This window comes from Diceros bicornis, chromosome 8, assembly GCF_020826845.1.
Source record: "Diceros bicornis minor isolate mBicDic1 chromosome 8, mDicBic1.mat.cur, whole genome shotgun sequence".
Taxonomy (NCBI): domain Eukaryota; kingdom Metazoa; phylum Chordata; class Mammalia; order Perissodactyla; family Rhinocerotidae; genus Diceros; species Diceros bicornis.
The window spans coordinates 72,440,191-72,512,279 of record NC_080747.1 but is presented as its reverse complement, the minus strand read 5'-3'; the positions used below and the strand labels follow the sequence as shown (position 1 = coordinate 72,512,279).

The 72,089-nt window shown below is 40.2% G+C and overlaps 3 protein-coding genes across 3 annotated transcripts; 2 read left to right on the top strand and 1 right to left on the bottom strand.

Moving 5' to 3' along the window:
* Window positions 1-21,974: 21,974 nt before the first annotated feature.
* PYURF (PIGY upstream open reading frame) lies at window positions 21,975-24,060 on the top strand. The gene is made up of 2 exons (XM_058547488.1): window positions 21,975-22,225; window positions 23,908-24,060. The coding sequence occupies exons 1-2, from the start codon at window positions 22,014-22,016 to the stop codon at window positions 24,047-24,049; spliced, it is 354 nt and encodes a 117-aa protein (XP_058403471.1). The 5' UTR covers window positions 21,975-22,013; the 3' UTR covers window positions 24,050-24,060.
* Window positions 24,061-24,132: 72 nt separating this feature from the next.
* PIGY (phosphatidylinositol glycan anchor biosynthesis class Y) lies at window positions 24,133-24,870 on the top strand. The gene has a single exon (XM_058547489.1). The coding sequence runs from the start codon at window positions 24,148-24,150 to the stop codon at window positions 24,361-24,363; it is 216 nt and encodes a 71-aa protein (XP_058403472.1). The 5' UTR covers window positions 24,133-24,147; the 3' UTR covers window positions 24,364-24,870.
* Window positions 24,871-32,299: 7,429 nt separating this feature from the next.
* HERC5 (HECT and RLD domain containing E3 ubiquitin protein ligase 5) lies at window positions 32,300-71,859 on the bottom strand. Its single transcript, XM_058547487.1, has 23 exons — window positions 71,236-71,859; window positions 68,825-68,945; window positions 68,081-68,157; window positions 65,569-65,790; window positions 64,264-64,355; window positions 63,869-63,999; window positions 61,718-61,863; window positions 60,281-60,357; window positions 59,561-59,664; window positions 58,158-58,217; window positions 56,745-56,838; window positions 53,712-53,901; window positions 52,306-52,463; window positions 46,462-46,575; window positions 45,426-45,530; window positions 43,711-43,884; window positions 41,140-41,283; window positions 40,059-40,225; window positions 36,660-36,726; window positions 35,479-35,549; window positions 33,818-34,001; window positions 33,633-33,735; window positions 32,300-32,567 (listed from the first exon to the last, which is right to left on the bottom strand). The coding sequence occupies exons 1-23, from the start codon at window positions 71,588-71,590 to the stop codon at window positions 32,362-32,364; spliced, it is 3,162 nt and encodes a 1,053-aa protein (XP_058403470.1). The 5' UTR covers window positions 71,591-71,859; the 3' UTR covers window positions 32,300-32,361.
* Window positions 71,860-72,089: the final 230 nt, after the last annotated feature.

Below are 72,089 nucleotides of genomic sequence, written 5' to 3'. Positions count from 1 at the left end.
CCCTCTCAGCACCATGACAATAATGATCGAAGCAAAAAGTTTGTTTGTGATATTGAAAGAAAAGGCTGGATTCAACTATGATGTTGAATTTACTGCTAACTCTGGGTGATTTAAAATATTCAAGAATTGTTATTTATTATATAATGTGAAAGTGAATAGTGAGTCTGCAAATGCTGATATGAAGGCAGCTGAAGAATCTTTGGAAACTCTAGATAAGCTGATTGTGGAGGAAAATTACTTGCCAGAACAAATATCCAATATGGACGAAACTTCCCTATTCTAGAAACAGATGCCTGAAAGGATTTTCATCCAAAAGGAGGCCAATTCAATGCCAGGTTTCAACGCTTTTAAGAATAGGCTAACAGTCTTGCTTGGGGGCAACGTTACAGGCTACAAATTGAAACCCTTTGTGATCTAGCACAGTGAGAACTCAAGGGCCTTCAAACATATCAATAAGCACACACTGCCAGTATACTACAGGAACAATAAGAAGTCATGGGTGACTCAGCTCCTTTACCAAATTACACTCCTGAATTGCTATGCCAGAGAAATGGAGAAGTACTGTTTGGAGAATAACATACCTTTCAAGATATTACCTGCTGTTGATAATGCTCCTGGACATCCTCCTTTTATGGTGATCTTCATCCCAGTATCAGAGTGGTGTTTCTCCCTCCAAATGCCATCTCTTTGATTCAACCACTGGATCAAGGAGTTATACAGCTTTTAATTCCTCCTACCTGAGGGAGGACCTTTACCCAGGCTATTGCTGCAGCTGAGGAAGATACTGAGAAGACACTGATGCAGTTCTGGAAGGATTACAACATCTGTGATCGCATTAAGAACCTTGCTCGGTCTTGCAGTGATGTCACCAAGGAGTGTATGAATGGCATCTGGAAGAAGACACTCAGGAGGGTCGTTCACGACTTCAAAGGATTTGCCAAGGATGAGGAGGCTGCAAAAATCAACAAGGCTGTGGCCGAGATGCAAACAACTTTAACCTGGATGTGGATGAGGATGACATTGAGGAGCTCCTGGAGGTGGTTCCTGAGGAATTGACTACAGAGGAGTTGTTGGAACCGGAACAGGAAGGCATAGCTGAAGAAGAGACAAGAGAAAAGGAAACTGCAGGCGAAGAAAATAACCCCCAAGATAATTCACAGTGAAGGGTTTAGCAGAAGCTTGTGCAGACTTCAGCAAGATCCTTAAAAAGTTTGAAAGCAGGGACCCCAACGCTGAAACATTTTCATTAATAGAGAGGAATGTTCATGTGCATTATCTGCTTACAAGCAAACCTATGGTGAAGAAAGGAAACAAACCAAGCAAACCACCATGGACATGTTTCTGGAGAGTGACACCTCCTCAGCAAGAGCCTCCGGCAGGCCCTTCGGGAGGCATTCCAGAAGAAGGCCTTGTTGTCATAGGAGACGACAGCTCCACGCGAGTTACTGTCCTGGAGGACCTTCCCGTGGGACAAGATGTGGAGGTGGAGACAGTGATGTCGATGATCCTGGTGATGTCTAGGCCTAGGCTAATGTGTGTGTGTGTCTTAGTTTTTAACAAAAACAGTTTAAAAAGTGAAAAAAAAATTTTTAACAGAAAAAAGCTTAGAGAATAAAGATATAAAGAAAACATATTTTTGCACAGCTGTGCAATGTGTTTGTGTTTTAAGCTAAGTGTTATTACAAAAGAGTCAAAAAGTTTAAAAAAATTAAAAAGTTTATAAAGTAAAAAAGTTACAGTAAAGGCCAGCCCTGGTGGCCTAGTGGTTAAGTTTGGCATGCTCCACTTCAGCGGCCTGGCGCACTGGTTCAGCGTCCAGGCATGGACCTACACCATTCATCTGTCAGTGGCCATGCTGTCATGGCAGCTCACATACAAAAAGAGGAAGATTGGCAACAGATGTTAGCTCAGGGTGAATCTTTCTCAGCAAAAAAGAAAAAAAGTTACAGTAAGCTAAGGTGAATTTATTATTGAAGGAAGAATAATTTTTTAAATAAATCTAGTGTAGCCTAAGTATACAGTGTTTATAAAGTTTACAGTAGTGTACAGTAATGTCCTAGGCCTTCTCATTCACTCATCACTCACTCACTGACTCACCCAGAGCAACCTCCAGTCCTGCAAGCTCCATTCACGCTAAGTACTCTATAGAGGTGTGCCATTTATTATCTTTTATACCATATTTTTACTGTACCTTTTCTATGTTTAGATACACAACTACTTATTATTGTGTTACAATTGCCTACAGTATTCAGTACAATAACATGTTGTATAGGTTTGTAGCCTAGGAGCAATAGGCTATACCATATAGCTTAGGTGTGTCATAGGCTATACCATCTAGGTTTGTGTAAGTCACTCTATGATGTTTGCACAATGACGAAATTGCATAACAATGCATTTCTCAGAACATATCCCCATCATTAAGTGACACATGACTGTATATATTGGGAGACAGGGCCCTCAAAGAGGTAATTAAAGTAAAATGAGGTCATATGGGTGGGCCCTAATTCAATATGACTGATGTTCTTATAAAAAGAGGAGATTAGGACATAGACACACAAACAGGGAAAACCATATAAAGACACTGGAGGAAGATGGCCATCTAAATGCCAAAGAGAGGGCCCTCAGAAAATACCAACCCTGCTGACACCTTGATCTCAGACTTCTAACCTCCAGACCTGTGAGAAAATAAATTTCTATTTTTTTAAGCCACCCAGTCTGTGGTACTTTGTTATGGCAGCCCTAGTAAACTAATATAGGCAGCCATCTCCATGTTGTACAGTGCCATCCTAGAGGGCATCTCAATGTAAAAGAGGCTTTCAGTAGCTGGAATCTAGTGAGGAAAATAAGTGTTGCTCTCAGAACTGCATGATTCCCAAAGCATACCACTATAAAAAAATCCTTAAATCACAAAGGAAGACATGAAGAAAGAAAAAAAGGAACAAAGGAACTACAAAACAGTCAGAAAACAATTAACAAAATGGCAATAGTAAGTCTTTACCTACCAATAATTACTTTAAATATAAATGGATTAAATTCTCTAATCAAAAGACATAGAGTAGCTGAATGGATTAAAAAAAAAAAAAAAACAAGACTCAACTATATGCTGCCTACAAGAGATGCACTTTAGCTTTAAAGACACACATAGACTGAGTGTAAAACAATGGGAAAAGATAGTCCACGCAAATGGTAGACAAAAAACAGCAAGAGTGACTCTACTCATATCAGACAAAATAGACTTAAAGTCAAAAACTGTCAAAAGAGACAAAGAAGGTCATTATGTATTAATAAAGAGGTCAATTCATTAAGAGGATGCACCCAACACTGGAGCATCTAAATATATAAAGCAAATATTAACAGAACTGAAAAGAGAAACAGACAGCAATACAATAATAGTAGGGGATATAAATACCTCACTTTCATCAATGGATAGCTCATCCAGACAGAAAATTAATAAGGAAACAGTGGACTTCAATAACACTATAGACCAAATGGACCTAATAGACATATGCAGAACATTTTATCCAACTGCAACAGAATACACATTCTTTTCAAACACACATGGAACATTCTCCAGGATAGATCATATGTTAGGCCACAATACAAGTCTTAACAAATATAAGAAGATTAAAATCATATCATGTATCTTTTCTGACCACAATGGTATGAAACTAGAAATCAATAACAGAAGGAACATTAGAAATTCAAAAATATGTGGAAATTAAACAACACACTCCTGTAAAACCAATGAGTCAAAAGAAGAAGCAAAAAGGAAATAAAAAAGCATCTTGAGACAAACTAAAATGGAAACACAACATAGTAAAACTTATAGGAAACAGCAAAAGCAAATCTAAGAGGGAAGTTTATAGTGATAAATGCCTAAATTAAGAAAAAAGAAACTCTCAAATAAATAACTTAACATTATACTTCATGGAACTAGCAAAAGAAGAACACATTAAGCCCAAACTTAGCAGAAGGAAGGAAATAATAAAGATCAGAGCAGAAATAAATGAAAGAGAGATTAGAAAAACAGTGGAAGGGCCATCCCTGTGGCTTAGCAGTTAGGTGCGTGTGCTCCGCTGCTGGCGGCTGGGGTTCGGATCCTGGGCGCGCACCGATGCACCGCTTGTCCGGCCATGCTGAGGCCACATCCCATATACAGCAACTAGAAGGATGTGCAGCTGTGACATACAACTATCTACTGGGGCTTTGGGGGGAAAATAAATAAATAAATAAAATCTTTAAAAAAAAAAGAAAAACAATGGAAAAGATCAATGAAACTAGGAGTCGGTTTTTTGAAAAGATAAACAAAATTGGCAAACCTTTAGCTAGACTAAGAAAAAAAGAGAGAAGACTCAAGCAAACAAAATTATAAAAGAGGAGACATTGTCCCTGATACAACAGAAATACAAAGGATCATAAGAGACTATTATGAACAATTATATGCCAACAAATTGGATAACCTAGACGAAATCCATAAATTCCTAGAAACCTACAACCTACCAAGACTGGATGGTGAAGAAATTGAAAATCTAAACAGACCAATAATGAGTAAGGAGATTGAATCAGTAATTAAAAAAACCCAACAAAGAAAAGCCCAGGACCTAATGGCTTCACTGATGAATTCTACCAAATACTTAAAGAAAAATTAAGGCCAATCCTTCTCAAACTCTGCAAAAACTGAGGAGGAGGGAACATTTCCAAGCTCATTTTCGGAGGCCAGTGTTACCTTGATACCAAGGCCAGACAAGGACACTACAAGAAAAGAAAATAACAGGCCAATAACCCTGATGAACATACATGTAAAAATCTTCAACAAAATACTATCAAACTGAATTCAAGAGCATATTAAAAGGATCATAGACCTTGGTGAGACTTATCCTTGGATACAAGGATAATTCAACATATGCAGGTCAATAAATATGATACACCATATTAATGGAATGAAGGATAAAAATCATATGATCATCTCAATAGAAGCAGAAAATCATTTTATCAAAATTCAACATCTTTTCATGACAAAAACTCTCAACAAATTTGGTATAGAAGGAGTGTACTTCAACATAAACAAACCATATATGACAAGTCCACAACTAACATCATGCTCAATGGTGAAAAACTGAAAGCTTTTCTCTAAAATCAGGAACAAGACAAGGATGTCCACTCTCTCCACTTCTATTCAACATAGGACTGGAATTCCTGGCCAGGGCAATTCGGCAAGAAAAAGAAATAAAAGGCATCCAAATAGGAAAGGAAAAAGTAAAATCATCTCTGTTTGCAGATGACATGATCTTATACATAGAAAACCCTAAAGATTCCACCAAAAAACTGTTAGAACTAACAAATGAATTGAGTAAAGTTGCAGAATACAAAATCAATATACAAAAATTAGTTGCATTTCTATACACTAACAACAAACTACCCAAAAAAGAAATTAAGAATACAATAGCATTTACAATAGCTTCAAAAAAAATAAAATGTTTAGGAATAAATTTAGTCAAGGAGGTGAAAGATCTGTACACTGAAAACTATAAGACATTGATGAAAGAAATTGAAGAAGACACAAATAAGTGGAAAGATATCCCATGTTCATGGCTTGGAAGAATTAATATTGTTAAAAATGTCCATACTACCCAAAGAAATCTACAGATTCAATATAATCCCTGTCAAAATTCTAATGGCATTTTTCACAGAAATAGAAAAAATAATCTTAAAATTCATATGTAACCACAAAAGACCCCAAATAGCCAAAGCAATCTTGAGCAACAAGAACAAAGCAAGGCATTGAAGACATCACACATTCTGATTTCAAACTATATTACAAAGCTATAGTAATCAAAACAGTATGGTACTGGCATAAAAATAGACATAGGCCAACGGAATAGAATAGAGAGTTGAGAAATAAATCCACACATTTATGGTCAATTATCTTCAACAAAGGTGCCAAGAAAACACAATGGAGAAAGGATAGTCTCTTCAATAAATGGTGTTGGAAAAATTGGACATTCACGTGAAGAATGAAATTGGACTCTATCTCACACCGTATACAAAAATTCACTCAAAATGGATTAAAGACTTAAATGTAAAATCTGAAACTCTGAAACCAATAGAAGAAAACGTGGAGGAAAAAATGTCTTGACATTAGTCTAGGCAAAGATTTTTTGGATATGACCCCAAAAGCACAGACAACAAAAACAAAAATACACAAAGGGGTTGCATTTAACTAAAATGCTTTTGCATAGCAAAGGAAACGATCAACAAAGCGAAGAGGTAACCTACAGAAGGAGATAAAATATTTGCAAACTATACATCTGATAAAGGGTTAATATCCAAAATACATAAGGAACTCAAACAACTCAATAGCAAGTAAACAAATAACCCAATTTAAAAATGGGCAAAGGATCTGAATAGACAATACGCAAAAGACATACGAATGGCCAATAGCTATATGAAAAAATGCTCAACATCACTAATCATCAGAAAAATGGAAATCAAAACCACAATGAGATAACTTCACAAGTGTTAGAATGGCTATTATCAAAAAGACAAAAGATAAGTGTTGGTGAAGATATGCAGAAAAGGGAACCCCTGTACAACTTTGGTGGGAATGTAAATTGGTGCAGCCACTATGGAAAACAGTGTGGAGGTTCCTCAAAAAATTTAAAATAGAACTATCATATGATCTGACTTCTTGGTATATATCCAAAGTAAATGAAATCAGTATCTCAAAGAGATATCTGTACTCCGTGTCCATTGCAGCATTATTCACAATAGCCAAGATATAGAGTTAACCTAAGTGTCTATTGACAAGTGAACGGATAAAGAAAATGTGATGTGAGTATATATATTTATATCTATATATATATATATACACACATACATACATAGCTGAATTATGGAATACTTACTATGAAATATTATTCAGCCTTAAGAAATAAGGAAATCCTGTCATTTGCAACAACAAGGATGAACTTAGAGGACATTATGTGAAGTGAAATAAGCTTGGCACAGAAAAAAAAATGCTACATGATCTCACTTATACGTGGAATCTAAAAAGTTGAACTCAGAATCAGAGAGTAGAATGGTGGTTGCTAGGGGATGGGGGATGGGGGGAATGGGGAGATTTTGGTCAAAGGGTACAAAGTTTCAGATGTGTAAGATGAATAAGTTCTAGAGAGCTAACATATAGTATGGTGACTACAGTTAATAATACTGTATTATATACTTGAAATTTGCTAACAGCATAGATCTTAAATGTTCTTCTACACACAGGGACAAAATGGTAATTATGTGAGGTGATGAACATGTTAATTAGCTTTATTGTGGTAATCATTTCACGATATATATGTATATCAAAACATCATGTTGTATGCCTTAAATATATGCAATTTTTTGTCAACTCTACCCACATAAAGCAAAAAAAAAAATTAGTGGGGGCCGGCCCGGTGACGTGGTGGTTAAGTTCACATGTTCTGTTTCGGAGGCCTGAGGTTCACCAGTTGGGATCCTGGGCGCGGACATACTCTCCGCTCATCAAGCCATGGTGAGGCGGCATCCCACATAGAAGAGCTACAACTCTACAACTATGATACACAACTATGTACTGAGGCTTTGGGGAGAAAAAAGAAAAAAAAAAAGAGGAAGATTGGCAACAGATGTTAGCACAGGGCCAATCTCCCTCAAAAAAAAAAAGCTTTAAAAAAAAAAAAAGAAACAGCCTCAGCCGAGCGTGCAGAGCATGTGGGTCCTATACTCTCAGTTTGAAAAAAAAATTAGCAATTAAGCATTAAAATAAGAACTGCGTGATTTCTTTACTATGACATAGAACCATTTGAAAGAATAGTTTAAAAACATCCTATTTATTGTGCTAGATTTATACCTCAAGAAAACAAGTAAACATGTATCAAATCACCTGTACAATTTCAGCATAGTTCTCTCTCAGAGAATATGCAGGTTGAACAAAGAGACTGGAAGTCAAGACTCATTGCTTTAACACCAACATAAACCTGTTCTTTTGATTGTAAAGTATGACTAATAGCATGGGACATTATCTTCTTGTCAGACAGTTTTTGAAGAGGGATCCAACAGTGAGCCAAATGCATAGAGTCTCATAGAAACAACAGTGCTGCTGCTGTTCAAGCCTCATCCCCCTGAGGAGCTGCTGAATGCAGAACTCCCATTCACTGACGGCTTTAATATTCAGTGCTACGGAATTCAGAGCTACATCTTGTTTTCACAAATAATTTTGCAGCTAAAGCACTAAAAATGTCAGAAGATTGCCAATAGTCCTCAAAATTTTTAAATTTAATTTAATTTAATTAATTAATTTATTTTTCCCTCCCCAAAGCCCCAGTACATAGCTGCATATTCTAGTTGTAGGTCCTTCTAGTTCTTCTCTGTGAGCTGCCGCCACAGCATGGCAACTGACAGACAAGGGGTGTGGTTCCATGCCTGGTACCCAGACCCAGGCTGCCGAAGTGGAGCGTGCCAAACTTTAACCTCTAGGCCTAGTTAAAGTTGGGGCTGGTTCTAATTTTATTTTTTATAGAGAGACAATTGATATATCACGTTATATTAGCTTTATATGGATTTTTATCTGTAATCTCTAGGAAGGTCAAATAACAGAGCTAAACAATTTCCCATTAGGTCACTTAGGAAAACTGGTTCTCTCTCTTTTGTTTAGCCTTAAACGTAACTGCATCCTCATATAATACTTATTAATTAAATACATAAAAACAGTAACTTACAGTGGAGACAACTTGGCAACACCACCTTAATAAAATGTTTAGAGTTAACATCCTCAGTGATGCTTGCTGGTGTGATGCACTGAGAAGGACATGGCACCACTCTGTGGATATTTCTGGCAAAGATGCATAACCTGAATCTAATCATCGGGAAATATCAGACAAGTCAAATCAAGGAATGGACTTGCTGCGAAGTAACTGCCTCGTATGCTTCAAAATATCAAGATGGTGAAAGACAGAAAAAAAGATCAAGGAGACTGTTTTCTATTAAAAAAGACAAATGAGACATGACAACTAAGTGCAATGTTTGATTCTGGATGTTTTTTTCTTTTGCTTTATAAGTACATCGATGGGACAACTGGTAACATTTATAACTGTAGATTATATAATAACATTGTATTAATATTAGTTTCCTGATTTTGATAGTTGTACAGTGGTGATATAGGAGAATGTCTTTTGTTTTATTTTTTTTTAAGTGTTTAAGCCTTGTGTCTGTAAGTTATTCCCCACCAGTTTTTTAAAATCTAGCTATAGAGAGCTGTTAACTTAGGGAATCTAGATGAGAGTATATAAGAATTCTTTGTTCTATTTTTGTAACTTCTTATGTAAGTTTAAAAAATATATAACCTCAGGGGCCAGCCCGGTGGTGTAGTGGTTAAGTTCGAGTGCTCTGCTTCAACGGCCCAGGGTTCCTGGGTTCAGATTCCAAGCGCAGACCTACACATCGCTCATCAAGCCATGCTGTGGAGGCATCCCACATACGAAAAATAGAGGAAGACTGGCACAGATGTTAGCTCAGGGACAATCTTCCTCACACATACACGCAAAAATATTTATATATAACCTCAAACAAAAAAGAATTTAATTTTATTTATTTATTTATTTTTTCCCCCAAAGCCCCAGTAGATAGTTGTATGTCATAGTTGCACATCCTTCTAGTTGCTGTATGTGGTATGCGGCCTCAGCATGGCTGGAGAAGTGGTGTGTCTGTGCGCGCCTGGGATCCAAACCCGGACCACCAGCAGCGGAGCACCTGCACTTAACCGCTAAGCCATGGGGCCGGCCCTCAAACAAAAAAGAATTTAGAATACACATCTAATACAGTACTTCTTCTAGTACCTCAACCCTAACTTATGTTGCTCAAAATTATAACCAGACTGACTGGAAAAAAGTTTATGTGTTTATAATTTCTTAAAATTGAAAAAGAAAAGTTCGTTGTGCTGTTCTTTTCACTGGTAGCTATATTCCTGTCATGTTCTGTGACTGTGTAGTAATTTTTTCTTTTGGCAAGTTAAGAGGAACAGCTAAACACTTGGTACTGAACATATTGCATTCATTTTACAAGCATTTATTAAAAACCTACTATGTGCTGGTCACTGTGCTAGATGCAGGGATAAAGAAATAAAACATACATGGTATGTGACCTAAAGGATCTTACAGATTAGCAGGGGAGACAGACATGTAAATGAATAATTGCAGTGAAGTAGTATAGGTGTTATAATGTGTGTGTGTGTGTGCGTATGTGTGTGTGTGTAGTCTACCATTGTACACAAAGGATCGATTGGCCAATTCCCAGGGAGCAAGGAAAAGGAGGGAGTTAGAAAAATCTTCATAATAGAGGTTGTGTTAAAACAAGGTCTCAAAAGATGAATAGTAGTTTAGATGAACAAATGGAGGGAAGGGTGTTTGGGGCAGGTGGAATGGCATGATAAAAGGACATGGAGCTATAAAACAGCCTAGAGTATTAGTGAGACAACAAATGATTCAAAATGGCTAAATCCAAGACAGGAAGCGGCCACAGGGAGACAAGATGCTGGAGAGAGGCAGAGGCTGGTTCCCTGAGTGCCTCATTAAGCTATTGTGCCAGGAACCTTTGCACAATCCCATGGAAATGGGGTTGGGAGTTCTTGGCCACTTGTCTGCATCTGTGAATATCTAACTTGTTAAACTATCACATACAAAGCAAGGTACATCGAAGTAGCTCATTCTATTCCTGTGAGATGATTTCTGTTAATTACAACGATGGAATGGAACAGAGAACGTGATGTTCTGCCATCTTTATATCTTACATTATGACATGAGAAATATTTGCATTCTTTCTACTTTGTAATACACTGTAAGAGATTGGAGGGGACTCGACTCTCATTGTGCCAAACGAGCAAGTTCAGGTTGTAATTGAATGTTATCATTGTCAATTATCTTGCAGTCACTCCAGGGAGAGAAATAGTAGTTCAGTCAAGAGCACCGTGCTTGACCTTGGCTGCACCTCTTTTTTGTTTGGCTCTCGTAAATCAGGTGACAAGGGGGTGAAAACCTCTGCTCACATCTTTGAATGAGTTCAGCAGCGAAGGAGAGAAATCCTGAATCAGAAAGTTGATGAATGAGTGCAAGAAATAAATGTTGGTTACTTAAGATTATTTCGAGTAAAAACAAAAGGACTATAATGAAAAAATATTTCTAATTTATGTCTGTCTCAGCTTTGTGAACCTTAATTTACTCCCACATAGAAAACACGTATAAAGAGAAGGAGAAGACAAGACACATTCTGGGAGGAAATATTTGCAAAAGACATATCTGATAAAGAACTGTTATCCACAATGTTCAGAGAACACTCAAAGCTCAACAATAAGAAAATGAACAAACCAATTTAAAAAATGGCAAAAGATCTGAATAGACACCTCACCAAATATGATATACAGATGGCAAATAAGCATATGAAAAGATGCTCAATTTCATACATCATTAGGGAATTGCATATTAAAATAATGAGATACCACTACATACCTACTAGAATGGCGAAAATCCAAAACCCCAACAACACTAAATGCTGGCAAGGATGTGGAACAACAAGAACTCTCGTTCATTGCTGGTGGGAATGCAAAACAGCACAGCCTGTTTAGAAAGACAGTTTGGCAGTGTCTCACAAAACTAAACATACTCTTACCATATATTCCAGCAATCTCATTCCTTGGTGTATACCTAAATGAGTCAAATACTTATGTGCACACAATCTGCACATGAGTGTTTATAGCAGTCTTATTCATAATTGCCAAAACTTGGAAGCAATCAAGATGTCATTCAGTAGGTAAAAGTGTAAATAAACTGTGGTATATCTAGACAATGAAATATTATTCAGTACTAAAAGAAATGAGTTATCAAGCCATGAAAAGACATGAAGGAAACTTAAATGTATATTACTAAGTGAAAGAAGCAAATCTGAAAAGACTGAATACTGTATACTTCCAACTATATGACATTCAGGAAAAGACAAAACTATGGAGACACCAAAAAAATCAGCGGTTGTCAGGGGTTTGCGGGGAGGAGTTTGGGAGTAAGTGGAGCACAGTGGATTTTTAGGGCAATAAAACTATTCTGCATGATACTGTAATGGTGTATACATGTCATTATACATTTCTCAAAATCCATAGAATGTACAACACCAAGATTGAACCCTAATGTAACTTATGGACTTTCACGATAATGATGTGTCAATGTAGGTTCATTGATTCTAACAAATGTACCACTCTGGTGAGGGATGTTGATAGCTGGGGAGGATGTTTGGGTTGTTGGGGAGGGAGTATATAGGAACTCTCTGTACTTATCACTCAATTTTGCTATGAACCTAAAACTACTCTAAAAAAATAAATCTATTAATTAAGAAAAAAAATATATATAAATTTGGAGACCACCAAGAGGATTAATGCCAAAAATTCTTCTAAAGCAGCTGCATTCAGGAGTTTGGAAATTATATTTTAAGCAAAAGCTTTTAGTTGGTAAGTTTTGTGATTGATTTTCACATTCAAAGAATATTTCGGCAACAGTGTGAAAGATGAATTAGAAAAGGACAAGACTGGAGGCAGGACCTGTTAGAAGACCAGTGTGGACGAGAGGACAGAGCAGGGCGTGAAGATCTAGACTAAGTCAGAGGCCGTGGGGATGCGTATGGCAGGACTCGGTGACTGGACGTGGGAGGTGAGAGGACGGGAGAAGTCTAGGATGACTTCAGTCCCAGGGCCCAGGTGACTCAGCGGATGGTGGTATCATTTACTAAGTTTAGTAAAGAGGAGGGTGAGCTGGAGGTAATAAGTTTAAGAAGATTCTTCTGTCTGATTTAATCACCTTATATAACATTTTTCAATTTATAAATTCTGTAAGTTGGTGAATAAGGTACAGTTCAATGAGATCATTACATGAAAAGAAAACATCTTCAGTGACTAGACCAAACACTACTTAAAAATTTGGTATTATTTTGCATTGCAAGGAAATCAAGAAGAAGCCAGGACGGAGCGAGCCGCAGGGCTGCGCTCCAGGTCCCGGCGCGCCGGGGAGAGAGCGCCCGGCAGGAAGTCAGTGTTGGGAGACGAGTCAGCCAAAGACGCCCGCCAGGCCTGGAAAATCAGGAAAAGCAGACTTTCACAAATACGGAATGTGACTATAGTTGAAACAAAAATACTCAGGACTCAGTTTCCTTTTGTTTCCTTTAATCATGATTCTGGCAAAATCATCACATTTTTCACGTGCAATAATTCTTTCGTGCAAGCTCCACCACTGAAGGGTCAAATCAAGTTCCAGCTGTCAAATTCCCGAATCTCTTCAACCGTGGAAAACACAGCTTCCTGCGATCAGAGTGAAGAACTCTCGAGATAGTCCCCGTCTTCCTCATCTAAATACAGGGAAAGGCTCCTTCTGAGGTGCCTTTCCTTTCACACCATGGACTATTTGATTGATGCAATCAGAAGGTTCATTGGAAACATACACAGAGTAAAACACCTGTTGATTATCCCTTTGAGAATCGCCTCAGCTGTTTTCTAAGACAACATAGTGTGTTAGCCTAAATACAGACAATGCAAAAGTCTATAACATCACGTATTTCAAGGCTATAAACTTGTTGCCTTAATTTTTGTCCTTTTCCAGGATTATGGGGCCTTTAAAATCATGTTAATGCCATGAAAAATTCCATTCATAATTTTCATTTAATAAATTGGAGACGATATGACCTGAGGGCCGGTAGACTTTTGAAAGGAAAAAGTTCTTCCTGGGATGATATAAGAAACCCTTTCAGTCACAGAAACTGGCTCAGAAGAGGGAAGACGACTGGGAGCAACACGGAAAGCTTTTTCCCAGGAAAAAATAAAGCCTGTTAGATTTATAGAAGACACTCGCTGGGTACTTACAATGTTCAAGATCATTCTAGAGCGGGGTTCTCAGCTTGGCACTATTGACATTTGGGGCTAGATAATTTTTTGTTGTGTGTGGCTGTCATGTGTTTAGCAGCATTCCTGGCTTCTGCTCAGTGGCACCACCCCACTCGTAACAATCAAGAGTGTCTCCACATGTTGCCAAATGTTTCCTGGAGGCCAAGAGGATCCCAGTTGGAGAACCACTGTTCCGGAGTCTTGCTGCTGAAAGCGTAGCCTGGCTAGGCAGCATCACCGGGAAGCTTTTACGAAGTGAGGATTTCAAACTGCCTGTTCAGTATGATCTCAGTCAGACTGAATCAGAATTTGCATTTTAACAGGATTCCCAGGTGACTCATGCCATTCAAGTTTGAAAAGCACTGTCAGATTATATGGATAATATTTACCCACCAGCAGGAAGGAAGTGGGGAAGAAAAAAGTTTCGGGGCTGAAAAGAGAGACAAAGGGAGTTAAAAAACAAAAAAAAGATAAACTTGGTTAAAATTGAAAACACATGGAACTTTAAAATCAAATATAAAAATAGGTGGAGTATAGAGGATTTTTAGGACAGCGAAAACACTCTGTAGGATATTATGATGGTGGATACATGTCATTATACATTTGTTCAACCCCATAGAATGTACAACATCAAGAATGAACCCTAAGGGGCTGGCCCGGTGGCGAAAGTGGTTAAGTGCCTGGGGTTCGCCGGTTCGGATCCTGGGCGCGCACCAACGCACCCCTTGGCAAGCCATGCTGTGGCGGCGTCCCATATAAAGTGGAGGAAGATGGGCACGGATGTTAGCCCAGGGCCAGTCTTCCTCAGCAAAAAAAAAAAAAGAAGAAGAAGAAGAAGAAAAAGAGGAGTATTGGCAGAAGTTAGCACAGGGCTGATCTTTCTCACAAAAAAAAGAATGAACCCTAAGGTAAACTATGGGCTTTGGGTGATAATGTTGTGTCAATGTAGGTTCATCAGTTGTAACAAATGTACCACTCTGATGGGGGATGTTGATAATGTGGGAGAATATGCATGTATGGGGACAGGGGGTATTTGGGAAATTTCTGTACCTTCTCTCAATTTTGTTGTGAATCTAAAACTGCTCTAAAAAAATTAAATCTTTAAAAATAATAAAAAATAGGGGGCCGGCCCAGTGACATAGTGGTTAAGTTCACACGCAGGTTTGAATCCCAGGCGCAGACTTACGCATCGCTCATCAAGCCATGCTGAGGCAGTGTCCCACAGACAAAATAGAGGAAGATGGGCACAGATGTTAGCTCAGGGCTAATCTTGCTCAGCAAAAAAAAGAGGAAGATTGGTAACGGATGTTAGCTCAGGGCCAATCTTCCTCACGAAAAAAAAAAGAAGAAGAAAAGAAAAAACACTAAAAATAATAATAAAAAATAAATCAAGCAAAAATAATTTTTCTTCCTGTGAAATTTTTGACAAAGTTGCCAGTGAGAAAGATAAAGAAATTTTTATTATTGGGATTTTAAAGGAGGAAACAATTAAAGACAAGGAAGTTAGGACTATATGAAGTTAGCCACAGTTTTAAATTACTGAGGCTTAGATTAGAACAGTGACTATTAAGATTAAAGGGGGTGAACGCCAGAGGACTTATGAGGAAACAAATTGTAAGAACTGGTGACCAGCAGGATGTGACAGTGCCATCACAGACTTGCTGCTTCTCACTTGGTACTGAGGGATCACCCTTTCCCAGCCAGGCTGCAGGATCTGGAAGAAAACCTTGGGAAATGCAGGGGTACCATCAAAGTACTTGCTGGGGGCTCAGGTGACATCAGTTTTGCCTCCTTTTATCCCGTCAATTTTACTTATAAAATCAGAATTTTGCATGGTAGTGTTATCTTCCCCCCTTCTCAATGTTCTACTTTGAACCCTTGCAGAAAGAAAATTTCCCGATCTATTTTTCCTAAATATGACAACTGTGTGTCAAGAGGATGACTGTTTTCATGAGTACTTCCCAGTACTCGTACTCCTCATTCTTTTCGATAGTTCAGATCAGCGGTTGGCAAATTTTTTCTGTAAAGGGTCAGAGAGTAACTATTTCAGGCTTTGTGATCTATTCTGTCTCTGCTGCAACTGTGACTTCATAGAGTGAAAGCAGCCACAGACAACAAGTAAACAAATGATTGTGGCTGTGTTCCCATAAGACTTTATTTACAAAAACAGGCAGTGGGCTGCATTTGGTCTGCAAGCCATAGTTTTTGACCACTGGTCTAGAATGTTCTTTTCAGCTTGAACTCATCTCCCTAATAAAAATTTAAATAACTAACACATATTGAGTACAAAGTATCAAGCACTATTCTAAGTGATTTATATATATTATTATATTTAATTCTCACATCAAAACTCTGGGGTAGTTTATCACTCAGGGTTCAGCATAGGAAAAATAAATTATTCTAGGTATTTCCAGTATAAAGGAATTTAATAAAGAGAAGTACGTGCCTATAAATTCACTGGAAAAGCTGAAAGAGCAGAAATAGGGGGCTTGCTCTGGACTTTTGGCATTAAGGCCATGCCTCATAGCTGTGATCCCAAAGGCAGAAAGCTGCTGCCGCCCTGGCAGCCACCGCTGCCTCACACTCAAGATGTGTCTTGACGGCAACACCGATCCAACCCATTCAAACCTGGTGTCGGTCAGCCAGCTCGTCAGCTCCCCCTGCTGCAGGAGGCTTGCCTCTGTCTCCCTTTCAAATCTCAGAGCTCATCGCACATCCACAACCGGAGCCGCAAGAGGGTCTGGAAAATGTACTTGTTAGTTTTCCAACTTCTCCAAAGAGGAGGGTGGGATGGAGGTTGAGAGAGCCAAAGTGGCTGGCACAGGTGGGTCCTAACACTATCCCCATTTAAAGCTGAGTTGGAAAGAACTTCCTGCCATTTTTTTTCGATTTCCTTTATTTTAAATAGATGAATTAATGTCATGGGGAGTTGATTATCTGGACATTTCCTCTCTGATATATTTATAGTTTTAGTGACCTCTTTTCTTAGTTTTGAAGTATTTCAAAATACATATGAATAGAATATTTTAAAGAACAAAATAGTGGTTATAAGTCTCTTTAAGAAATACTATTCCTTTATTCATATGTTCATATCCTAATTATGTTGAACTTTTAAGCTGAAGATCATACTCGGCCACTTTTGTAATCAGTTTTGAAATCTGACAGTCATATACAGAAGCCCTTTAAAATGTATATTAACATGCAGCCCTTCAATATTCACTCAACTCCATATTAATCATTCTTCTCTGAGCTGCTATATAGTATTGATGGTTCATCATACACATCTCTGCCAGCAAGCTTCTATATCCTATTTGCAAAATTAAAATTTCATTTTCATGGATTAAAAAAGATTATAAAAGGGGATAAAATGGGTGTCTCCTGAGACCTAAGTAATTTGATGGTGCCACATGACCCATATTTTACTGATACCCCCAAGCCTTCCATCAGCGCAGGTCTCACTCCCTCCTTTGTGCACCCAATGTACAGTATAAATTCGACAAATGTTGAATGAATACACAAAAGAACGCATCATATATAAACCAGGGTTTTTAGTTAACTTTATCCCATGTTGTTTACTCCATTTAAGATTATAAACTTCTTGAAAATCAGGATCATATCTTTTATGCCTTTATATCCCTCCTTTTTACCTCCTAATACAATACTGAGAATATAGGAAGTGCTCAATAAATACTAATTGAATTGAATCAATAGTTTTGAAATAACATACACCTTTATCAATTATTAACCTTAAATATTAACTGGTAATATTTCTATTTTAAAACTACTTCATTAAAGAAAAAATTTAAGGAAAGAAACAGTTAAAGAACAATTTAGCAATATTTCAACCACCCAACAACAACCAACATTTTGGTTTTTATTCATTTTTTTCTATTCCTAGGTTCTTGGTTTAAAAAATAATTGTACTCGTGCATAAAACTTTGTCCTGCTGTTTTTCACTATTATATTTAATAATCATTTTCTGTGTTCTTGTGATGAGTTTTGATTTTTAACACTGTCTAACGGTGCATCCAAAGGATAGCTCCAGCCTCTAAGACAGTGTGATGGTTAATTTTTTGTGTCAACTTGACTGGGATAAAGGGTGCCCAGGTTACACATTATTTCTGGGTGAGAGTGATTCTGGATGAGATTAGCACTTGAATCAGTGGATTTAGTAAAGCAGATTGCTCTCCCCAGTGCAGGTGGGCATCATCCAATCTGTTGAGGGCCTGGATAGAACAAAAAGGATGAGGGAGGAGGAATTCACCCCTTTGCTTTCCACCTGGCTGCTTGAGCTCAGACGTCTGTCTTCTCCTGCCCTGGACTGGGATTTACCCCATCCACTCAGCGGGTCCTCAGGCCTTCGGACTCAGATTGGATTTATACCACACTGGCTTCCCTGGGTCTCCAGCTTTCAGACGGTAGATCGTGGAACTTCTTAGTCTCCATAATCATGTGAGCCAATTCTTCATATTAAACCCCTTCCTATATATACATCTGATTAATTCTGTTTCTCTGGAGAACCCTGACTAATCCAGACAGTGCCTGCCACATACTGGGCATTCAATAAATTAATAAATGAATGACCAATATTAAGAATTATGTTTTAAAAATATTTACTATTTTTATAGGTGAGAAATGGAAACTTATTTGATGTTTGAAACTTGCATTACTTTACTATTGAGGATGAATTTTTTTATGTGTTTATTGATCAACTGCATTTTCTCTTTTGTGAATTTTTTTCACACTTTTTGTCCATTTGTCTATTGGACCCTTGATTTTAAAGAACTCATTACAATTGCAACTTATTAATAAAATTTTGTGATTTTTGTTCCTAAAATAGATGTCATCAAATTAAGGAAAAAACTGGCAAAATAAAAGCAAATCTTTGTAATCACAGAAAGAAAAGTACAAGCAGGAATAAATGTTAGTTCAAATATTGGATGATGCCATCTAGTGGAAAATTGATTTTGACTTCTCTCTCTGGATCAAAGATTCCCAAATTTCAATGTCCCCAAATTTGGTATTTATGGGACTTTATTAAAATATATATTCTAGCCTTTTCTTTGCCTGGAGATTTCTACCTCAATGTTTAGGATAGCCCAAGAGTTGTGTTTCAATATTATCCACATTGAAAACTATAAAAATTCTACGTCAGTTAAAATTAAGGTGCCCAGTGGTATATTACACTTTCCTTTTTCATCGGCATTTTCACCACAATAAGTAATTTTGCTGCGAACATTCTTTAAATGTGAGGTCTATGCCAGCCCCTATGCTAACTGCTTTACTTATATAATTTTATTTAATCCTTTCAACAACTCTAATAAGGTAGGTACTATTATTATACTATTTTACAGATGAGAAGATAGAGGCAGAGAGTTTAAGTAACTTCCCCAAAGTCACACAACTATTCAGTACCTGAGCCCAGAGCCCAGCATGTTATTACATGTGTGCACAGGGCACTGTGATGGGAAAGATCACAGTCATGCCAGTAGTAAGAAAGGACTAATGATTTCACAATTCTATACTATCACCTACATTCAGCTTAGTATACTACATGCAGAAACGAGTTATATTCCTGAATTACTGAGGGTTGTTTAGAGATATTTTGCTTTGACATTTTGCAACTTAATATTTACATGGTTTGGACTAATACAGCACACACTCAGACGTTCCTTAAATATTGGTTGCTGATTTTTGGTGTTATAAATTTGAAGATGTTTTCAATACTTTGCTGTTACTCTCCATTTCCCCCTAATACTAATATAAATTAAAGTAAACTGATCTGCTTCAAACCTTCCATGTAGAGGCAAACTGAAACTAATGAATTTATAACTGGTTAGAAAACCCAGTTGAGAGCGATCTGTCAGCCAGGTGAGGTGAGCAGAGGCTAATGAAGCTGTGCTTAAGCATGAGTGCCTGTGCCTATCCCACAGGGGCCAAGGCCTTAGGCCTGCCCAGCCTGGCCTGGGCCCACTCAGTGCTGGCAGAAGTCAAGCTCTGCCTCCCCACACCTCACTGAAGCATACCTTTCCTGTAGATCACTCCCTCCCTACGGCCCAAAGTATCAACTAACTACAACTGAAAAATTAATTCCTTCACTGCTCTGGTAGGAAATAAGTGAAGGTAACATAGGAACTTTACAATAGTCCGTCTTGAGGCTATATCTCTGACACAGCCCTATGCTGAAATCTTTCGGGCATTAGTGAAGAAAGAGCAGCAAATAATGTAGTGGATTTTTTTTTCTTTTTTTTTTGCTGAGGAAGATTCACCTTGAGCTAACATCTGTTGCCAATCTTCCTCTATTTTGTATGTGAGCCACTGTCACAACATGGCCACTGGTGGAGAAGTAGTGTAAGTCTGTGCCCAGAAATGAACCTGGGCCTCCCAAGCAGAGCACATGGAACTCAACCACTAGCCCACCAGGGGTGGCCCTGGATTCTTTTTTAATAAAGTGAACAAACAATACAAAAATTTCTCAATTTATTTTCACATTGCTGAGTGGAAGAGAAATTTGAAAATATAATCCTATATTTGTATCTGTATATCCCTCACTTCCATCCCTACCTCCCAGGAGCTCAAAGTGTGAAATGATAAAACCCAATGACGCAAAAAAGTTTCAAGTCAATATTCAGTGAAACAAAGGGGAAAAAAATGATGACTAACAAAGAACCTTCTAGTACATTGAACTGGGAAGAATAGAGGAAATAAAAAAAACAGTAGATAATATTAATTGAACATTAATTTGTCCCAGGCACTTTTCTAAAAGCTCTTTGCATATGCATTATCACATTTTGATCCCCACAATGGGCTTTCACGAGGTAGGTACAATTATTAATCTTATTATACAGATAAGGAAACTGGGTAGTTAAGTCATTTGCTGGACTTCTACAGCTAGTAAACTATGGACCTGGAACCCAGCGGTCAGGCAGGCCCTACAGCCCAAGCCCTTATCTACTACATGATAAGAGATCAAACCGGAATCACTTGCTTGGAGAGTCAGAGGCAAACAAGGGGCGAAAAATCCAGTGAATGGATCACCTATTAAACTAACAGACATCTGCCTGATTACACAGTTATTTAGACTCCTTGCTATCTCCAAGCTCATTTATAGAAGTAAATTAGTTGTGCTTTTTTTATGCAACTGAACTCACAATAAGTCCCACAGGGTAAGAATCTGGACATCTTGGAGGTTAAGAGACCTAAGCCATTCTTTTCAGGTTCTTACTTTTTTTTTTTTTTTTTTGTGAGGAAGATCAGCCCTGAGCCAACATCCATGCCAATCCTCCTCTTTTTGCTTAAGGAAGACTAGCCCTGGGCCAACATCTATTGCCAATCCTCCTCCTTTTCTTTTTTTTTTTTCCCTTTTTCTCCCCAAAGCCCCAGTAGATAGTTGCATGTCATAGTTGCACATCCTTCTAGTCGCTGTATGTGGGACGCAGCCTCAGCATGGCTGGAGAAGCGGTGCGTGGGTGCGCGCCCAAGGTCCCAACCCAGGCCGCCAGCGCTCTCCGGCCGCCAGCAGCGGAGCGCGTAAGCCCCGGGGGCTGGCCCCCTTACATTTATTTAAAAAAAAAAAAAAAAGCCAAACAAGGGTACAGGAAGTGTGGTATAGTAAAGATTTACATAAAACAAATCAATGCTTTTAACACACCCAAAATGACGGTGTGTTTGAAACCTCATTTTGGAGATAACTACGTCGCTCCAAGTCTAACCCTTGTGTGACTTTGAGGTCCGGCCACTGGCTTACTGGCACCCCTGTGATAGGCCCCGGAGAAAACTCAAGACACCCCGACTTAAGCATTGGTTTTGTTTGTAACTTGTAAACGCGGTGGGACAGCCACCCGAGGCCTCGGGCTGCAGACCGCTGGGACCTAGAGACCCCCCGCGAGAGGAGAACCACGCGGGTCAGGAGCGCCCTCGGAACCAAAGCGCTAGGCCCCGCGCGGTCGGGGGCTGCGTTTCCCGAGCACCGAGGGGCGCGGCCTGGCCAGCGGGGCGGGCCGCGCGAGGATCCGCGAGAGCGGCGGGGGCAGGCCGAAGGCGCGGCGGGGCGCGGAGAAGCGCGGGCAGCCAGACCATGCTGAGGGCCTTGTGCGGCCGGCTCGCCTCAGCGCTGCGGGGGACGCGCGCGCCGCCGTCCGCAGTGGTCCGTCGGTGCCTGCGCGCGTCCGGGGCGCGGCAGTCGGCTGACAAGAGCGAGAGGACGGAGGGGACGGAGGAGCCGGCCCGCGGCTTCGACCCGGCGCTGCTGGAGTTCTTGGTGTGCCCGCTCTCCAAGAAGCCGCTCAGGTGGGGCTCGCTGCCCGCGGCTCCTCTCCGCGGCCTTCCGGGGCGGGCCAGGGCGCCGCGCGCCGCCGCCCGTGGGCAGCCTTCAGGCCGGTGCGGCTGTTCCCGCGGCCATCTTCTGGACGCGGGCCGGCCGCTGCCACGCACCTCCCCCGCGGCGGGAAGGCGGCCCGGGCCGGGCGGAACCGAGCCCCCGCCTCCCGAGTCAGGCTGCGACCCGCGGTGGTGGTGGTGGTGGCGGGGGGGGGGGGGGGTGTTGGAGCTTCCTAGGTCCGCCACTGGCTGCCCTTTAGAACCGCAGGGCGACCTTTTCTGAAATGACGATTCCCGGGCACCACCCCGGGCCGGCCGAGTGGGCGGGTCTGGGGGCGGGGCCCGAGCAAGTAGGTACTTTCTTACCAAGACCCTAAGTGATTCAGATGTGCGGCCAGGTTTATGAGCGATCGGAATTCAGGGCTAATCCAAGACCTTCAGATTTATTATTGATTGATTGATTGATTGATTGATGAGCAAGATTAGCCGTTACCTAACAGCTGTTGCCAAGCTGTCTCGTTTTTTCCTTGAGGAAGGTTAGCCCTGCGCTAACATCCTTGCCACTCTTCCTCTACTTTTTTTAAGTATGTGGGTCGCTGCCAAAGCGTGGCTGATGAGTGGTGTCCGTTTGCGCCCGGATCTGAACCCACAAACCGGGGTGCTGAGGCGGAGCACCCCAACTTAACCACTACGCCGTGCGGCCTCACCAGATTTTTAAGCCAAGACGATGAAAAATATTGTATTAGCCTCCAGATTCTTGTGAAAATGCCTGACGCTCTTAAGCGTGTAAGCTGTGTGCTGCCCTTTGGCTTTTAGTTCTGGACCGGCTGGTTTTGTACACGCCCCTTAACCTTTAACCTAGAGTCCTGGGATAGACAGCTCTGCACTTTCCGGCTACTGAAACTGGACGTTGACAACACTAGTATTGCAGATTGAATGTACTAAACACCAAAATGTTATCAGTCTTTATCCTGGGGTGGTAGATTGCTAGTAATTTTTATTTTCATCTTTTTGCATTTCTCTTTCTAGATTTTTCCCGTAATGAACATATTACTCATTCAGTTCTCTTAAACCTTGAAATTGCCATTTGATCCCCCTTTTAGCTAATTGTGTGACTAACTCCGTGCAGGCACGCTGCTTTCCAAAGTTGCCTCATTTCTGCCCTCTCATCTTTCTCAGACTTCTATTTAGTGTATGTTGCTTTTTCAGTGGTTTCCTTCTGATGGATCAGTTAGGTTGCTGTATTAAGCAAACAAGGATGTTGAAGTTTTCTGTAGTGTCTGTTCCAAGTAGGAAATTGACTTAGGTGGTTTTGAGGTTGACCAGAGTAATGAAGGAATATTTGGATGAAAAGGGGAGATCTTTTCTGACTGGTATTGAAAAAAAAAAGAAAAAATTAAGGCTTAGTTTGAGAATAAAGTGAAAAAAATATGAGAGGAACTGACTAAAATGGCAACAATTAGAGGTTCATTTTCTAAGAGAAACGGTTCAATTGGCTGTTACCGCTTTTAGAATTAAAAGTAGTTTAATTTTGCTTTTCTCGAATTGAGTGTGTGTCAAGAATTGGATAAATGGTATTGTTTATTGAATATCAAGCTCTTCCAAGCATTTTGTTTTCCACAATGTGTTTTGTTTTTCTTTTTCCCCCTCAGATATGAAGCATCAACAAATGAATTGATTAATGAAGAGTTGGGAATAGCCTATCCAATTATTGATGGGATTCCTAATATGATACCACAGGCAGCTAGGATGACACATCGAAATAAGAATCAAGAAGAAATGGAGCAGCACTAGATCATAATTAAAAACACCACCACACACACGCCAACTAAATACCCTCCACCTTTTAAAAAGTCAGGGTGGCTGGTACGGGTAATAAGTGGGGGAGAAGAATGTTTCTGTCTCTTCCTACACTGACTGTCCTTGTTCCCCTGGTCTCTTTAGCAGGACTGTTCTACTCGGCCTCTGTGGAAGAAAACTTCCCACAGGGCTGCACTAGTACCACCAGCCTGTGCTTTTACAGTCTGCTCTTGCCCATTACCATACCAGTTTATGTATTCTTCCACCTTTGGACTTGGATGGGTATTAAACTCTTCAGGCATAATTAATGCAGCCAGAGCCAAGATGGGGTATATATATATTAATGTATATTAATGATATGTCTTGAGCATCTGTCAGTGAAAGCTCAACTGCATGGAAATACTGGAAACCCACTTAATTCGCAGGAAAGATGCTTTGCCTTGTGTCAGAGGCTTAGGAACATGGGAGGTTAAGCTGCTGAAGCTTCTTTTATTGTACTTCCGTTCTGCCCTTATTTTTTGAAGGTTCTAATTTATAACTGCTGTATCAGAAGAAATGTTTCTACAGAGTGTCTTGTTGGAAATTGACAGCCCCAACCATCATCTGATGACTTTATTTCTTATCCCATTCACTTAAAAGTTAATAATTTGAAATTTTATGTTTGTTTAGATTCAAAATCTTTGGTAAAGTCACATGTTAAGGATGACTGAAATAATTCCAAAGGAGCTATGTTGGAGTTGTTACAGAGAAATGCATTTCAACTAGTATGATATGAAACTGTACAATAAAATGGAAATTTCTTGTACTTGCAAAAATTCTGAGTTTGTCAAATTACCTTCATTTCTTTGGCATCAAATGCATATATTAGTAATAATAAGATGTTGATACTTTCCATAAAATAAGTTTGCAGTGCGGTAGTCTTCCCTTATCTGCAGTTTTGCTTTCTGCAGTTTCAGTTACGGCAGGTCAATAGATATCATCTGCTCCTGACATCCAGCTATCAAAGTGACTCTGTGGCTTAGCAGTTAGGTTCGCGTGCTCCGCTGCTGGCGGCCCGGGTTCGGATCCCGGGCACGTACCGATGTACCGCTTCTCTGGCCATGCTGAGACCGTGTCCCACGTACGGCAACTGGAAGGATGTGCAGCTATGACATACAACTGTCTGCTGGGGCTTTGGGGGAAAAATAAATAAATAAAAAAAATCAAAGTGGCCATGGCTCAGTGATCCTCCTGACTTACCCTTGGAAGGTCAGTAATAGCCTGATGCTCGGTCACAATGCCTAGGTCACTCACCTCATTCCATCTCATCACCTAGGCACTGTGTCATCTCACATCACAAGAAGAAGGGTGAGTACAGTACAATAAGATATTTTGACAGACCACATTCACATAACTTATTACATTATATTTTTATAGTTCTATTTTATTATTACTGTTAATCTCTTATTGTGCCTAGTTTATAAATTAAACTATTACAGGTATGTTATTCATAGGGTTCAGTACTCCCCACAGTTTCAGGCATACACTGGGGGTCTTGGAACATACCCCCATGGATAAGGGGGGACTACTGTTTTTTTGTTGTTGTTGCAAGAGTATGGTTCTAAAGGAAAGGAAATGTAAAAATTCTAAATTTTAAAATGTAGGCTATGTTTAAAGAGGCACTTAATACCCCAAATAGAATAATTTCCCAGAAAAGTATGTAACTTTGCAGGTAGAGGTGAGGTTGGAAGACTTGCAAATAGCTGGCTGTGTCCTGTTGAGCTTAGAGCTATGATTTGAGCCACATTTCAGTTTATTTTCCTGCCTTGGGAGATTATTTAGCACTACTAAGGGCATGAGCATTTGATGCTTTAATAGTTACTGATTTTCCAGAACTTTGAACAAGACTGATTGAGAATAGTACAATAACTATTTCAGAGGTATAACATAAATGTTTCAGTAGTTACCTTGTAGAAACCTAAGAATTGAATATAAACTTAATTGATTCTTATTAGAATCTTAAACAGGATTTAGACAGTGATTCTTCCCCTTCAAAAGAAAATTAAAACATGATGTTAGAGGTGTTTTATATTGCATTAATTCAATGTATATACTGTAGTATAAATCACATTCTAAAAATTACCCTATGGCAATGTACAAATAACCTGGAAGACTATACACGTTTGCATCATTTACTGAAATGGAATTGTTCTTTTTAAAGATTTTATTTATTTATTTTTTCCCCCCAAAGCCGCAGTAGATAGTTGTATGTCATAGCTGCACATGCTTCTAGTTGCTGCATGTGGCACGCGGCCTCAGCATGGCCGGAGAAGCGGTGTGTCGGTGCGCGCCCGGATCCCAACCCGGGCCGCCAGCAGCGGAGCGCGCACACTTAACCACGGGCCGGCCCTGAAATTGTTCTTTTTAATTTACCGTAAGTCTCAGTAAATCTCGCAGTGGTCAGTGTAAATGAAACAGTTTTGCTGATAAAATAAGCATTGTATTCTGAAAAGTCAATTAAAGCTTTTGCAAGCGTTTCATCATTTTAGAGGAAACTGACAAGCATACCGCTGGGGGAGTTCAGTATTAACTCCATCCTCTTACTAATAAAATTTATTTAGCAATCACATATATAATGTACAAGCTGTATACTAGGTACAGTTCTAAGCATTATTACACAAAATCTTTAATCTTTTAAAGGGTAGGGTAGGTAATATTAGCACCATTTTACAAATGAGGAAACTGAAGCACAGAGAGATTAAGTGATTTACTGAGGGTAATGAAACCAGCAAACACTTAGCCATTGATGGTTAAGCAGCTAGTAACCATGGGAGATTGGAATTGCCCACCTCAAAATATGTCTCTGCCTGAAAGACACTTTGGCCTCCACCCCTACTAACTGACCAAAAAAGTTTGGGATGGGAGGCCTGCCCCCAGAACAGGCCGTCACCATAGATAGCTCCGGGTATCCGGGAGGGTCATTGCTAAACTCAGTCTTAGTTCTGGTTACCCTTTGTAAGAGACATTTACATTTGTAAAGGAAATCTCCATTTGTAAAGGTATCTTCTTCCCTGTACCAGGAAGAAGGGAGGGATGGCCTTACCTAGAAACTTAAACAGAATGGAAGGAGGACTTAAATCTGCATGATAAACTTGCCCATCGTTAATTGTGCTGTTTAGGCAATATGCTATCTGACTCCCAGTAGGTTCCTATAGGTAACATCTCCCTGGAGCTGGAGTTACCATGGTAATGGGTGTTTGAGCTATTTTTTCAGGAATTGGAACCCATTGTCCACTTCAGGCCAGTTGAGACCACCAACCCATCAACTGGGCCCATGCAGACATGTCCGATAAGTGACCTTTTGACATCAAGAGGTTAAAACTCCACCCTCGGGGCATGCTAACGCTGCCATTCTGTGAACACGCGTCCTGTGAAGAGGCATGAAGCCTGACCACGCTTGCACAGATCATCAATCACCTCATCCCTCCTCACCTCCAATCATTTCAGACCACCTTTCCCGCTACCCCATAAATATCCCTGAGTCCCTATTTTCAGGGAAGTGGATTTGAGATTCATTCTCCCATCTCCTCACTTGGCTGCCTTGTGATTAATAAACCCTTTCTGCTGCAATCTCGTTGTCTAGGTGTTTGGCTTTCTGGGCCGTGGGCAAAAATGGACCTGGTGTGGTAACGGTAACAAGGCAATAACTGGACTAAAGTTGAAACCATCTGGCAATGTGGCTTCAGTCTGCCGCCTTAACGACTATATAGTGCTACTTGCTTTTGAGCAAACTCATCCTTTCTATTTACAAGAAAAATAGAATTAGGAATCAAAATGCTTAGATTCAAATTCTTATCAAGCCTTACAGTTTTCCTAAAGCAGCATACATTTTATCTCATTCTAGCACCTAACCTTGTGCTGTAATTGCCTGTTTTGTCTCCTGTCTAGATAGTAAATTGTTCAACATTTTTAATCTAATGCTTAGCACAGAGTAGGCAATAAGCCCTTCCTGAAAGAGTGAATACATGGCTCCGACAAGCCATATAACTTTAGACAAGTTACCTAATATCTCTGACCTTCATCTTTAGGGCTAGAAATCCTTTCCGTTCTGTTCATAAAATTTTGAGGAACAAAATTAAACTTTATATGTGAAAGCACTTTGTAAAGAAGCCATACTGACTTCCGGAATGGCAGCAGGAGGAGCTCTGCAGACCAATTCCCCAGTGAAACAACTCTAACTGCTGAAAATTACAAACAAAGCAACCATTTAAAGTCTCTGGAAACTGTCCTAAGGGTATACAGCTAAATGAGGAAACACACAAGAAAATCTAAAAATTGGTAAGTACAGCAGAATCTGTGGCATCTGAACCACCACCCATGTCTTTCTCCCTCTCAGCTCAGAGTGATGGCAACTCTGGGAGGGCGCAGCCAATGACACAGGGCTCCCTCTTCCCCCAGCTCCTAGCTGAGGGCTATGGTATCTTCCCAGGAGGTGCAGGCCACCAGCAGAGTAAAGGGAATTATGTAATTATGAAAGTGTAAATGCACATTTCATCTTTTTTCTTAACTGATTTGTGGAACAACTGTATAAAATAAAATGTGTACAATTGTATTTTGGGGCCTACATCATATTTGCCAGTAACAGCACAAAGGAAGTGGATGGGAGCGAAGCTGTCCTGGAGTAAGGAAATGACACCAGATGGTACCCTGAATTCACAGGAACAAATCAAGACAACCAGGAAAGGTAAATAAGAAGGTTAACATAACTAATGCTACAAATATATACTTGTTCTTCTCTTGGTTTCTTTAAGAGACATTAAATTCAATAAAGTAATGGGTTTTAACATGTAGATGAAATATGCATGACAATAATAGCAGAAAAGGGGGAAAGGGAATAGAGCTACATAGAAGTAGTTTCGATACCTCACTGGCACTCTTATGAACAGATCTGCAGTTTTAAAAGATTTCTCAGGCCCTCATACACTGTTGGTGAGACTATAAAATGCGGCAGCTTCTTTGGCAAACAGTCAGCAGTCCCTCAAAAAGTTAAACACAGAGTTACCCTATGACCTAGCAATTCCACTCCTAGGCATATACTCAAGGGAAATGAAAACATGTCCACACAAAAACTTGTGCACAAATGTTTATAGCCTCATCATTCATCCTAGCCAAAAAGTGGAAAACAGCCCAAATGTCCATCAGCTGATGAATGGATAAGTAAAATGTAGTATGAATACAATGAAATATTATTTGGCAATATAGGAATGAAGTACTGATATATGCTGCAACATGGGTGAACTTTGAAAACTGTGCTAAATGAAAGAAGCCAGTTACAAAATATCATAGTTTGATTTCCTTTACATGAAATGACCATAATAGGGAAATGTATACAAACAGAAAGGAGATTAGTGGTTGCATAGGCTGGGGACGAAGGGGAGATTGTGGAGTTAAAGCTAAAGGTACAGTTTTCTCTCTGGGGTGATGAAAATGTTCTAAAATTGATTGTGTCAGTGGTCACATGATTCTGTGAATATACTAAATCCACTGAGTTGTGGATTTTACACTTTACATGGGTGAAATATATGCTGTGTGAATTATATATCAATAAAGCTGTTACCAAAAAAAATAATAAAGCAATATCTAAATGTCCGGCAAAAGGCTCAGTGGTTCCAGGTCACTTGCTGGAGGTCACACAGTTAGAGGCATGGCCAAAAGTGGAATGTAGGTTGTCAGCCTTTCTGAATTTTGTCCACCACATTGTGCTACTTCTGTGACCCTCTCAGATTCAACACCCTCTTGTGGGACTTCTCCACCTGTGTTCTACCATTCCTCTCCCAAGTTCCTCATGAGCAAATCATCCTGGCGTCTCATCTGTTATGGGGACTCTCCTTCTCTAGCTTCCCGTTACGCAGCTCATGCCACGCGCTCCGGGACAGTGACCTCACCACCTCCAGCTGTTGCGCTGTAAACCCACCGTGAGAAACACCGTCTTATTCTTCCACAACTTGGGACTCTTCCTCACTCCTCTTCAATAGTGAGCTGACTGCACAATGACAGGGGACCTCTTGCCTCTTTAGAGCCTCTTAACAAATTATCTTCCTTAGTGTCCTCATCACTGACAAGGATCATCTTTAACCACCTCGTGAACAGGATCCTGCCCACCAGCTTTCTAAGTGAGAAGTTCCCACTCTGAGGGAACAAAAAGGACTCGTCATGACCTACTCTCCCTCTTCGATTTCTCCCAATCCTGCGGAATGGGCTTTTAAGGAAGCCTCTCTGAATTTCAGACTCCACATCTGTAAGATGGAAATGATGGTATCTACTTCTAGACCTGGTGGGAGTTTTGAATGAGGTAGAAAATATGAAATTACCTGCATAGGCAAGAGCCACAGTAGATTCTCACTACTATGTGCAGTTGTGGGGAGAAAGGCCTGTGCCCTTTGCCAAGTTTTTTCCATTAGTGAAATGCTCCTTTTGGAAGTGATTGCCATCTTGTGCATTTGCCACTAGGTGGCACTTCTGGCTAACTCATGGGGCCACTGGCAACTAAGCACTCAGAGGAACCAGAAAGAGGACTGCGCTTGTGAAATGCTGGGCTAGGGAGCCATAGCTCACCAACATTTACTAAGTCGTCATCATGGCAGCTACTAGATAACCATGACCGCTGGAGTAAATCCCAGGAAACAACTTGGAATAACCCAGACGGAGGGGGACGTGGAATTGAAGAGAGAGGAGGTGAAAAAGGGGGAGGGATGGGGTGGGATGAGGCAAGTGTTCCAAGCAGAAGTAAAAGTGAAACCACAAGAGCGACTGTGGCCCACTCAGGGAACTGAGACAGCTACAAACGACTAGAACGAAGTACACTGTACAGGGCAATGGTGGGAAACGAGGCTGGAGCTGTACAGGGGGCACGTCAGGAAGGATTTGTGAGCTGTAATAACAGTTAACAAAATTGGACTTGATTGCCTGATCTTCAAATCATTTGATTTGTGAAGCTGATAAACACTATGGCTCTTCTTCCCAGAAAAAGAAAAAAAAAAAAGCGTATGCAAAATTACAGGCGGTTTGTGTTCCAGACCCCTGCAGTGGCAAGTGCTCATACTTGCACTGTCCAGTGCAGTAGCCACCACTCCCATGTAGATATTGAACACTTGAAATGTGGCTAATGTGACTGAGGAACTGAATCTTAAATTTTATTTAATTTTAATTAAATAGCCACATACTGGACAGCACAGCTCTAGACTGTTTTTCCAATTACTACCAATGAAAGTTTTCTGTCTTCAAAATTCTTCAGACTAAACCTTATCTACAGCAGGTAGATACGGCGTCTACCTTAGTGTACAGTGCACATACAAGATTTCCAGCCTCACAGCACATTCTATTGCACAGTGCTGGTCTAGAGACAAAGGAGACCAGTTGAGAGGCAATTGCAGTGACGGGACAGGAAATGATGACAGCTTGAACTAAACCACTGGCAGTGGGTTAGAGAGATATTTAGAACTAGAATTGTCAGGACTTGACTGATGTACTGAATGTGGGGGTGATGAAGAGGGGGGAATAGAAGATTAGTGCAGGCTTCTGCCTGGAGATATTGGATATTCCACTCCAAACTGTGGAATACAGGAAAAATGATCATTTTCTTCTTGAAAATGTTGAGATTAAGGAGCCAAGGGGCATGCAGGTAGAGACACAGACTACACAGAAAAATGGCTGTGGTGCAGGAATATATCAGTTACTGTTGGTCAGAGAGAGCTCTGGCTATCATCAGCATGGAAGTAATAAGTGAGGCCATGAAGTTGATAAGGAATATGTGTAGTGTGAGAGAAGATGACCACACTGACACTTGAGGTCAGGGGAGTGTAAGAGAAGCATGCAAAGGAAATGGGAAAGAAGCCAAGAAAAAGAAAGCCACAGTCCAGTAGTTCATGACAGTTTTGAGGAGAAAGTTGTCAATGGTTTCAAATGCAACAGATATGATTTAAGACGGAAATGGGCAAGTTTCCATTGAAATTTGCCACAAGGAAGTCATCTGTAACTTTCATTAGAGCAGTCTGAGAGGGAGAAGCACCACTTCAGCCCTGGACAAACTACCCCAACGATGATGAGAGAAAACAAACTTCTGTCTTATTTAATGCACTGTGTTTTGGGGTTGCCTTGTTTTAACAGCCTAATCTGTACCCTAACTAATAGATCTTACTGCAGTAACAGCAATTCTAAAAGAGCAGGTAAACACACTGAATAGTCAGCAAGATTTTATGTTAGTTTTTGAGTTCTTAATTTTATTTTTGAAAATATTTCCAAAAAGGGGTAAAGAGTATGAAGTGGGGTCAGCCAAATCCTCTACTGCTGTTGATGGCGACTTGAAGTGCTTCTTCTACCCTTTCCATTGTAGAATATTTAGGGAGGTAGAGGACACTATAACATGTCTGTGCTCTTATGGGATCTTTTTCATTCAAATTTGCAGGACAGCAAAATGTTATTTTCATGTTCTTTAAACCTTTTACTTGAATTCTGTCAGTTCCTGTAAGAAACACTAAAAAAAAAAGAATAAAATTGAGTGATCTGCTTCACAGAGACCAAAATTTATAAAGAGAAAACATGTTTATTTAAAAACATTTATTGAGGGCCCATGTGCAGAGTCCCACATTAGACGACACTGGGGACCATATTAGGACAAAGCCTGACACAGTCACTGCCCTCAAGCAGCTTAGAGTCTGGCTGGGAATGTTAGATTCTCATGTAGAAAAAGACAAACAGCAAGAGAAAAATAAAAGGGCGTAAGACAGCCAAACAAGGGGCCATGGAATTCAGTGCCTCATGAGTGTAAATGCTGCAGTTCAGAGCAGGGAAAGAGAGAGAATCAGGCTGGGATGATGGGAGACTTCCGAGAGTTCGGAATTAAGCTGGATCTTTAAGGAGGGAAAGACTTTGAGAGGCAACAGGAGGTGGGTGAAGGTTCAAGGCAGGACAAGGAGCTTCAGAGAAAGCCTGGAGGTGGGAGGGTGCAAGGTGCGCTCAGGAATGTACAGACAAGGAAACTGTTCAGCTGGAAAAAAGATTTCCTCTAAGAGGTAAGACTGGAAAGTTAGATTGGGCTTCTGGAGAAGTCTGAATATCTTCCAACATACACGTTATCCAAAAATAATAATAAAAAGATAAATGTTTCTCAAAATTAAGAAAATGAGAGACTCATTAAACAAATCTCAGGAAAACCACTGAGTAGGCATGAAACCGAGATCAAAATCTGGAAGGTGAGGTACAACCGCTTGAAGACAGTGACATTATATAACTTGGCTGATCCCTCAGGGCCTGGATAATGGAATGATGACATAACTACAGAAAGAAGACTCAATATTTAGCTTGGATGAAGAAAAGAAAAATTTAAAAGAAATAGACAAGGTTGAGATCACAGGAAAAAAGACGTATATTAACATTTATTTTTCGATGTTGGGACAACCTGGCATAGAGGACATTCCACTGGACTAGGAATGCCTCTTAACGACCATGATTTGTTGCAAATGGCGCCTATAACAAACCAGATTCTCTTATCCCATAAAAAGACATAAGATTATAGATCTACTCCTGATGCAATACTTACCTAGGAATTTTTTCTTTTCCTCTACAGTCAATTTGTGTAAAGCCTTCCAAAACATCACTATGGTGGGATGTGAATTGTCATATCCTTCCACATAAAGTGCATTCTAGAGGAAAACGCAAAAAAAAAAAGAATTCAGGAAATAGAAAAGAAATTTAAATTCAAACCACTTGGTCTTTATGATGTACCTTTTCAAATGTTTCCCAGTCATAATCTGTATTTCCAATAATCACATCCTTGAGTTCTTCAGGATGGAAAAATTCAATAATCTCCTTGTCACAGATTTTGTAAAATCCTCTTTGAAATTCTTCATAAACTGCCTTTATAGAGACGTTGAAGATGTAATTGACACACTTAGAAACATAGTCTCTCCTTTAACGATACAAAAAACGATTTCAGCTTACTGCAATGCCCTGAGCAAAACAGGGGTGAGGGGTGGGGTTAACATACAGTAAGAGCTAGAATACATAACAGCTGAGTGCTGACCACGTGCCATGGATTTTTATAGCTAGTGTTCATAGATTAATCTTCATAAAACTCTCTGAGGCAGAATCTTATGACATTTTAGTGAAGGGGAAACCAAGACACAGTAAATTACATGACTGCTCAAGGTCACGTTAAGAGAACTGACACACATTAGAATAGAAAAAGGTTGGAAGAATAAAACCTGACTTGCTAACAGGGATTAGCTCTAGGGAATGGGTTTGGGAGATGCGGGAAATTCCATATTCTATTTTATACCCTTCTGTAGTGTCTGAATTTGTCACAGTGAGTAATTAATATTATTTGTGATTCAACACAAACAAAGGGGGGATTTAGACCTCCAGCTACGATGGAGTAGCTTGTAGCAAATGCTCCCAGTGAAAAGAATTTGAAAAGCCAGATAATATACAAAACACACGTAGCTCCAGACTTCTCAATCTGAGTCAAGACTCCAGAGGCCTGAACTCAAGAGAGAAGGGGAGCCCACTCAGGTGAGCCCAGCATTTTACCTGCAGTTCTTGCCTTTGGGCGCATCTGCCAGTTCTTTCCAGGAAGGAGCCAGGCAAAAAGCAGTTGTCACGAGGCAGACAACCTTATTATGTCCATCAATAATGCAGTGGATAAACTGGGGTATATTCATAAAATAAACTCTAGAGCTGGAAATGTTCTATTTCTTGATCTGTACACGTATGATTTGTGCACTTTTCTGTAAGTTATCCTTCAATACAAAGGTTTTTTTTTTTTAAATAATGCTTAAAAATTAAAAAAAATATATATTCGGCTTAGGCCAGAATGCTCACTGGATATCTTCTTTGCCACTCTGACTGACTATCAAGGGAACGTTCTATAATCCCAATGGCATCCCATAACGTGTTGGCAGTCAAGATACCACAGGGACGTCTAATGATATTAATGAATACTAAGTGCCTGCCATGGCCCAGGCACTACTGTGTCTAGTCCAGGTACTGGATACACAATGGTGAGCTACACAGACCAAGTCTCTGCCATCATGCAGCTCACAATAGTGGGGGAGACACTGATAAGTAAATAAGCAAATAAATCCTACAGGCGGTAATGTGTGATATGAAAAGAAAAAGTAAGCAAGGTAAGGGGATAAAGAGAGAGGTTGGTGGTATAATTCCAGACAGGAAGCTGAGGGAAAGCCTCTCTGAGAAACCCCTTTCCTTCCCTACCAGAATATAAACTCCAGGAGACACACATGCACACAACACACACAAACTTCTCTGCCTTGGTGAAAAATGACTAATTGGGAATGGAAAATTATAATAACTACACGAAATTTTTAAAGCCCAGTGAAATAAATATAGTATATAAACAAAACAATATTTCACTTCTTTGCACCTACTTGTTAGTCTGGTCGACAATTATGCAACTTCCATTAGGAATTAACTCTACATCATTTTTGTCCCAATGCACCTGTAACCACAAATAAACTCAGATAGTATCTCCAAAATAATCATCAACAATCTATCATCAACAAAAATACTTTAAAGCATACTTCTTTTCCTCAAGAATTTGCAGAAATGTACATTTTTGTCATAAAAATTAGCAGGGAATGGGGGCCGGCCCGGTGGCATAGTGGTTAAGTTTGCACACTCTGCTTTGGCGGCCCGGGGTCTTCAGGTTCGGATCCTGGGCGCAGACCTACACAACGTTCATCAAGCCATGCTGTGGTGGCATCCCACATACAAAAAAAAGAGGAAGATTGCCACAGATGTTAGCTCAGGGCCAATCTTCCTCACACACACAAAAAAATTAACAAGGAATATACAAATAAAAAATGACCACCTCATCATGCAGAATGAAAAGTGAATTAAAAAAAAAGTTGAATTATCTATTTTAACTGATTCTGAAAAAATTAATTGGAAATATATGTTTCAGGATTCACTTTATACAATACAGACCTAGTGTGGTAGATTTGCAAAAATGGCCACAGATTCCTCCCATCCTGGTATTCAGGCCTCTTTGCAATGTGACTCTGCAACACCTCCCATGATGAGGGGGAGTGGGTGTGGCCACGTGAAGTACTTTGGCTAGTGGCATCTGACAGAAGCAAAGCTTGAAAAGAAGCTTGTGTGTTGGGGCTTGCCATCTCTTCCATCTCTTTGTAACCCTGAGACCACCCTGTGAAGAAGCCTCAGCCAGCCCACTGGAGGGTAAGAGACCACTAGAACAGAGACAAACTGTTCCAGCTGACACCCCCTAAATCAATGAGCCTGCCAACGACCAGGTAGGTGAGTGAGGCCATTGTAGACCATCCAGCCCAGCCAAGTCAACCCAGTCCAGAAACGCACAGAATCATATTCGTTGTTTTAAGCCACCAAGTTTAGATGTTGTTTGTTACATAGTAAAATCTAACTGATAATACCCAGCTCATGAAAAATGGGGGCAAAAAAACCTTTTGGGCTAGCTAATTCAGAAGTTTGTTTTTTTATTAAGGTAAAGGGTGACACGTTTAGGTAAGTAAAGGTATTAGGTAAAGAGTTTATCAGATTAATCTGTAATCTGGTTTTTATTGTTACTCACATTAAAATGGATGTAAAATACTTCTCTAAAGTCATCACTTTCATCATCCAGAAGTGTCTGCAAACTCCTGAAGAACAAATAATTTTTAAAAATGAGCACTAGATACATCATCTGAAATAAATGTCAAGTGCATAACTATTCTGAACGCGGGAAGTCAGCTAGTTAACAGCGCCCACTTCTCTGTGTATTGATAGTCTAAATTGGGCCAGATCTCAACTCTAAGTGTCAATCTAGAAATTTATTTGCAATTCTGCAGGCTCCCCACCTGATTCCCACTCTCTTCCCTCCACTCTAACTTCCTTTACTCAGTGACTGTAGGTTTCTATTTAGAAAAGGATTGATAACATATTTACTGATACTGAAACATTCAAATTGGCATTACCTTTTTATTTAAGCTTTTGAGCTTTACTTACAGAACAAATAATAGATCTCCTTTTAAACATGAGGTATCACTCAGGAAATCTGAGGAGTGGGTAGGTCCAAGGACGTTCTCTGTATCTCCCATCCCAATATCAAGCTTAAGACAGGCCTGAAATCTGACTACCTTAATTGTTTCAAGGCATCTCTGAGAACAGAGGTTGTAGCAGAATGGATAGCAGCCAGTCTTCTCACATCTCCGTCCTCCGTTGTCCTATGATACTTTACACATACTTTCAAAGTACAGTCAAGCACTGCATAACAAGGTGTCAGTCAATGACGGACTGTATTTATGACGGTGGTCTCATAAGATCAGTACCATAGAGCCTAGGTGTGTAGTGGCCTATACCACCTAGGTTTGTGTAAGTACACTCTACAATGTTTGCACAATGACGAAATCGCCCAACAATGCATTTCTCAGAACACATCCCTGTTGTTAAGGGATGCATGACTGTAGGACATCCCATATTGTATTATTTGCTCGCTCTACTCAACAAACATTTATTAAGCACCCAATGTGGCAGGCATAAGGGATGTAAAGTTGAGACTAAGACATTATGGTCAATAAACATAAGACTAGTCGGTAAGACATGCTGATGAAAGTCTCTCCTACAGTACTATGAGATATGTGCAGCCAGAAACTATGTATATGGTACAGGTATGACTTGGAAGAGCTTGGTTAACTCTGAAGGAATATGCATCATTGGGGAAGGCTTCTGGGAGAACGTGGAAATCAAGTTGACTTGTTCCCCACTGGATTTTTTATTATGATATTGTGATAAAACAGACCATGGTTTATTCATTGTGGTTTTTTTGAGGGTGAGGGAGAGTAATGGGATCTCAGCTGACAAAACTGAACTCGTCATAATACTTGGTTCATGATACTCCGTCATTATATGTCCATGGATGGCTTACTTGCTTATTTATGGGTGTGTTTATGAAGAACACCTGTAGACTTGCCTCCCAAAACAAGAACTTCAACATTACCAACACCTTACACCTACCTACACGGGATACCTCCCTGACCTCATTTTTTTACCACCTCCTAAATGTGTTACAAATATCTACCATTTTGAAGAGTGTCTTTTCTCTTTCATTAAGGTATCTCTTGAAGAACAGAGAACTTTAATCTTATTGCAGTTAAATTTATCAATCTTTCCTTTAATGTTGCTTTTTGTCTTGCTTAAGAAATTCCAAAGGTGAGAATGATATTTGTCCCTATTTTCATCATTTTTGCATTTAATATTTAAGTCCTTCATCCACATAGAGTCGATTTTTGTATATGGCATAAGGTATCTGCTCTCTTTTTTTCAGTATTCCTATTAACTAAACAGTACTCCTAGTCCCATTGATGTAATATACTCCCTCTAACAAAGCTCCATATGCGTACAGGTCAGTTTCTGAGCTCTCTCTTCGGTTCCATTGGAAAACCTGCACCATATGGTCCTAATTAATACAGCTTTCCAATAGTTCTTCATATATGATAGGCCAAGTTCCTCGTCCTTTTTCACCTTCTGAATTATTGCTGGCTATTCTTGGCCCTTTGTTCATCCAAATAAATTTTAGAATCAGCTTCTCAAGTTTTATAAAAAGCCTGCTGGGATTAAAATTGGAGTTTTATTGAATACAGAGATCAGTGCTTCTCCAAGTGTGACACAGACCAGCAACTTCTGGGACTCCCTGAGGACTTCACAGGGGTCCACAGGGTCAAAACTATTTTCATAATACTACTAAGATGTGACTTGCCTCTTTCACATTCAGTCATGGGTACAGAAAAGAGTTCTCCAGAGGCTATATAATAGCTAATACAGTGAGTGTTTGTGTATTCCTGTATTTAAAACATTTATCACTTTTAATTTTTAATATTATAAATATTGACAAATGTAACCAACATAAGTAAAAGCTCTTTGGGGTCCTCAATAATTTTTAAGAGAGTCTTAAGATCTAAAAGTTTGAGAAATGCTGATATAGATTTAATGATCTTTACATTTACTAAGTTTACGTGCATTAAGTTTATTAAGTCTTCTTAGGCATAAGCATTATTTAGGTCATTTTCAATGTTTTCAGTAAAAAATAACAAATCTCTAACCTCCCTTCTAAATCTTGTGCTTTTGATTTTTTTTCCCTTATTAGTATAATTAGTATAATGATTAATAGTTGGACTCTGGAACCAGACTGTCTGTGTTCAAATCATGGTTCTGTCACTACGGGGCCTGGGGCGAGCTACCTAACCTGTGTTTCACTTTCCTCACCTGTAAAATGGGGATGATAATAATAGGATCAGACTACTGTTCTCATTCTTTTAAAAATCTCCCTAGTATTCCATTGCACAAATATACCAAAAATATATAATTTCCTTATTGAAGAACATTCAGATAGTCTATATATTATGTACTATATAATACAAGGGACATATTAGCCTCTCATTTTAATATGCATTCTATGATTACTAGTGAGACTGATCGTCTTTTTATTTATGACCCATTTCTATTGCTTCTTTGTGGGTTGCCTTCTTGTATACTTTGTCAATTTTTCTTACGGATATGTAGGAACATTTTATACAGGAGGGATATTAACCCTTTCTGTTATATATTACCAATATTTTTTTGAGAGGTGGCAGCTTGTCTTTTAACTTAGAAAGTTTTAAAGTTTTCACTTTAAAGATGATAAACTGATACATTTAAAATAAACATCACTTCAGATTTTGCACCAAGATGTAACCTGTGCTCTGTCCAGGACTGTTTCTACACAAGGTTCAAAGATTAATGTAAGCATTGAGGATTAATTACAGGAAAAATCAACTTTTCTTAATTTTAGAAAGTTAAATTATTATTCAACAATTCTTGCCAAAGTTAAAAATGATTTAAAGCACCTAGAATGCTACTGTGGAACATGAAAATATTACTGGAGTGTGTGTATGTTTAAATGTTTATCTATATATATGTTAGATAGGGTTCTGAAAAAGGAACTACATTTACTAACCTTCCCAAAACAGGACTGAGTTCTTTCAAGTCTTCCAATGATGGGGTTTGGTCCAAAAGTTTCTTAAACAGAGCCATTGGGAAAGGGATGTTGGCAACATTGCAATTGAATAGGCAAAGTCCACATAGAACCCCAAAGAAGAAATAACTCTTCTTCTCAAATTTGGGCTGAAAAGAGAGGGAAAAAACCCTACTATATTATGAATTTTTACCAGTACAATGGAATATTTATATTAGGTAAACCTTTTTTTCCCTTCACAAAATCAAATCATGAATTTAAACTGAAAAGCTTGAGGTAACAATATTTAGGGTTTATATTCAATCAATAAATCAATTTAAATCCCTGCCACAGTTTTGGTTACCAAAAGCATTAACAGGATGCGGGGGCAAGGGGATAGAAGAGATATTGTTTAGGGGAAAATTACTGCAATGAGTAGTAAGTAAGTCCTAGAGATCTAATGCACAGTATAATGAATACAGACACCAATACTGTATTGTAATCATCGAATTTGCTAAGAGACTAGGTCTTAATTATTCCAACCACAATGAGACGCGATAGAGGTGCGAGCTAATACTACAATGGCAATCATATTATAATATATAAATGCATCAAATCAACATGTTGTACACCTTAAATTTACACAATGTTATATGTCAGATATATTTTAATAAAAAAATAAATAAAAGCATTAACAGTAATAGAAACACATTAGGCTCAGTAATCCTTATAAACTAGTTTGTACAATTTCTTTTCATAGCCTTTGTCTTCAAATTCATCAGAAAAAATAGAACTGAAACCAAGAATGGGCGCCTGAAAAAGGAAGAGTTTATTTTTATCTAGACTGTCTATAAACGGTCAAAAACATATATTGCTTAAGTTCTCCTGTGTGGACATGGGAACCCAGGGAAAGTGGACTCCATTTTAGAGAAAATAATCACCTTTTTAGAATTAAAATTTATCTCCACAATTATATCAGTAATTCCTCTCCTAAGATAAAACAGTCTAGACAATTTAATTTTCTATGGAACATGACATACCTTTTCTGTCAGGAAATACCATAAGCAAAGAAAAGAGAACTTACGCTGACAGGAAACCACATGTAGGAAGCCTCTTCAGGATACATGAACATCCCATATTCCGGCTGGGTCATCTCTTCAAACAGACAATGGAAAAACTCTGCCCTGACTCCTCCAGAGTCAAGTGCAATTTCTCCACTAAATGAAACCTGAGGAAACAGAGCAAATAACATACCACTTCCAGGATTCTCTACTGCTATGTATTAAATCTCATTTAATGATAGTAAGAGCTCACATTATTTGTGGACCCAAGTAGGCATTGTGGTAAGCATCGTACTCATCTTATCATATTTAATCTTCCCATTAATTCCATGAGGGTGAAGAGGCTTCAAGAATTTAAACAACTTGCCCAAAGTTACACAACTGCTAAGAGGTACAGCCTACATTTAATCCCATGTCTGTCAAACCTCAGAGCCTGAAGTCTTTACCACTAAATTGACCTCAATTGGCATCACTATTATAGTCATAAGGTAAAATAAGTATAATGAAAAGAAACATTAAAAAATCATAAACATTAAGATTTTCAAAAAACTGAAAAACCAGAGCACACATAAAATATTTGTTGGCTTGGTTGTTGACTCCTTGAGGAGGCAGTATCCCGCCTGCTGACACTCATCCCTCCAAGACGATTCTATCATAACCCATCTGCTCTTTCAATTGCTTGCTCCGTTCCTGCCTTTTCTTCTTGGAAGCCTTCACTGCAGTTTACAAACATGTTATGGTCTCTCTTATGCTTAAAAGAAAAAAAAAATCTCAACACCATTGTCTCCAATACAGACAATACTGGCTCCCCCTACTCCAGGTTACCAAATTGAGGAGAAGAACGTAACCAACTTCCAAACCCATTTCTCTACTTAAATGGTTCTCTCCAACAGGACCAAGAAGCTGTGAATCCCCAATTCCAAGGACTTTTTCTCGTGTCTCATCTCCTTGATTTCACTAACTCATTTTACACTCAGACTACCTCCTTTTCTTCACACTCTTTTCTCCCTTGCTTTCTCTTACGAAGCACTATTTAGATTTTTATTTCTCTCTTCTTTTTCCTGCTGCCTTAATACCAGAAATTCCCACAGTTCTACGCTGGCACGTCTGTCCTTTCTCTCTGCTCTTTCCCCGGATGCTCGTTTTCTTTTTAAACTTTGTTTATCACTTGCAGGCATTTAACCTTCATATCCATTTCATTTTCTCTCCTGATTGACACACTCTCATTTTCAAAGGCATGCTCAACATTTTCATCTGGATGGATCACCAACTCCCCCAGAAAGCTCCATTTACTGGCTTCTTTATTTATACGAACGCCTCTTCCATTCAGTTCACGTTCAGTGAATTAGTGAAAATGTTTATAATAAGACCAGTGTCAAACCCTTACTCTGCCCCATCCTATGGGCAAGCTCCTCGAGCTCACAAAGCCTTTTTCCCACAAGACTGTCAGAAAGATTAAATGGGATAACAGCTGCAAAATGCCTCACACAGTCTGGACAATGGTAACTGCTCATCAAATGTTACCTACATTTTAAAAATACATGAATAAATATAAAAGTGAAACTAACATAACTGATTGGACTGGCTGGCTGACACAGGTTAGAAACACATGAGTTCATTAGATTTTTAAAAAAATTATCTTTGTGCAAAAATATGCGGAAATGCCAACTCTAACTGCAAACCCCAGTGCAACATACTTTTAAAATAGAATGTTGAGCTTCAGTCAAGTCAATTATTCTTTAATCTGAGCAGGTTAAGTAATAAACTAGGGTCACCTATCAAAAGCCCTCTAATAAATATTATCAGGCAAATCTTTATTTGTCTTGATTAGGTGGAAAGTCTAGAGCCTGATGGTTGGGCCAAGTCCTGACTCTGGTACTTATTAGTTGTGCTACCCTTGGATAAGTTACCTAATAGTTCTGTACCTCAGTTTTCTCATCTGTAAAATGAGGGAAAAACATAATTTCCACACAGCACTGTTGACAGGGTTATATAAGTAAGTGTAAAGCATTTACATCAAGGAAAACATTCGCTAGATCTACTAGTCATTATTATTATTCTGTTATTCTGTGTCAAACAGCCACTGGTAAGACGAGTAAAAAGTAACTAAACCAAAGATCATTTATAAATGTTCAAGATAGGGTGATATCTACAATTATACCCTCAAAAAACTATGTAGTCAATAAAGAGAAAGTTCTCTCTTCCACAAAGCAATCTAGGTTCCTGCATGAGAGCAGAAACAAATTTCAATTCTCCTCTGTGTCAACCCCATCTCACTGGAACCCGTAAAGGTGGTGACTAGTGAGGCTTGGTCAGACTGCAGGAGGGACTGGACGTCTTGGAGCTAGTCCTGGACTTTCTACCTGACCGGGCTGGGGGAAGACAACCGTTCCGCCTGCTGCTGCTTAGCCAACCGTCCTGACCGAGCACTGCAGCTAACGTCTGGAACTCACAGGTAACTGGGAATTAGGGGAACTTCAAAACAGACAACTTCAGAGGCAAAGAGAGCCAATCTCCCCTCCATAAGACCTGCTGTTACATTCTTCTGTTTTCCTTCTCTGCAGCAAAAATATTAAGTGAGAATTATACTTCACCATTAACTCCCTCCTCAGATCTTCATTCTCAAATTGATTTAGCTGATCCAAAACGTCCTCAATCAGGTGACTCCTTCTGACTGTTAGATTAAAGGTGGGCACCAAAGTCCCCAATGGGGACTCTCCTTGTTCCACAACTCCAACCCACGTCATAATGGCTCTATGTTTTTTCTCCTAGGGAAACAGACACGTTTCACTTCATTTCACCATTTGCTCTAAGTAGAAATTCATGAAGTGGAATAAACCGGTTCATTTTATTTTAACTGCATGTCACAAACATTTACGAAAAGAGCCTTATTTATACACCACTAGAGATAAGCTATACATTCATTATTCACCCCCAGTGAGCAGAAGAAAAGGGGACCTAGGGAATGGGAAGCTTTGTGGAGCCACCTTGGGTGAGCAGGAAAAACTGCAGGATGCACTGGACCACTTTATCCTGTAAACACAATTATTAATACTTCAGTAACCAAAGCTAATTATCATCAATAGGCTAAGAGAGCCATTAGTCAACAGCGAAGCAGTGCACTGAAACAAAACATTCTCATTTGGAGAAGTTCAGAAGTTTACAAGGAAGTAGCTGCAGGAAAAATTCAGGTATTAGAGACCTCTCTAAAGATTCCCTATTCTAGGAGAAAACCCAGACCACAGATTTTAGGGGACAGATAATCTAAGAAGTTAATATGAGAGAGAGACAGACAGACACACAGATTGTCCATCTGAAACCAAATGGCAATGGTATTATTAAAGTCCGTGGCACTTAGCAAAACAAAAAGCAATCCAATACCAATTCTATAAAATTATTACTGGAAGGCTGTTTAATCAGGAGAGAACAGTTAGAAGAGTTGAAGCAAAATAAAGTTCTTATGTCTTTTCTCCTTTCATTTTCCTTTGTTAAATATTTCATTAAAGATTTCATAAATCAATTTCCTATTTTATTTTATTACGGTAACTGGATTATGTGAAAGTATCTACTTTTATGACATATATTTGAATATTATTCATACATATACATATACAGATGCACATCAAGAATAGAAATGATAAGAGCTAAAGCTTTTGGGCACGCACTTCTTGTGAGGCACTGTTCTAAATGCTTTACCTATATTAACAAATTTGATCCATATAAAAACGCAATGAGGTACATTTCCCAGGGCATTTTCAATTGTCCAATTTTAAGTTCAAAACCACTTGCTTGCCGGATATGCTGACAAACAGAACCAACTCAGCCGGTGACAGGACATTGAAGAGGGGATACTTTCTACACACGTTTATCATGGCACCATCGCAGAGTACTAGTCATTTATTTGGTCCAAATTTCAAGAATCCTCTCTCACCTCTATTCCCACTGCTCTGTTTTTTAATTAGATTGGACCTCCTTATATATTGGGGCCAATCCAATGAGGCCCAAGTCTGCTTGCCTCCTGAGTACCACGCAAAGGACCACAGGCACCAACCTCCAGGGAAAAACCCTACAGCAAGGCCAGCTGCCCAAGCTCTAGCCTTTGCTACCGAGGCCCTCATGTGCCTCAAGGCCACGCCACCCCAAAGTACGACAGTCTTTCTTGCCTTCGTCATTAGCGTATAAGCTCCTTGAATGCTGCGGCCGTTGGTTTACCCAGTGGGTTGCTCCCTTATCACCCCCAAAGTATTGCATGCTTAAGAAGGCATTTATCATTTGATTTGTTAATGAAGACAAAGAAAAAGATACGTACCTGTATTTTTAAAAGCGAGTCTTCGTATAGTAGTTTAATTTTTGACAGAATATTAAAGATAAATGGAAAATGACTGAAAATGACAGGAGAGCCTCTTGAAGTATCCTAAAAATGGAAATGACAACGATTCTGATAAATGAAAAGACAGAGAAATCTTACTCCTTTCCTCATAGCCTTAAATCCCTGATGGTTTAAGGTCTCAGCACTTATAGCCAAAGCAATCCAAGTTGCTGGTCAGTTGTACTTAGACGTATAAAATTCTAAGAAAATGTTTTATATGTCATCAATGAAAGGTATATATAACCCTAGTATTTTCGGTGCTCATTTAATTTAGCAGTTAATTATAAACTCTGGACACCTTCCCAAAGAGTCTGTTCTGCTGCAACCTGCACTTCTGAAATGTGAATTAGTTCAGACGCATTTGATAAAACAGGGGAATGATACAATGAGGATAGCCGGTTAGCTCACAAATGATTTTTGCCAGACAAGGATTGATGCACTGGGGGCAGAATTATAACCTTCAGAGTAAAAGAAAAAAACGTCAGGTATGTGCTGCTGAACTGGCAGCAAAAGCCCTTTAGCTTTATTTTAAGAAAATAAAGAGGAGCACTCACACCCTGGGCCCCCTCCCCAAAGTTGCCACCCTACGCTGCTGGCTCTGGTGAGTCACGCTGCCCTCCACGCCCACCTGGAGGGCAGAGCTCCACTTCCAGCTGCGTTACGTCAGGACCACCAGTGCTCTAATTAGAGTGTGCAGAGACTTCCACCCTTTGGTTTCTGGGCACTCTCCACGAGCTGCAGGCCTGGTTGATCCCAGGTACCTCCTCAGGGAGCAACCACTTTTCTGTTAGTGCTCTGGCTACAAAACTGCATAGGTTTTGAGGGGTCTGTCTTGCTTTTCCCATAAGCCTTGCTATTTCTATTGGGCTATTTTGCAGAGTGCAAGGATTTTTGGAAACATATGTAGAAAGTTACAGCACAGACGCCTGTATTAACTCATTGATGATCAAGCTCCCCTTAAACATGCCACACTTACTGGGTTCATTTTCCAAGCAGACCTCCTAAACACGTCTCCAGAAAAATCAAGCCAGTGTGTGAGTTCGTTTACTTCGAAAATATTTTCAGGCACTTGACAATTAGTCTGGTTTACCTTAAATAAAATATGACCTGTGAGAAAGTTCTACGTACACAGACAATTTTGCTTAATGGCTATTAATTAGATTATGAGAATAAATAACAAATTAAATACTCTTTTAATGACCAGAATCAAGTTCTATCCAATTCCTCCACTGCCAAAGCCCCAGATTTTCAGGAACACAAACAATACCTAAGATTTAATAGAAATTGATGATACGATGATAAACTTCTAGTTACTTTTAATTCGTAGAAAAGTTTTAAAGAACTTTAAGTCCAAAGAGAAATACAGCGCAATATGACTCCAAAGTACTCTGGGGCCCAAGACTTCACGTCATGCTCTTCAGAGCTTAACAACAGACCATTTACAGATGTCCCCTCTGGCAAGGTATATGTGGGACATTCCCCTCCTAAACCGTGGGGGAATTTTCTACCCTTCCATCCCGAGATGACCAGGGTTATTATGACATGCATGAACACCCTGGCAGAGCGCTAATCATCAGTCAGTGAAGACACTGATAATGACACAAGATGCTCTGCACGTCAATGACCATCAGTATTTGACCTGGATGAGCACAGTCCTGGCCTAAATGACTAATTCTCGGGTAGTCTTCCGAAAGCCCCTCTTTGCTGTGTAAGCTAAGAAATTCATCTGGAATATTCTTACTGGCTCTGGCCCAGGACCCTAAGTGATCCAGGCCTCCCAGCCCACCCCCACAGCGAGGTGAAGCTGTTTCACCTCCGTGACCATGGTGCTCTGGACCCTGCCGATGTTGGCCTTGCACTGTCCACAGCCTCAAGCTCTCCAGAGCCCTGGAGGAAGCTGGTGCTGCATCCTCACAGCTCCTTCCGGTGCCCTTTCTAAGGGGGGGAGGGGCGGTCTGACAAATATTCTGACGTCACCTGTCAGAGTCAGAGGACAAGTCAGGACCCCTTGAGCACTTCTTTTGTTGCTGCTTCAGTATTTCTCAGCAGTCTCTTTGTAAGTGGCACCAGCTCACTAGAGGACACTTGCCCTGAGTTCTTCAGTAAATTGCCTAATTTTTCAAAACCCGAATTATTATTTTTTTTATGAATCTTTCTCTTTTGTAGAAAACCTTTAAAAATAGCCACGGATAGGCATCGCTTTTCAGCAGTATGGCAGATTTTTTTTTTTTTTAGCAGTACGATAGATTAAGGCAACTTGATCCATCGAAAACAACCAGAAATACAAGATAAACTGTAAACAAACATTCTGTAACACAATACTAATTTCGTGAGTAGATATGGAATAATCAGGTCAAAAACTAAGTGAAGGTGACATTTGCCTTGAGAGTATTTGCCAAACCTGGTGTATGTCAACTCTAGTTTTCAATGGTTGGGCCTGTAGAGAAAGGAGACAAAGCTCCAACTCTATTCAAATTAGGGAGCCAATAGGAGAACCTCACCTCCTAAATGTGGGACTCAAAAGGGCTAAACCATCAGAGTGAGGGGGAGCCAGACACAAGCAAGCTCTTTCTTCTACTCCGACATCAACCCACCCCACCTCGACTCCAAGACAAGGCAAACTGCAGCTGGTTATGGTGCTGACTTGGGGAGTAAATGTCACCTCCAGAATCTGTAATTACAAAAGTGCTCTCCCAAAAATTCGCACACCAAATTCAGACCACCTAAAGATCTAAAAAGCTTCTAGCCGAGAATTTAATTTAAAGTAGTACCAAACTGGTGGTGTCTCCAGGAGCCTGGCAGAAGCAAATTCTCCCTGGAGAAACCCAACTGCCAAAGAATTCCAAAAGATGAAGTTCCAAGAAAAATGGGCAGCTCACACACACACACACACACACACACAGAGTCACAAAACACATGATAATGAAGGCGCTATGAGGAAGATTCAGCAGATACAAGAGATGGCAAAACTGACCTGCAAAAGACTTCAGATACCAGAGTTACAAGGCATATAGATTTAAATAAAGTAAAAGGAAAGCTTTAAAATGAAAGAAGGATGAAGAAATTATAAATAATGACCAAGAAAATAATTTAAAGAGCCAATGAGAACTTGTGGAAGTGGGAAACATAATACTCGAAATAAAAACTCAAAGGGCAGTTTTAATAGCAGACAAAAATCACTGAAAAGAGAATTCATGAATAGGAAGGCAGGGCTGAAGAAATCATCCAGAATGGGGTGCAAAGAGACAGAGATGGAAAATATGACAGAAAGGTTAAGAGACACGGAAGATAGAGTGAGAGGGTCTAACGTAGAAACACGACTGGAATTTCAGTAGGAAAGGAGAGAGTCAATATTTGTTTAGATTTAAAATGCATAACAATTTAGAAAAGAGGGAAGATCCTTTACCTATAAAGGTTATTGTCAAAAACCCTACAGTAAACGCTCTATTTAATAGTGATACTCAAAATTTTCCTTTAAAATCACAAACAAGATAAGGCGTCCACTGTTAATACCACTTCTACTCCATGTTGTACAGGAAAGCTGAGCCAGTGCAACAAGGCAAATAAAGTAATAAAGTGTATAAAGGTTGGAAAGAAAAAAACATTACTATTTTCAAAGATACGATTGCACAGAAAAAGCAAAAGAATCTACAAGTAAATTAGATATAGATGAATTTAGCAAATTCATTGGCTATAAAAGAAAACCAATATCCAAAAATCAATGTATTCCTACAAATCAATAGCAGATATAATTTTTAAAAGATACCACTTACAAAAACCTAAAAGAATTAAATATCTTCGAATAGAGTTGACTAAAAGTATCTAAGACTTTTGTAGTAAAATAACAAAATTTTATTGAAAGACATTCAAGACGATCCAATAAGTGGAGGAAACAGACACCACAAAGATTCACAATAGTAAAGATGTCAATTCTCCCCAAAGGGAAATATAAATTCAATGCAACTCCAATCAAATTCCCAATAAGAGTTTTTTGTGTGTGTGTGTGAAACCTGACAAGCCAGTTCTAACATTTATATGGAAGAGCCAAGTGCCAAAGATAGCCAAGATACACTTCCAGAACAAGGTAGGGGTACTTCTCTTTCCAGACGTAAACAATTAATACAGAGCTACACAAAGCGACCAGCTGTACAGAAGAGAGCCTGCACATGAAGGCCTACATACAACAAGTTGTTTTATGACAGAGACTGCATTGCCTATCAGTAGGGAAAGGATAGAATTTCAGTAAGTGGTGCTAGGTAATTGTTTTCATATGGAAAATAATAAAAACAAATTTAAAATAAATTTCCAGTTGGATTAAACACAAATTGTGAAAGGCAGAGCTAAAATCAATACTCCCTTTAGATCTGGGCAACAGTGGCCTCTGCCCTAGATCTATGACTTAAAGGTCCTTGCTCTCGCCTTCCTCCAGACAAAGGGTAAGTAAGGGGTCTGCAGGGCCAAGCAGACCTGTCTATGTGCAGCCCACACATCCCCTTCTAGACTGAGCTCGACACCCCAGACCTGGAAGTCCCTGCTCGCATGGCCCCCAGCCAGCTTCCAGGACCCGCACAGCCCTCTTCCCCTGCTACATCTCTGGAGAATGGACCGTGTCACAGGCGAGCACACCCCCAGGCTCCAGGCTTGGCTAAGGAGCGGCTGTTGTGGGAGGTGGGGATGAAACACAGACACATGGCTGAGGGGTTCACTGTCTGTGTCCCCCTGGTGTGGGACAAAATCAAGGTAGGAAAAGAAGGCAGAGGACTTGGGGAGGCCTCTGTCTGAGCCTCCACCCTTCAGTGCAGAACTCTGTAAGGAGTCTGAGATTTCTAAGTTCAAACCTGGCCTCCTCTGTCATTCCGGTTTGTTGGTCAAGCTGGGAGGGTGGAGTATATTTTATTTTAGAGTATATTTATTCAACAGGGTGTTAGCTAGATTTCTAACCTGTTACACATTAGACACATGGTATATGGGACTCTGTTCGTACTCTTGCTCTGGTCGCAGCTATCATCTCTGTGAGAAGACTAGGGCAGCTTTCGGGGCCAAACCAGGCCCTCTGCTTATTTTTGTGAAGTCGTATTGGAACACAGTCATGCCCAGTCGTTTTCCTATTGCCTATGGCTGCCTTCATACTACTACTGCAGAGCGACTGAGCTACAGCTGCGACAGAAACTATATGCCTCACAAAGCCTAGAATATTTACTATCTGGTCCTTTCCAAAAAGAAAACCTGCTGATCCCTGATTTAGGGTAATAATTTAAAACCTTGAAGGAATAAAAGCTTAAAACAAGATACAACGAGTAAAAATCATGAAGAAATGGACTGACAAATTTATCTATATTAAAATTAAGAATGTGAGTTCATCAAAAAACAACATAAAGTGAAAATACAAGTACAAACTGGGACACGTGATTTGCAACACAATTAACTGACAAAGGACTAGCGTCCAAAATAAAAAGAACTCTATAATCAATTAGAAAAAGAAACAACACATTTAAATTTGGGGGCCGGCCCCGTGGCTTGGCGGTTAAGTGCGCGCGCTCCGCTACAGGCGGCCCGGGTTCGGATCCCGGGCACGCACCGACACACTGCCTCTCCGGCCATGCTGAGGCCCTGTCCCACATACAGCAACTAGAAGGATGTGCAACTATGACGTACAACTATCTACTGGGGGGCTTTGGGGGAAAAAAAGGAGGAGGATTAGGCAATGGATGTTAGCTCAGAGCCGGTCTTCCTCAGCAAAAAAAAGAGGAGGATTAGCATGGATGTTAGCTCAGGGCTGATCTTCCTCACAAAATAAATAAATAAATAAATAAATAAATAAATAAATAAATTTAGCAAAAGTCAAGGACAGGCATTTTACAGAAGAGGAGACAAGTATTGCAATTATAGACATGAAAATATGCTCTAACGCATTAGAATCAGGGAAATACAATTAAAATCATAATTTGGTATCATTTCATAGTGAAAATATTTTCCAAATTTTAAAGTCAGATGTGGAGCAACAGGAACTCTCCTCATCTCCTGGAGAGGATTTAAACTGCTCCAACCACTTTGGAAGACAATTTGTCGCCACCAAAAAAGAACAACACACGCATATCCTACAACCCCTCAATCCAGGATTAGGTATAGAAATTGAAGACCAACTCTTGACACTGGAACAACAAGAGGTATGTACAGAAATGTTGATAGCAGCATGTTTTCTCATAGAGTAAGTCCCCCCAAAAAAATAAAACTAAGAATTGCCAACAGCACACATATGTGTCAATAGTGGAATGGATAATTATGGCAGATCCACACTACGGACTGTGATGCAGAAGTGAAAATGAATGAGATACAGCCACTAGTGCTAATCTGGAGGAATCTACGAAACCACATGTTGTGTAGGAAGCATGTATTCCATTCATACAAAATTTGAAAACAGCAGCAAAATTAAACCCAGTGTCTAGAGAGATATATATAGTCATAAAACAATGAAGAAGAGTAAAGGAATGATTAACCTAAAATCCAGAATCACGACTACTTCCAAGAGGTGAGAGGTACAATCTGTGAGAGAGAGAGAAACATTTCTCAAGCACTGGAAATGTTTTCTCTTTTCACATGGGCAGTAGTTACACTGATGTTTTGTTTTATTACTTTTCTTCACATGGTACATAGATACTAATATACTCGTTTATATGCATGACAATTCACAAAAAACAAAACTTAAAAAATAGCAATATAAACTTCATGATTCATGAACCTGCTTAACATTGAAGTCACTGAAACCAAGTGAATTTTTATTGCAAACTAAAGATACCCAGGTTTCTAAAAGAACCATTACCCTGTGCAGCCTTTTCAGCACTTCTAGGAGAGCTCTAAGGTGACAGTTACTCTCCACACTTTCAGCCCTATAATAACGCAGTTGAGCCACGACGGCTGTTTTAAACATCTGGACCAGTTTGTGGAAAGAGGATTCTTGCAGAGAAGCCCAGTATTCCTCTGAGGGATACAAAGGTAAATAATTATTAGCATGTAATTTCTCTTGGATTCTTAACAGTAAAAAGTGGTCAATATTTTCCCAAACTGATAGAATATTGTCATATATATCATAGTTACAAAAACACATTTGTAATAAATCTTTCACTAAATACAACTACAATTAAAAATTTAGAATTTAATGTCCTAGAAAAAACTCCTTGACAGTAAGAGAACCACAAACTTCATCTAATTAATTTGTGAAAAAAACCAGACACAATTAGTTACTTTTGTCCAGATGAAACGGCATATGGTACTAAAACTAGACTAAGAACTATTCGTGACTGCACAACTTTCTTTCTGCACTCCTGGCATGACTTTTTAACTCTTAAAAAAAAATCTCTCAGCACTGTAGAAAATAAAAAATGCTTTAAACTAGCTTTTCATGACTTACAATGTTATCTGAATTTAATAAAACATAAGAAAGAATGGACTTCCTTGGGCTGAACACACTGTTTGTGTAAAAAAAAAACAGAAACTTCATTAAAATCTAATCAAGCCCCTAGACGTAGCTTCCAGTATACTAGAAATGCAGGGAAAGGAGGAAACAACCAGACAAATCCAGATGTGCAACATTCTACAGGACACCTGACCTAGACTCTCAAAATAAAAAGGCTATAAAATACTTTTTGGGACAAGCGCAGAAATCTGAATATGGCCTGGATATTACATAATATTATGTGATTACGGCTACTTTTATTAGGTGTGATAATGACGTCACGCCAATGCAGGATTCCATATTTTCAGGAGACTGCATGCTGAAATATTATGGTTGAAATGTCATGATGTCTCCAACTTAATTTCAAATAGTTCAACAAAAATAAAATGTAATCCGTACACAGAGAGAGAGGAAGCACGCACGGCAACATGTTCGTTGTCATTGACTCGAAGGTAAAGACTGTATGGTATTCGCTGTACCATTCTTCCAACTTCTGTGTATGAAATTTTTCATAAGGAAAAGTTGGGGACAAAGGACCTCATGACCAAGCCACACGTGTATCATTACAAGAACTCTATAAATGTACTAGAAAAATCTATTTTGTATGACCACAGTAATTATTATAGCATCTTTAGAATACGCTAAGAATATGAACTAAAAAAAACATGAATGTGTTTACAATTATCCACCTAAGTTTTGCTGTAACTTTATTAGGCATGTCTTTCCATTGAGAGGATGGTAAACTAGTTTCAAATGTAAATCATCAATCTTACCCAGAACCCCTAGAGACTGGTCACTCATTTTACAAATCACCTCTGCAAATGGAACCACCAGGCTCTCCCAGTTCTTATCATCATGCATCACGGGACATTCTGGGAGAACGAAGAAAACTGCTAAAGCTTCTTGGTGTGGAGAATGAAATGGAAGATTTTTGAGCAGATTATCCCTGAGAGATGTGGTTATCTGTGGTCAAAAAAGATCAGGGAAAAGACAGTTACAACACAGCAGGAACTGGGTGTGACCTGTTGTAATAAAATCAAGTCTAAACCTGGAGTTCATTCCATCATGAAATTGGAATAATCATTTAGTCTAAAACCCATGGTCCCATCCCGTCTCACCTGCCCTCCCAAATACCTGAGCTGTAGATATGTGATAAGTGTTGTCCCCACTCAATTGTTGGGGTGCATGAAGGAGATCAAGAAGAAATCACGTGTGCAAGAGTGAGACTGGATGAACAGTGGCTTCAGCCCTCCCAATAACGGATACTGCATTCTCCCGTCCCTTCCACTATCACACCTCATTTCTTTTAAAGAGAAGCAATGTGTCAGAACTCAACAAAGCAAAACAAAAACAAAAACCCAAACCAAACGAAAAGCAACAAGCCCCCTAAAACCCAGCATGGTTTCCTATTATCCCAGGACCACCTGTCCCATCACAAACGCCACCACAAACTCTAGTTTCCAGCCCTTCCCATCTCCTTACAGTTTCCCTAATCCAGAATGCAAGTATTCAGGCAAAATGCAAATGCAATCCTGAGATTTGTTATGTGTGCCCAGGTAATAAAAATAATTTGTTTAAAAACCCTCTAAGAAGATAAGCCAGTATTTATGGAATACGTATTTGTCAGACATTGTGCTAAGGGTTCACATATATTAATTAGGTCCTTTAATCCTTGTCATTTTTCTATAACATAGATGATATTATTACCCCATTTTAGAGTTGAGAAATCTGAACTTCAGAGAAATTAACTCGCTCAAGGTCACACAGCTAAGTGGGAAGCTCTCCTGGATCTTTCTGACTCCAAAGCCCAAACTCTTAATCACTAAATTATGGGATACTAGCTAAATGCTTTCTCTGAATGCACAGTTCTTACAATTATCTATTTTTATATCAAAACATTACACTGGGCTCCTACAACGTGGTTCAGTCTTTGGAGTTACACACACCTGACAACTCTATTTTAACACGTCTCAATAGCACACAGCCCTCCCACCTCTTTGCTCATCATTAGCCACATCCCCAAACCTCCCATCTGACTCCCAACCCTTCAGAACTCTTGTGATACTCTCACGCCAGTTGTACTGTTTCACACACCGTGCCCAGTGTATACTTCCTGACTGCCAGGAACGCCCTTACCCATGTGGCAACCTGGGTCAACTCCTCCTTCCCCGGGGCACCTTGTTTTGAGTATCTAAGTAGAGCTGACCATCCACTGCCCCAGTAATGCCTGAATCCATTCACCCAAAAATATTTATTACATACCCACTACGTTCTAAGCTAGGCATTAGGGAGGACAGCGGAGTGTAACACACGCCCACTCTTCCCAGTAAGACCTGAGAGTACCTGTCTGTCTCCCTAACTAGACCACGACCTTCTCAGCACAGGGAGCCGTAGGGGGCCTTGTCACAGTGCCCCACACGTAGCAAGTATTCCAATATTTGCTGAATAAATGAATGAGTGACAAAAGTCTGTGAATCCACATCACAGAATTCTCAAAATAGAAAGAAACATTACAGGTCTTCTGATCCAACTGTCCCGTCCGAAACAATGGAAGATGGCTCTATGATTATGTCGCTTGCACATTATATGATATTGCTCTGGCACAACCACAGTATAATTAGCCTTAGAAATGAACTGGTCCAACTTCTTCCCTTCACAGACGCAGAAATGGCCGTCTAGTTTTGGTGATCTTTCCACTGAGCGCTGCGGAGTCCTGATGAAGGTGCATAATTAGGATCTATTTTACCCCACACCCCTAATTGGGCCATGGTTTTGCCAAAGTTAACAGAATTCAACTTTCCATCTTTCCTTGAGAGAAAAGAAAGACGGAAAGGAGTGTGTGCGAGAGAGAAATTGTGGCTCAGATACAGAATGCTGATTATGGCAGACAGAGCAGCAGAGCAGGTGAGGGAGCTGAGAGGAGGGAGGGAGAGACATGAGAACAAGATCAAGAGGGAAAGAGAATGAGAGAAAGAGAAACAGAGGGAAAGATCAAATGAGAGAGAGGCAGAGAAGAAGAGAGAGAGAGAGAGAGGCAGGGGAGGTGAGGGAAAGGGAAGGGAGGGGCAGGTGAAGAGAAGTGAAGGAGAGAGAAGAAAAAAGGAACCAGAGTGAGACCCAGAAAGAAACAGATTGAGAGAAGAACACAGAAAGAACCAGCCCTAGATCAGCCAGGACAATAGAACTGGGAAATAAATTAATAAAGGTTGCATCAAGAAAAACCAAATTAATAAAGGAACCATGTTTGAAGCATCTGCAAGTGGGAAACCTACAGATAGTAATAATGCTGAAACAAAGAAGGAACAACCCCCCCAAAACAAGAACATTCTAGAACCTACAGAAAAGGAAGCGCAATGGAACAAACACAGGGACGAAGAATCCAGGCAGTCCTTGGCGAAGGAATGTCACATCAGATAAAGCGCTCTCATTTCTATAATTATGTTTAAAAGAACTGCAAATAAAATGTTGTTCTTATTCTAGTGCACCAATCTCAACAAACCCTTTCATCATCTTCCTAAAGCCTTGAGTTGAAAAAATTCCCTCTAGGGGAGTGTGTGCATATGTGTTTGCGTGTGCACGTACAGATGAACTATTCAGACTACCTGTAACCTATATGACCACTATACCACATTTTGTTCTATGTTGGCAAGCTCCCGAGTGCTATCTGAGTTTAACTGCATTTGGATATGCTACAGGGTCTCAGAGAATCTCTCCAAACAAAATGTTTCTTCTGAAACTTTGAGTTCTTATAAAAAAAATGTTTTCGTGTATTTTCTTTTTCTAAATAACAATCTGAAGAATACCACCATGTTAGCAATCCAGTCCTTTTGGGTTAACTCCTTAAAGGTGTTTCTTGCTTTATTTACATCCAAATTAACAGACATCATTTCTGCAGTTAATCTGTGGAAGGAAGATAAATTAAAAACAGATGGATATGTAACTCACAAAAGACATTTCAAAATTCATTATTTTATTAGATTATCTATCCAGATGAAAAATTTCTTCTAAAGCTTGCTTTATTTCAATAAAATTACCTTTTTTGCTCAACTTTACAATAACTTCAATAATTTTGCTGAATACAAATACAATCGAAAATGTAATTGACAACATATAATTGCTTCTAAAATGCCAAAAATTATCAAGGCTGCATTAACAATATATATGATATCAGACTTTAACTCAGATATTGTCTTATCTTAAATGGATAATCAATAAATATTTATTTTCCGGTAAAAAAAAACAGTCACAGAAAAAAGGTAAAGGTTTTTTCCTGTTTCTGAAAAAATGACCATTTCTCCCAGTTACAGGAACTGAAAGGGGAGACCAATAAAAGGGGCTCCAGAGCAGTAAATTTTGAGCATTCCAATAGAAAATTATTAACGAAACGTGTAAATATCTTAACCCATGAGCTATATTTATACTAAACTGAATATATTCATTGTCTAAAAGCAGACACATTCTTTGTAAAATAATACATATATTTAGTATCTGAAAATAGCAAAAATTCTTTTAAATAAATAAATATTATACAAATATTTAGGAAAAGAAGTGTAAAGTCGTTCTTTCGTAATATTAAAAAATTCGTCATGCAAGAAGGAAATGACTAAATAAGGTATGTCTTTGCCACGGAATACCATGCAGACGTTAAAATGATGTTATAGGAAAATACTGAGTAAAATGGAAAATGGACGAACGTATAAAGTGTAAAGCAATGTATAAAACAATATGATCCCATTCATTGTAAAAGAATACTTTTGCATAGAAAAAAAGATACACACACAAATGCTACCTATTACTCTTAAGTGGTGGCTTATGGATGATTTTCCTTTTCTTTTTTGCATGTCTATATTTCTGACATTTTCTACAATGAGCATATAGCTAATTATTTTACCTTCAAACCATTTTCCTCACAATCTTTCACAGTGTATTTTTTATTGAGATGAACTGACATATAACATTATATTAGTTTCAGGTGTACAACATAATGAATCAATATTTGTATATACTGAGAAATGATCACAGAGTAAGTCTAGTTAACAGCCCTCACCAAACACAGCTACAAATTTTTTCTTGCAATGAGAACTTTAAAGATCTACTCTCTTAGCAACTTTCAAATATACAATATAGTAGTATTATTTATAATCACCATGCTGTTAATAGTTATTTAAATTTAACAGTTAAAAGAATTTTAAATTTATTATATATCTTAACTATATTACCTTTCCTTTAAAAAACTTCCAGTCAGACAAGCAGGAGATGAAAATATCTCTCTGATTTCCCTACATGAGGAATAAGATGGTGGTTAAAACAAATCATAGAATATGCCGCCTTATAGCATGAGACATGATAAATAAAATAGCATGTCTTAGACTTGCCCTTCAGACTTCTCCCTCTGTCTCTGATATGTTGGCATACTGCCTTGGGCATCTAAACATCTATTCCATTTGCTAAATCTCAAAGTCTCAGCGGCAAATATGGGAAATAAAAAGGTATGTACTCAGAGAAGCCACAGGGAAACAGGAAAAGGCTTGACCGAGGGTCAGTATCTTCTTGAACAAATAAAACACGTCCAACCCACCCAGCTTTCCAAACCCTATTTATTTCTGTGCCACTGAAGTGGAAACAAAAAATTACCAGAAATTGAACAGTGGGGGCACGGGGCGGGGTGAGGTATGCTCAGTTCCATCTCAGAAATAACTGCGCAAATAATTCTTGATCCTTAATGCTATGCAAATTACGATGCAACTGTTTTGTACAACTACTTTTCAGAAACAGAAAGCCATACCTAACAATATCTCTAACAAGGAGATGTTTGCAAAAATGAGCACAATCTTTACAGACGGTAGGAGTTCTATGGTTTACAGCAAGGTTGCCCAGGCTGTTCAGCTGTGAATAGGAGGTGCACAAACAAGTGGTTCCAAGGTCAGACAGGGTTGGGAAACTGAAGACTATCTTTCCTGCTCAGAGTGTCACAATATACACAAACATATCAAAGGCCCAGAGAAGTCCTGCAGGAAACAAAGCCGCCCACATGGAACTTACACGCTAGCTGAGACGGTTAATTCTACGTGTTAACTTGGCTAGGCCACAGTACCCAGATGGACGGTCAAACACCAATCTAGATGTTGCTGTGAAGGTATTTTTCAAATGAGATGAATGTTTAAATCAGCAGACTTTGAGTAAAGCAGATTATCCTCCATAGTGTGGGTGGGCCACATCCAGTCAGTGGAAGGCCTTAAAAGGAAAAGGCTAAGGTTCCCTGAGGAAGAGGGAATTCTGTCTCCAGACTGCCTTGGGACTCAAGCTGCATTATCAACTCTTCCCTGGGTCTCTAGCCTGTTGGCCTGCCTTATATTTTGCACTTCCCAGCCTGCATAATCAGATGAGCCAATTCCCTAAAAGAAATCTCTCTCTCTCTCTCTACATACACACACACACACACACACACACACTACCAGTTCTGTTTCTCCTGAGCTCTCTGATGGACCACTAATGGACCATAAATGGTCTACTGGACACTAGTGGGCCACAAAATCTTACATCTCTGTATTGTGCAGAACCAGCTGGGGAAACGTTACTTTCAATAGTTATATAAGCAGACGGTCAGACACGTGGGGTGTACCTTTTTGTATTTTGCCACTGTTTAGTTCCCACATCAGCAATCCATCTCTTTATAGTCCTTTCATTCAATGTAGGAATCTTCCTCCTCAGATTAACGTATGGATTCTGTAAACAAACAAAAAATTACAATGCAGTAGTTTAGACACAACAGAAATAGGTATCCAACTTTTAGACACGGTAATATTGATTTTTAAATATGGCTAATATAGCTCTTGGAAATCATAAAGTGAGATTCCACCAAGGAGTAATCATTTGCCTGGTTGCCAACTTCTTGTCCAAGGGGGCTTAGATGCAAAGTCAGTTTCTCTGAGTGCCCCAACACTCCACACTTGATACAGATATGAACGGATTAAACTGAACATCAGACAGCCTTGAGGGGAGATCCTATAAGGGCTGGGTTTACTGGCTGGCAAAGTCATTTCAGAATGTCAACCTGTTGGCTCACGAGGACACTGACCAAATGCCGTTGGCAAGGAGCCTCCCAAAAGGTAAGCAGAATCTAAGGAAATCGGGCTGATTCAACTTTCACCAGAGACAAATCTCCTGATTTTTGTGGGTAATATTTATGTAGTTTAGACGGTAAAGAATCAATAATGTCTAGCGATTTCCCAGAAGTCAGCCTAGTAACCTGATGATTTTGGAATTCACTAAACTTGGATTCTGGAACCCTTTGTTTTACTTAAAATACCAAGTTACAGAACATCTAGAGACCTATTTTTACCTCTTTTTCCATCCAGAGCAAAATGCTTTGATTCCCTCCAGCAATCATTATTAACTCCTTTTCTGAGGTGTGGCTTTCTGAAAGGGACATACAAAAAGTAAGAGTTTAGAAAGTCATTTGGTACAAACATACACACTCAATTTAAATAATTTCAGATTCTTCTTAAACTTAGTCCTTTTATCTTTCTGATACACAAAGGCTCAGCACATTTCCCACTCATAAAGCAGAAATATATTTCTACTTCAAGGTAAAGTCTAGTTGGCAAACACAGGCGATCTGCAAAGTGGAAGTGTGGCATCAGCTTAATATACATAATTAATATAAACGCTTACACAGTCGTGCACCGTGTATTGGCGTTTTGGTCAACCACAGACCACATACAGGACAGTGATCCCATAAGAGTAGCACCGTACCCTAGGTGTGAGGTGTGTATAGATCCTATACCATCTAGGTAGTGTAAGTACACTCTGATGTTCACACAATGACGAAATCGCCTAATGTCGCATTTCTCAGAACGTATCCCTGTCGTTAAGCGATGCATGACTGTATATAAAACACAGTCAAACAAATATTTGATTAGTTAACCGTTCCCTGGTTTAATTAGGCTCCTATTACTAAATACTACATTCTACAACTCAAGATTTAACCAACGACTGTGCTGTGAAGAATGTAAATAAGTACTTCACGTCCATGTAAGTGGTTATAAGAAACCAAATACATAGAACTGCTTAAGGAAAAAACTCGACTGGTCATTTCCCCAGAAGAACTGAGAGAACTTTCATACTTTAGGTCACCACGAAGCTTTCAGAAACAAGTAACCACAGTGCTCCCAGGCACTTCTACAGCAGAAGCTCAGGCTCTGAGGTCACACAGGGCACCGTTCAAATCTAGCCGAATCACTTGCTGGTCATGAGACACGGCTAACCCGCCGCTCTCCGAGTCTCTGTACCCTCCAGTACAGTGGGACTCAGAGTCCACAGCTCCCAGCACCGTTGAAGGATTGGTGAGATGACACATGTAAGTGTCAAGCGCAGTTACAGCGCCCAGCACATGTCAGCCGCTCACCATTCTAAGGGTTTTACACGGTTATGAGTCTATTTTATCAGGTAGGAAAACCAATCACCGTGGAATTAATAAACCTGCAAACCGGAATCAGAGCTGCATATGCCTCTGAATCCCACAGTCTATTTTATGTTGTGTCACGTTAAGTCCCCATTAATCTTCATCTGATGGGGTAAGAGAAAACCAATAGTTATTTAGACTTGATAAAGTTAGACTGGATATTTTAAATTGTTTACAAGTGAAAAAATGAAACCAATGTTTAGAGAAACTCCCTTCGTAATCATGCATTTCTTTTCTTGCCACCTTACCCACTTAGAAAAATGAGTTTCTTGACAAAGGTATTTATGCCAAATCCTGTGCTCCTACAGAATTTACCAAATTTGAGGTCTTCATTTGATGGTGATTTCATGGGAAGTGGTATCAGCTGATTATGTGTTCCACCGTTTCCCAGTTGTCCTTCTTCTCCAGAACCAAAAGAAAAGACCTTCCCCAAATCAGAAACATAGGCAAGTGTGTGACACCTATTAAACAAAAGCATATACAGTCGATTCTCAAGTATCTGCAATGACGAGAGTAGCAGCAATAGGGTAAACTGCTGAAGTTAGGTTACCCAGTGAGTGAAACCAGTTAACCAACTCCCAAAGGATGAAATTAGCCATCTGGAAACTACCAAATTATTAACGTGTGGCTGAGAAGGTCTGGGAACACCTAAGTCTGCTCAAGACCATGATGAACCCCTTGGCAAATGGAGATCCCTTTGTCAGGAACGAGCATCAACCCTTGTCTTCCATTCCTTTTTCAACCCTTGGCTTGAGAGTCACCACCTCTTGGAAGCCATCTCTGACTCTCTCCTCTCCCCATCCTGGAGGATGGAATTACGTGATCCTCTCTGAGCTCCCACTCTATGTCCCAAAGACCTTTATCACCCTGATTTTCTTACTGATTTGCTCAGTGGTCTCTCCCACTACACAGATGTGTAAGTAAAGAATTTGGCTTTGCTCAAATAGAGGTCCAGCCTTTGTCCTCAGTTCCTGGGAGGTAACCTCTTAACCCTTAGAATTTCCCAAGTGATAGGAGTGCCGTGTTATTCATGGGGGCTCCGGAGACCACACCTAATAGTATACCCAGGGGGCTCATGGAGGGCCCCTCTGGCCGAATATAAGCCCAACCTACGGGGACGGAGAGGCTGGAGGCTGAGTTCAAACATATGGGCTGTGACTCAATCAATCATGCCTAAGCAATGAAATCCCAGCAACAACTTTGGACTGAAGTGAGCTTCCCTGGCTGGCAATACTCTATGTATTGTCACGTATCAGGCCAGGAGGCAGTAACACCTTCCATGGCTCCAAGGGACATGGACACCAGAAGCTCCTTGTTTGGACCCCTCCTTGACTCTGTCCTATGTGTCTCTTCCTTTGACTGGTTCTCATTTGTATCCTCTTCTTGTAATAAACGCAACTCTGAGTATTCTAGCCTTCAGTGAGTTCCATGGGTCTTTCCAGGGATTTCTCCTGTGTTATCAGAGGTACTGCCCTGGTTTGCATTAAGACACATCTAAGGTGACAACTCCTCTTGTAACTCATGCTATTCAGAGGAATGTGTGCTACAAAAAATCCAAAGTGGTGATAGCTGTTTCTTTCGTTAACACGGAGATATGGAATGCAGAGAGTCATACCATCCCAATAATCTGGTCTACCTTAATAATATCCCATTTATGATATTTTACTCCAAGATCATAAGAGAATATCTCATAGACCGAAAGTACACACACCAGTTTTTTATAGTAAAGGTTTTAGTAAACAAACAAATGAACCCAATATTCAGATAGAGTCTGAATTTGCTTGTGTTTCGTGAGGAAACAATCACCCAAAGAAGAATGAGTGCACCTGGGTGAAAATATTTCTTAACCCCACCAAGACCCAACATCCAACTGGTGAGAAGTGGATTGATGAATCTCATGTTCAAGGAAGAAAATAATTAAGTAAACCAAGGGGTTTGAGCAAGTTTTTCTGTTTTTGCTTAAAAAAAAAAAAAAGAGCCATGCAAATCAAACTTCTCAGAATATTCCACTCCAACCACCACTGACTTTGTCTGATACTTTACTGTGATCACTCTGAAAGAATTATGGTAACAAGGTATGCTGAGCCCCCTGAGGGATTACGAGAAACAGGGATTACATCAATGAATAATCCTTTGTGATTCATGTTCATTTTTTCCCAAATGACTTATTTTTCTTAAAGATAAAAGTGCATTTGAACAATTACAAAGGTATTTCACTAAAGGGGCAACAGGAAGTGAATTATATTTGCTCATCAAAAGAAAGGTCAATGAAAACAAATATGTACACTAAAATAAAGACTTTAAAATAAAGACTTATCATGATTATCTAATAATGTAAATTAAGCATCTTCATCTTCTCCACAATGTTTGATGCTTTTATCTCAATCAAAGAAACTCATGGAAATTTTATTAAATTACCTATCTAGATGTATTGTTCTGATTTTATCAATTTTCATCGACACTTACCTTCCACATGCTATCTGGGTCACTCTATTTCCAACAAGCTCGGTCACCAAACAGGGTCTTAACTCATTCTGTGTTGAATTGTGACCGAGTTGCCCATATTTTCCAGCGCCAAAAGTGAACACCAGCCCATCCTAAGGAAAGGGAACTTCATATCAGATTCTAGAGAAATACGATGCAGACATAACATTCACTGAGGCAAAGGCATCAGCGAATAATTAATAAAAGCACTGTCAAAGCAAAGCCCCAGATGATCAGGAGGACAGTCCTGCATGCGAGAAGTGATGACCTTTCTTCCCTGGGAAACACCGACTACCCACACCTAGATGTTCTAGTGCTTTCCCCACTACAAAGTGGTCCTCCAGAATTACAGTCGAGAAGAGACAGGGTACACCCACCTTTGTGAGCACGGCAGTGTGAGAGCCACCACAAGCGAGAAATTCCACTTTCTGACTGGCCAGTGCTTCAACAAGGGAAGGAGAATCTTGATCTGCGCAAGGGGAAGAGCAGCTGAAGTGACCAAAAGGAGATGCTGAGCTTCACACTGGAGTTCATGCTGCCGGTAAAATACCCGGACTCCTTCCTCTCAGCCCAGCAACAACAGTCCCCAACACATGCTGACAAGACAGCCTCCATGTCGCTATATTTAGGCCTAAGGGTGGGGGTGAGGCAGAGGTCAAAGGGCCACACTTGGGGGCACCCACTTGTGAGAGTGTCAGGAAGCCCCCAGAGCCCGTTCTTCTCCTTTTCACCTGAATTATTAACTTCAATTGCAGACATCTGATATTTCCCATTCTCATCTACAATTACCCTTTTAATGAACATAACATTTGTTTTTCTTTTAAATTCTCTACTACAATGCCCTTGCCTCACACTACCTCTTCTCTCCTTCACGATTATTATCTCATCCAAGCACTTAGAGATTCACCAAAAATAGCATAAGTGCCCTTTATTCCCTTCCCTCCTTTAAATAGTTTTCTCACATTGACTTATGAGGTTCTCCTGAGTAATCAGCACTGGACCACGTCAGGGAGAAATGCAGCATTGGACCAGGAATCCGGGGATGACGCGTCCATTACCACAGCTGGTAGAGCAGTGGAGCTTGCTACACTTGAAAACTCTAATAAGGTGTTTGGGATCATGAGAAATTTTCCTTCTGCTTTGTAGAGGTAGTTCAATAATGGGAATTCCATGACTTTTCGTGGTGTGCATGTACAGACGTAATTTACACCTTATAGAGTAAAATTAGGATATGTGTATTTCTAAATAGAATTTTAGTATCCTTTTGTCATAATACGGTATGATTATATTAATATACACTTAAATGCACAGGTACCTTTGAGGTCATTTCATCCAAATTTGTCACTTTACAGAAAAAGCAAATAAGGCCTAGAGAAAAGTGAAGCGACGCGGTAAGGCCCTGCAGCCAGTTAACTGAGAACCCAGGTATTCCGATCCCCAGCCCAACGCTCGTTCCCCTTTTCCCACTCAGCCCTGACAGGCGTCTCAATTATCGCAACCACTTCCACACTATGCACGTCTCTTAGACCAATTCTGTCCTAAAGACAGAGAGAGAACCAAGAAGAACATGCAATAAAAGCCAGGATTTGAGCCATTTTTGACAAGGAGGTCTGTTTTCAATTCATCTCATATCTAACGAATATATTTGCTGATAATACGAATTTGAAAATATGTTTCCATACTGTTGGTGTGGCCCAGGCCTAGCTGTCCAAAACCATTTCTTCCCCACGAGTAAACGTTTCCGGACATGGACAAAGCCATGCTGTGGGCTTCTCCTGCAGAAATCTGAACCAAGGGGACTCCTGAGAGGCGCTCCACAATCTGTGGTGTGGGGGTTGAGTCAAACGTTCTTCCAACTCCGAGCTGCCCGTATAAGTTCTGCCCCCATGAGAAAAGCTCACCACCTAGACATAAACAAAGACAATGCTGTCTGAGGTTTAAAATGCAGCAGCCATCACCCCAGGGCAGTATGTATGCTATCCATAGTACAATATCACAATCTCTCACATTCAACATGACAGGACTCTCAGACTCCATACGTCTGAGTCAGAAAAACACCGAAGAACCTTCTTTTATTATACTCAAAGGGTAGTGTTATGGATTGACTGTTTGTGTCGTCCACCCCGCCAGAGTCATATACTGAAATCCTAACCCTTAATCTGATGGTATTAGGAGGTGGGGCCTTTTGGAGGTGATTAGGAATAACTAAGATTATAATGGTGAAGCCCTCAGGAATGTGATTAGTGCTCTTATAAAAGAGACCCCAGAGAGCTCTCCTGCCCTCTCCACCATGTAAGATGGGCCCTCCCCAGACACCCAATCTGCTGGCACTCTGAACTGGACTTCCAGCCTCCAGAACCAGGAGAAAGAAATTTCTGTTGTTTAAGCCACCTAGTCTATGGTATTTTTGTTCTAGCAGCCCAAACGAACAAAGACAGGTAGAATCAAGCTATTCAAACGCATTATAACCAAACTCAGAAAATACTTATTTGAAAAAACCCATAGGATGGGCCCATGAAAAACAGCAACATTCTACATCGGGGAAAATAAAAGCTAAAACTACTGCTCTCTCCTGCCCCCCCTCATGTGCCTGAAGATCCTAAATAAACAACTTAAAAACACATTTGAAATTGCAGCACGGTATCTTGAAAGTCAGCACCATCTTCCATTAATTGCCTATGTGTAGCGGAGTTTTCGAGAAGGTTCTTAGAAGTTTTCTAACAGAGTTGACAATATCTAATGGAGTCTGAAAACATATATCAGAGAATTGATGCTTACTGAGCACCTCTGTGCAAGAGACTGTGCAGGATCTGCCGGGAGGCAGAGGCTTTCCTCAAACATATTTATCATGCGCCTATCAGTCAACATGAATATCACGATGAGCATAATCAGTCCATATTCTTGAGTCCCCAACTTTCATTCTTCCTAGATGGTGATTTACCAATAATAAACCCTGAACATCCCCTTCCCCACATCACTAGACTCTGGGCTTCATGAAGGCACCGTGTGTCTGTTTCATCTTTATAACCTGAACATGGCAGACACTCAGTATGAAATATCTGTTCATGAATGGATGAAGTCAAACGACCAGGCCAATTTTTTCCAATACAAGTTCACACTCTCAAACCTCAACAGAGCCTTCAGTACAGGTCAAATCCCCTATTGAATCCCAGCTTCCATTCAGGTTATGTTTATGTCTGTCCTATATATTAAGAAGAAGAAGAAAAAAAAGAGTCCTTGATCCTGAATTCCTCTTTATCACCCTCCTGTCTTTATTCCTCCACGGGCAAGTTTCTTTAGGAAATAATCCATACTCGATGTTTCCATTTCCCACCATTACAGCATCTGATAAGAAACAGGAAATAACAAAGGGCTGGAGGGAACCCCCAAATTCAACAGTTAATGTTAAAACGCCTCAGAGACCTGCAAACTGGCCGCAAAAGCAGACCCTGAGCTCCTGCCATGGGACCTGGAAGAGCACTAGGAAAAGGGAAGAAGGTTCTGGAAAAGGGTGGCCCGTGCCTGATCCTGATTCCAGAGAGAATGATTTTCATTATTCAGAATATTTTCATTGTTTCACATTTAAAAAATAAACACATGGAACTGTTGAAATAACTCTCTCGGCCCAAGATGGAGCCACCCCTGCCAGGGCCGCCATGTCAGCAAACGGAGCTTTCGCGTTCCCGTTAATGCTCCGCTGGACCAGAAACGCAGTACGTGTGTCCAGTCAGTCCCTCCCCTAACACCAAGCCAGCCCTGGCTCTCGACTTCTTGCCTCGCTCCTCGCTCTTGCTACACGAGGTCAGCCGCCAGCCGTGCATCCCCAGCCGATCACACCCTGCCCCCTGTGGCACTCCTAACGCCCCAACAAACTTCCTCTCGCCCCAGATCCCTCGGGAAGAGCGCTCTCCCAATCCGTGCATTGTTTCCCCTTGAATAAAGGACATCAGGCTCGCTACTAAATTGTTTGTTTCCTCACTTGACAGAACAAAAGGAAGGAACAGTAATGATGGAAACCTGAAGATTTTCTAGGTCCAAGAATTCTCTCACCTTGTATCTTGCAGGGCTCTGAGCCATATCAAATTCAAAACCCTATTTCTGTCCTGCTACAAAGTGAAGAATACACATTCTACTAGTTCTACACACACACACATTTACTCCCTCTAAAAAACAATTAATATTCCAGAGAGGTACCTTTTGAAAGTGCAAGAGAATGATAATCTCCACATGTGATCTGAAGTATATTTTTTTCTTGTAAAACGCATTGAAACCTGATGAAAAAAATTTTATGTTAATCACCATAATGAAAGTCACAATGTTGATGTTAGACTTATTAACTGTATTTAATAAGGACTGAAGCTCAGGAAAAAAATTTTACTGCTTCACATTCAGTACATCTAAAATTATTATAAATACTCTATATTTAGGTTTTCCTTTTAGGTTTAAAAGGAAAATAATGTGCCTTGTATAATTGTAATAAGATGATTCTAAGACTTTTGCAAACAATAATTTTATGATGCAGGAATAATACAAGATGCAAATAAGTTCTAAGTCACATGATCTACTAGGGAAAAGTCTCACAAATCATTCCATGATAATGCATTTTTTTCCTAGGTTGAAAATTTTTATTTCTGGAAACTTAACTTATAGGATTATTATGAGGGTTAAATGGTTTAACGCAATTTGGGGCTCGGCAGACTAACCAATGGTTTCCTTTAAATGTCAAAACAACACATTTGAAAGTGCCCTAGGAGACATACATTGCTTTGTAGTTTACTGATGGAATTCGCCGGTCAGTTCAGAATTCATCGTTTACTTAAGATGCCCCATATAAAGCAGGGGACAAGAGTCATATAAAGTTACATTTTCCTACAAAAATTATTATTGCCTTTTGAGTAAAATTCAAATAATTTTTAATAAAAGAAAAAAGTTCCCTACCTTGCATGTTCTATGCTATAGCTGTACTCGAACAGTTTCCCATCTGAGGATAGAATCAGCATGTGCTCTGCTCCTTGGTCCATGGAATGTATCTTCATTTTTTTTCCTAACTTAATGCACTCTGCAGAGCAAATCCAACCAAGAACTATCATCACTCTGAGTATTAAGCACATTACTAATTTCATTATAATACAGCTAAAAGACCTGGAGAAAAATTTCAACTAGACAACCTTTGACTTAACATGAACTTCTCTTTAAAGAAAATTCAAGTACAGAAAGCAGACAAATTAGCAATGACTATTGTCTTGACATTGGATTTTTTTGATTTGGGAAAGCATTGATTCATACTTTGTTTTATATTAAATATACCTTTAAAATAGCCAATTAAATATTTGCTTTTAGATTCCTGTTTAATAAGTTGAGACGGAGAAACTAAATTTGAAGTAACAGAAATGAAAAAGTTGATAAGAAAATATAACAACTTTTGGGTAACATAATTCATCTTAGGAGCAAATATATTGTGTATTCTGAAATATACTCTTTCCAAAAACAAAACGAATAACAAAACAAGCCCCTTCTGACGGCTCCATATACAAAGCCAAGGCCTATATTCTGAAAAGGAAGAGTTGTGTTTGGGGGACTATTTTTAAAGAAGACGCTGTTAAAAGAATTTTTATTGGCATTACTGCATATTTAGCCCTTTCTACAAGTTAAGATATTTAAAACTGTCCGCTAGTTACCATTTCCTTTTATCTCATTTAATTTGTTCACAAAAATTAAAGTAGGTTAGATTTGGGACTCACTTTTCCACTCTAATCAGATAGAATCTATTCATGTAAAAATCTCAAAGCACAAACCGCTTCACATTACAAACGCTAGGAGAACCAAAACAGTTTGGTAATAAGAAGAAACGGCCCAACAGACTGACGTTTTTTAGAGACAGCATTTCAAATCAGGTGAAAAAAAGAAGTGTTATTCAAAAAAGGTATTGGGACATCGGGCTAGCCACTTGGAGAAACAAATCCAGATCCCCTACCTCACTGCTTAAAATCAAAATAATTTCCAGGTATGTCAAAATTTTTAGTGTTAAAAATAAAAGCTTAGTGGCCGGCGGATGGAGTAGCGGTTAAGCTGGAGCATTCCTCGTCAGCGGCCCTGCGGCCTGGGGTTGGCCAGTTCGGATCCTGGGCGCGGACACACTCACCGCTCATCAAGCCATGCCGAGGCGGCATCCCATACAGAAGAGCTACAACTCACAGCTATGATACACCACTATGTACTGGGGCTTTGGAGAAAAAAAAGAAAAAAAAAGAGGAAGACTGGCAACAGATGTTAGGACAAGGCCAATCTTCCTCAAAAAAACAGATAAATAAATAAATAAAGCTTAAAATTACTACAAAGATGAGTACATTAAAAAAAAGACTTGGAGCGTGGATAGCTTTCCAACATAACACAAAATCCATAAACCTCCTTAAAAGAAAAGATTGATGAGGCAGATTGTAAAATAACATCAATTAAAGGCAAATTGGGGAAAAGATTACAACGTATACGACCGACGAAGGGCTATTCTTACTAAATCGTCAAAGAACTCTTTCAAACAGACAAGAAAAAGACTAACAATTCGATTTTTTAAAAGCCAGGCAAAGACATGAACAGGCAGTTCACCGAAAAGGAATCCAAATGACCAATAGAAAAAAGAAAAGATGCTCGACTTCGGTCAAGTTAAAAGCAAAACGAACAACTTTAGTAGAATACCATTTCCTTCACTCGACCGCTGGGCAACATGTTTAAGATTAAGAATGTGGCCATCTGCCTTCGCCCACCCCAAAAATCGGTGCCACAGCACCTGATCTAACCTCCACGGAGATGATCACCTTGGAGAAGTGCAACTGAAAGCACTCCTTAAATTGCTTGCAAATGTAAGACTATCATTGAGAACGAGACAACTATATTCTCCAAAGGCTCACGAAATCGGAGCAGGCACGTCCTAAAACGCAGCAAATGAAGAACAAACTCTGAACAGAAACCAACGATAAAGGCAGACTGGCTAAGGCGAAGATGCTGCCTGTACACCTTCCCCACGCGCGGTCAGCTGGAGGAGTGGACGAGGCGTGTCTCGCTGCCACCCCGCGAGCCCCGCGCCAACCAGGAGCCGGGATGACGGGGAGCTCCGCGGCGCTGCACGCGCGGAACGCGGAATCCAGCCGGCCGGGCGCGTCTCTGCGGCCACCGAGCACTGCTGCCGTCGGGTCCCCTCCTGAGCTTTCCTCCCCGTTTAGAGAAGGACCGCGCACCCGCGGCTCGGGCCACTCTGGAGAGAAGCGTCCGTGGGGGCCCCGCTCCGAACGGCCGCCCTCACCTCCCCAGCCCGAGGCGGCAGGGCCGAGCGGGCGCTGCCCGGCCCCACTCACCGGGCTTCCCGGCGCCGTCGCTCCCGGCCGGCAGCTGGTGGACATCGACGCTGGCCCCGCCGCGCTCCAGCACCGCCAGGCGCCCGCGCGTGCAGCACAGCTGGCGCGTCGCCTCGGTCCTCCGGGACAGCGCGCTGCGGACGCCCGCGAGGCTGGGGAACAGCCAGAGCTGCGCGCCCGGCGGCTCCGAGGAGCGGGACGCGGCGGGCCGGCACACAGCGGACCCGGACACAGCGGGCCGGGACGCCCCGGACCGGGACGCCCCGGACTGGGACGCCCCGGACCGGGACGCGGCGGCCAGCCTGGGCGCCGAGCGCGCGCCGCCCCGCGACCTCCTCCGTGGCCTCCGCTCCATCGCCGCTTTGCTGGGTTCCACGGCCGCGCCTCGGCGCCCCGGACCTTCCGAGGCAAGGAGAGAGAGGGAAACGGCCAAGGCCGGAGCGCGCCCACTGACCCCGCGCGTCGCGCTGCGGAGCCGGAGCTCGCGGACCGCGCGGCGGCGTCGGGGAAACGCAGGCTGCCCTGCCCGGCCCGGCTCGACGCCCGGCTCCGCGCGCGCGGTTTGGGGGCGGAGCCGGCAGTTCGCGTGGGAAACGAAACTGATTTTTTTAAGGGGACAGAATCGAAATGGAAAAGGAAAGAGAAATTCGAACGATTCAAGAATGCCTTGGGAGGCGGCCAAAGTAAACAGGGCGCTGGCAGGTGACGAGGTGGGTGGGCAGGGCTGAGAAGGTGTCCCCAGGCGGGCAGTGGCCGCCTGAACTCCTGGACCAAGTGGCCTTCGAAGAAACACGGCAATTCCACTAGGAGGAGCCCTGCACAGGCGGACTTTCCAGGAACTTGGCGGTAAGGAA

What these genes read in the sequence shown, in the direction of transcription:
- PYURF (XM_058547488.1), top strand. Translation starts at nt 22,014, where the DNA reads ATGCTGAGGGCCTTGTGCGGCCGGCTCGCCTCAGCGCTGCGGGGGACG. An exon ending in CTCTCCAAGAAGCCGCTCAG is followed by an intron (nt 22,226 to 23,907) that starts GTGGGGCTCGCT and finishes TTTCCCCCTCAG; the next exon opens with ATATGAAGCATCAACAAATG.
- PIGY (XM_058547489.1), top strand. Translation starts at nt 24,148, where the DNA reads ATGTTTCTGTCTCTTCCTACACTGACTGTCCTTGTTCCCCTGGTCTCT.
- HERC5 (XM_058547487.1), bottom strand. Translation starts at nt 71,590, where the DNA reads ATGGAGCGGAGGCCACGGAGGAGGTCGCGGGGCGGCGCGCGCTCGGCG. An exon ending in CGACGGCGCCGGGAAGCCCG is followed by an intron (nt 68,946 to 71,235) that starts GTGAGTGGGGCC and finishes TTTGCTCTGCAG; the next exon opens with AGTGCATTAAGTTAGGAAAA. An exon ending in TGCTGAAAAGGCTGCACAGG is followed by an intron (nt 46,576 to 52,305) that starts GTAATGGTTCTT and finishes ATTTTATTTAAG; the next exon opens with GTAAACCAGACTAATTGTCA.